Raw genomic sequence first — 62,592 nt, 5'->3', positions numbered from 1 at the left:
AATAGCTGGAAAAATATTTAGATGTATATATCATATATCATATATATATATGGATATTTAAAAAATATATATATATTTAAAAATTTGAAGATTCAAAAATTATAGTTGTATTGAGGTTTGTGTTTTGAAATTGTTAAAAATAAGTAGTGCATATTTGGATATTTGAATATCCACCAAAGGATAATTATTAATTACATAGAATTTGAAAGCTATCATAAATCTAGATATTATTAGTAACTTAAAAGGATTTTTGTGAAAGGATTTGTATGTTGTATGAATAAATAGAGAGTCCATAATGTTGAAAAAAATATACATTAATCCTTAAGTTGAATGAAAATGAAAATTTACATAAAAAATAATATTCAAATAATGCCAATAGTATATAAAAAGTAAAATATACTTTGTGCTAGTAAAAAACTATTAGACAAAATCAATATTAGTACAATTTTTTTATTTTTTATTTTTTTATTATATATATATATATATAAACTACTATTTTAAAAAATAATTATTTTAATTTTATATAAAATAATAAAAATTAATAAATACATAATTAATATTTTATAATATATATAAGAAAGATTCATTAATTATTTCTTTACTTTATATAAATCCTATATACATTAGATTAAGGAAGGTTAATATGTCTAATAAATACATATATTTACTAATATATTTATTTAGATAAGTAGAATTATATAGAAGTAAGTAGAACTAAGTTAAATTATTGATATCTTGTTAAGAAACTTCCTAAAAATTTGGTAGATTATATAATTGTTTATAAGTGATTTGCGGATTGACAACTTGGCCAACAAATTAGCTACATATTGCATGTTTAACCACTTATATTACAAATTGGGTATATTGTGTACATGTTAGAAACTTGTCTTATAAATTTAACATGTAAGTTTTAAGTTAGATATATGTGATATGGTATCAAGGACATGAACCTCAAAGAACTAAAATGTTAATATATTCTTGTGTCACTCGAAAAGACTAAAAATTATTCAAAGATGATATAGTATTAAACTAGAATGGCTATTGCCAAAGACAACAAGACTATAAAGTCTTGAAACAAGACTAAGGACTAAAAAGACTTTGACAAGAATGAAGAAGGCTTTATTCTTGCCTCAAAATATACTCTTAACTAAGAGCTATATGGCAATATCTTAAAGGACCTCCAAAACATATTAATTTTGCAAGACATGTATCTTAACTTGCAAAGAAAGTTTTTTATATGTATGCCACATAAATAGCTTGTTTTGCAAGCTATCAATATGTAATTAACTTCTTGACCAAGTTTCTAACCTACCAATCAACTACAAATACATATAAAATCAAAGCAACATGTATGAAGCTTTTAAGAAGCTTATTAAAAAAATTTATGAAATAAATCTACTTTTATTTACTTCTACTTAATCATATAGGAAAATATAGAATAAATATGTATGTCCGTGACATTATCCTTCTTTCTAAGGACAAGTTCCATGAGCAACGGTCAATATATGTTGAAGAAATCTAAGATTCAATGAATTGTATTTCTCACGTATTCTAATCTTTATTTTCTTCAAAGATGATTGATAGGTCTGCTCAACCATCGATAGTGTTCTATGTCAAGGCAAGATGACCACCCTGTTATTTGGTTGTTGTTGAAGCCTTTGTAATTTCCTTCAAATAAAATATTTCGAACATCCTCAAAACTTATTCTTGTCTCTAACAAAAATATCAAACATTGGGAGTCTCTTTCAAAGTTATGGTACCAAACACATTATATCTTGCCATTTATTTGATGAAGGATTTGTTGTTCTTGAGGATCTTCATCTTGATTACATTGACTTGAAAGTTATGACAATCATAATGTCTCATCCAATAAGTCAGTAAGTGATAGCTCTTAAGTTGAACCTACTAGTTGTTGATTCTCCATCTTCTTAGTGTCAAAAATACACAAAAGTCATAAATAAGAGTAGAAAGTAGAATAAATCTTCTGTACATCTTGTGTCTTTTATAGCAAAGATTTTTTATTCTTCATCTTGATTTTGATGGATGTTTTCAATGAAAAGCCTCAACCTTCTTTATTACATTTGGAAGATTCTTTGCTAATTTCCATGTGCATTCATTAATATCATATCTGCGCCAATGAACAAGCTATTCTAATCTATTTTAGCATTATTTTGAATCTAAAAATAATTTTATCTCATATTCTTGATTATTATGTATTTTTATAGGAAGAAGTGGCATTTGTCTTATTTTCTAGATATTTACTTTTTTATATGGTTTGAAAAGAGATACGTGGAATATAGGATGAATCTTCATAGACTTTGGTAGATGTAATCAATAAGCAATAAGATTGAATTGTTTACAAATAGGAAAAGATTTAAGCTTATGATAGTCTAATTTGTCAAAAAGATAAGTACTCTTGATATTGCAACAAAGTAGCTATACCTTGTCACCCACAATGAATTGTGATTGTTCCTTGTAATAAGCATCTGCATTAATCTTTTGTTGTTCTTGAGCTTCTTTTAACTACACCTTTATTGTTGCATGTAGCTCTGACAAATGATTCGCTAAATCTCTTGCTACAAGATTATCAATATTTGAAAAGTCAAAAATATAAAGTTATAGATGACAAGTATAATTGGCAAAAAAGGTGTTTATTGAATAGAAGAATGTACCAAACTATTGTATGCAAAATTTACAAATGACAAAAGAATTATCCAATCATCTTGATGATACTTGATGGTACACTTCAAATACTCTTTTAGAACTTTATTTACTTATTTTGTTTGTCCATCAGTTTAAAGATGAAAAGTTGAAAAAAGCTTTATGTCTATATTTAGAATCTTAAAAAGAATTTTCCAAAATCTTGATAAAAATTGAATCTTCCTATTTGATATAATATCTTTGAATAATCCATGATAGCGATAGATGTTGTCAAGAAAAAGCTTAATTATTTCTTTACTTGTGATACATTTTGTACATGCTATAAAATACGTCATTTTGATAAAATAATCTATTACTATAAATATAGAATCATGCAAATTTAAGAAAAGATGTCTTGATAATCTTAGTATTGCCTTGAAATGCCACTTGAAAATTTTTTTCTATTAATAATAGATGTGGCATATTTAATAAAAGTTGATCTTTTTTTTGTAGCATGCATGAAAGTTCTTGCACCTATCAATAATAGTTTGGATGTATCGATCTTATGGATTTTTACTTGCCTAGCAAAATCTTAGACTAAACTATGAAAAAATCAAGGTTGCAGGAAATCTAGTCTACCTAAGGATTATATCTTTTTAACCATGATAATCTTAAAATAATAGGATTAAAAAGAGATTTAATGACATTAAATATTATTAAACTATTATGACCACTAATTGCTACTTTTATAGGAATAGTTTCATATGTAACATCTTGAAAAGATAATAAATAATTATCTATTACTTCTACATGCATAGATTTGATTTTTTTAACTAAGCATATATCTTATTTTTTAACAAAGTTTTTGTTTATAAAACACATTGAGGCTTCTAAATCCAACAAGGATAAGACTTTGTGATTTTTTGATCCTAAACAAACTTATATTGTAAAACAAGATGAAAGATCCAATGAAATAATATGACCTTTACTAGGAATTGCGTAAGATTCTAGTTACATAGTCTATATTATAACTGGAGAGATTCATTTTTGGATACATTGTCCTCTTTGGCAACCATGCTCTTCATTTTGTGATTGTGTTATTACTTTGAAGAATATTGAGTAATATATTTGGATTCTCTATAATATAGGTACAAACCTTTTTGACAATGATAAGTCTTTTCTTTTCCAATATGAGGTTTAAGATATACCATATCAATTTATATTTGTTTTGGCCTTGATGAATAAGTTTTTGAAAACTTAAGAGTTGCCATCATTACTTGACTTGTTTTTTTTAAGTTAAAACTTTGTTCTTGATGTCTTTCAAATAATTGATTATTACATGTAATAGCTAAGCAATAAATTATTCTAAAGATTTTGCTTTTAATATTGTCAATAATAAATCTTTGACGTTGTCCTTCAATCAATATTAAAATTAATTAATAAGGGCTTTGTCATTCTAATCTATGTCACAAGTGAGGTTTTGAAATTCAACAATATATATGATAGCTAACTATGATCTTTATTGTAAAGATAAGAGCTTAGTTCCTACCACTGAAACATGATTAGACTAACTCAAAAATCCAAGATCCTTCCAATCCACAAAAATATAAGGCCTCCTCACAAAATAAGAAAAAATATACCAAAATAAAATTGAATGGAATTAAAGAGAATAAGACATGAAAGACAAAACTGAGCAAACACAAATAGAATAGAATAAATCTGAATAGAAAGATGCAAAATCAAACTTTATTAAGAAAAAGGATCCAAAGCCATATCTGATCAGATGTTCTAAAAGGCCCTGGCCAATCATATTTATACCTTATTCTACTATCCTAGACTTTCTAGAATATTTTTGGTGGTAGGTCCTATCTTAATAATCACCTTAAATTCTTTTTTTAAAAGATTTTATAGTGGACCTTACTTAGATAAGCACCCCATGCTTTCTTCTAAAAGATTCTATGGTAGATCCTACTTAAATAACCAACCTAAATCCTTTGTAGAATGTTCTACAATGGATCCTACTTAGTCTATTAACCTAACTCCAATTCTAAAAACTTCCATAGTTCTAATTATCTATATAATTATCTTATCTATACCCTAATACAATTGATCTCCCTCTACTAATATGAAACATCCTCGTTTTGCTCTAGTTGGTATCTCTATAATGTCTCTTGGCAATGGATGAGATTTTATACAGGTTCCCACATTGTATTGTAAATGGGATAATCTTTCTAAAGAACTTTATACTGAAGTTGCAGACATCTACTGCCACAACAAAGGAAGCGATGTTCCAAATCACTATCCATTTCATATGCTTGTTGGTCATCAACTACAATTGTTGGTGGTGGTGGTCGTTGGTGTGGATTTGGAAAGCGCTTTGGCTCGGTATGAAATTCCTTTAGTTGCAAAATATGGGAGACTAGATGGAGTTGAATATGTGAGGAAAGTTTAAGGCAATATGCAACATTAGATATCACTGCAGAAATACGGAAAGGTCCAAGCCATCGAGGTGTTAGTTTACAAATTTGGATTGATGTAGCTAGTGGTAAGTTGGCATTGGAGAGTTATACTTGATCACCTTCCCAAACGATCTTGTGTTGCCGATAGTTATCTGTATATTGCTTCTATTGATTCTATACAGTAAAGAAGCGATGTCGTGCGTCTTGTAAGGCCATTGTATAAAATCCTCTATTCTTGGATTCTTAGTATCATTAAGACAATGGAAAGTTGTCAACATAATCAAATGCTGACCAATATTAAGAAAAAATAGTAAATGACCAATACTTACTTGAATACTATCATTATAAGCAAACTCTAAAGATTTCAAGTATTCATTCTAATCATTATGATGAATGCCCACAAATGCCTACAACATATCCTCCAAGGTCTAATTTACACGCTCTGTTTGTTCATTTGTTTATAGATAGAAGGATGTAGGCAAGTTGTATGCCTAGTAGATTAAATAAGACTTGCCAAAAATTCCCTTGAAGTATGGATCTCGATCTAAAACAATGACACAAGGTAATCTATGGTGACAAAAGATGGTATCAAAGAAGACTTGTATAAGCATTCGGGATTCAATATCTAAGAACATCATGACCAAGTGAAGTTATTTCAAGAGTCTTTTCTCAAAGACAACAACTATGGTATGATTATGAGACATCTGTAGCAAATAAATAATGAGATCCATGGTCACCTATTTTCAACGTGTCATGAATAGGAGAATTAGTTGCAATAGTCTAGGAGACGCTCTGTTACATGCTTTGTTATGTTGATATGATTTGTAAGGACGTACAAAGGCTCAAATATCAGAATCCAAACCTACTCAAAACCATGTCCTTGAGATCCATTCTAGGATCTTCTCTCATCCCAGATGCCCAAATATTGGGATGTCATGTCTCTCTTGAAGTATGTGCATCTAGAGTTTAACATTGTCAAATACATAAATTTACTTCTTGAAATAGAGCAAGACCTTACTAAAAGTGTAATCTTGATAGTGTAGATCGCCTACCTTCAGCTAATTGCTAACTATCTTGAAATAAACATCCCATTGCATAGCTTCCTTCCATTTTGCATCTTTGGTTAGATCTCAAATGATGCTACTAATGGTAGCAACTTTTGCCTTATATTGCGATTTGTCCTTCAAGTCTGGTGTCCATGATAAACTATCTAGCACAATATATTGTTGCCCTTATTTATATTCAAGCTGGATATCAAAAAACTATAATTGTTCTTCCTAACAATGATGCCACAATTTCATATTTTTCAAATCCAAATCATGTAGCAAGGATTGATAGTCAGTCCAAACAACCACTAGCTTCTCTAATAAATAGTGTCACCACATCTTTCTGGCATGTATAATTGCTTATTGCTTCCAATTATGTACAAAGTGATTGCATTTTGCCCTTCTAAGCTTATGTGATTCATACGCCACAAGTTGAAGGCCCCTACCAAAGTCTTGTTGAAGGAGTGCTCTAATAGCAAATTTGAAAGCATTAATGTAAAGTGTACAAGGGAAATTAGGATCATACAGTTACAATATTAGAGTAGTAATGAGTGCCTCTTTTAACTTATCAAAGGCATTTTGCTGCTCCAATTTTCATTCAAATGCAGCACCTTTCTCCAATAAGTTTGTCAATGAGGCATCAACATGAAAAAATCACCAAACAAAATGGCAATAGTATCCAGCAAGGCCTAAAAATGAGCAAACTTCAGAAGCATCCTTTGAGATTGGTTAATCCTCTACTGTTTTTATCTTACCTTGTTCCATACACATGCCTTTGGAGGACATCACATGCTCCAAAAAGGTGACTTCAAACTTCCAAAGTGTACATTTTGATTGCTTGCAATAAAAGCAACTATCTTGCAATCAACATAGCATCTCTTGTAGGTGTTGCTCATGCTCTTCAGGGATTTTATTATATACAAGGATATCATCAATGAAGACAACTACATACTTATCCAAAAAGTCTTGATACAATATGTTTCTGTGACTAATGAAAGAAACTGGAGCATTGGTGAGGCCAAAAGATAAAACCAACCATTCAAAATATCCATAGTGTATACAAAATATTGTCTTTTCTATATCCTCTCTTACAATAGGTGTTTGCCAATATCCGCTCTAAAGATCCAATTTACCAAAGATGGTCGCACCTCAAAATTGATCAAGAAGATCATCCACGCATGAAAGTGGATATATATTTTTAATAGTTTGCTTATTGAGACCTTGATAGTCAATGTAAAGGCAAAGTCCACCATCTTTCTTAGGTGCAAAGAGTATAGGTGCTTCCCATAGTGATGTGCTTTCTCAAATGAAGCCTTTGTCTAAGAGTTCATTCAATGTCTTCCGCAATTCTTCAAGTTCTTTCGCTGCTAAGAGATAAATTGATTGACTTATTGATTTGGCTCCAAGTAATAGTTTAATTTGAAAGAGGGCACCTCGAACAAGATGTACGCCACTAGATAGGTTATTTAGAAAGACATATTGATATTCCCATATGAGTTGTCCTGCTTGTTCTATCCTTTTGGTTGTCTTTCCTACTAGTGACACAAGTTTTGAAACCACCATATATATTGTTTACTCATATTGTAGTTGTTTCTTTATAAAGGTCATTCTTACAAGTAAGTTTTTGATTGTAGATTTTCTTTCTTCTTCACTTGATGTGGAGGTGCAAAGAATCACCTTACATCTTCCATCTTTAAAAAAGATTTTCCTTGCTACCAAATCAACTTGCTTATTTTCAATCTCCAGCTATGGCATACCAAGGATAACATCATACCTTAGCTTTGTTACCTTGAATCTCTCTCTTAAAATGTAGGTATCTGTCAATCTCAAAGTTTCTTCTTCATACATTTCACTCAATACATTCTCTCGGTCATCTACAAAGTATATACTTCTTCCTTTGGTTTCCTTGGTTTTAATTCCAAGTCAGTCAATAATTTTAATTTAGATGTAATTATCTATAGAACTACAATCTATAAGCACTCGACATGGTTGTCCCTTTAGTAGTCTTATAAGAAGTATCAATCCACTCTTTTTATAATTGTCTAAGGCTATACTATTTGTTTTTGAGAGAGAATAGCTATCTATAGTACTGGACTCTGGTGTCTTTATTTGGGAGCCCCATTTTCTTATTCTGATTCATTGTTAGCTTGGTGAATTTTGAGATTGTGAATCCGCCTTGTCCTACTAGTACTTATATTTTGACATTTTGGAGAACCTCCAATCTCATGGCCTGACTCTTGATAATAGACACACAATCTTTTTTGTACCAATATTTTGTTGTCTTTGTGATGTCAATGATCTTTATAAGGCATCAATTTCTATTGGAGTTGGTTATTGTACCATAATATTAGATAGCAACATAGAACTTTGTGGTATAGGTTGTGCTCTACGATTTTTGTAATCTATAGTATAACTCTCTTTGCACTCCAAATCACCTTTTCAAATATTTGTGAATCCCTTAGCTCCACTTCTTACTGGACTCCAAGTTTCAAACCTTGTAGGAATCGATCCATCATTTCCACCTCTAAAACATTGTAAATTTGGAGACATAAGAACTTGATTTAGGAGACATAATTTTACATCAATCTAGCTTGTGTAAGATTTGCCAACTGATTGTGTGTTATCTTTTGTGAATTGATTTGCTGAAATTGATTCATAAACTTGGTCTCAAACTCCTCCTAGTCACAAAATCTACCTTGAGCACCATAGCTTTGAATTTGATGTCGCCACCAAATGGCTGCTGCATCCTTCAAATAGCTAGCTACATATATAATTCCTTCAATATTATTTGCTACAGATAGTTGGAGATATTGTTGCATATTGAAGAACCATTGACATACATCTTCTTTGTCTTGAAGTTCTAGAGTATGTCCTAGGCTTATTCAATTTCAACATATTAGATGTCAATTCTCTTATCCTCGAGGCTTCTATTTGCTCTTGTAAAGTAGCTATCTAGCCTAAGAGGTATTGTATTTGAGCATCTATCTTGGATTGCTCCCTCGTATCTCCCATACTATACTTTCACTCCTAAAATCCACTATTGTAATGCCTTTTCACCTCCCGATTGACTTTTCAAGAATAACTTGTGATAGCCTCAACATAATACCTAGTATAACTACAATAATTGATCTTGGACTAAATAATAACTATTAATATGCTACTAAAAGTAAACATTCTAATACTTGCTCTGATATCAATGAAATAAGACTAGATTAACTCAAAATTCCAAGATCTATCCAATCTACAACCTAATGCCTCATTACAAAATAGGACAAAACATACCAGAATAAAATTGAACAAAACTAAACAAAATAAGACATGAAAGACAAAACTTAGCAAACACAAATAGAGGAGAATAAATCTGAATAGAAAGATGTAGAATCAAATTTTATTAAGAGAAAGGGTTCGAAGCCATATCTTACATGATGCCCCAAAAAGCCTTGATCAATCATATTTATACCATGTTTTACTATCCTAAACTTTTTAAAAGGTTCTTGGTAGTGAATCCAACCTAAATAATTGCCATAAGCTTTCTTTTAGAAGATTCTATGGTAGATCCTATCTAAATAATCACCCTAAATCTTTTTTTAAAATGTTCTACAATGGATCTTATTTGCTCTACTAACTTAACCCCAATTCTAAAAACTTCTATGATTTTAATTATCTATATAATTATCTCATCTATACCCTGTTGCAACTACTCTATTACAATCACTTTTCTCTAAGTGTGGCCGTAAATACTCCTAAGAATAAATTCAAAATATAAAAGAGTTGTGAATCTTTTTCCATCAAAGGTACAAACCAAAAGAAAGCACTTCTCAATAGAAGTATGCCTATAAATCCAACTTGATCAAATCCATCATAGTATTGGAAGGAATGCAAGCTTAAGTAGAGCTTGACTTGTTGTAGAAATCTTTGAAATTTCAATCTTCTTCCATCAAACTTCTCGGACGTACTAATCTTTGTTTCTATTATACTTATAGAAGCAAAACTTCTTGGATTTGGTTGTGAGATTGATCTACCTACTTCCTTCAATTCTACAACTTCTTGACATAGATTCTAAACTTCTTCCATAGGCATAGGATTAGTATTTCATTGCTAGTATTAGTGATGTGTGAAATTTCCATCCTAAGAGTGTTGACAAGTTCGTAAATATTTAAAATAGTTACATATCTATTTTGACTTTTGCCAAGTATAACATTCAATTTTTTTTTTTTTTTTTTTTTTTTTTTTTCCATTTCAAACAACTTAACAAATCCACAAGTCAAATTAGAAGAAGGTAATCTGTAACTTTTATTGTTAAATAAAAATTTCTAAAAAAAGAGATAATTTAATTTTTTTTAAAAATATTTATATTAATAAACTAAATAAATTATTTTAAAGATGGATAATCCACAACCTTCAAAATCCAACAATAGAAATAGGATAATTTACTCACTTCAAAAAAAAAGATAATAATAATGAGTTGGAACTCTTATCAAACTATCAAAGATATGAACATCAAAGAATTAAAATATCAATACACTCTTATATCACTCAAAGATGATATAGTATTAAATTAGAATGATTTTTGCGAAAGACAAGACTAAAGACTAAAAAGGTATTGACAAGTGTGAAGAAGGCTTTATTCTTACTTTCATATATACACTTAATTAGGAGCTACGTGGCAATGCCCTATAGGATCTCCAAAACGTATTAACTTTGCAAGATACATATCTTAACTTGTAAGGCAAGTATTTTATATGTGTGCTACATAAATAGCTTGTTCTACAAGCTACCAATATGTGATTAACTTGTTGACAAAGTTTCTTATCTACCAATCAACTATAAATATATGTAAAATCAAAGCAACATGTATGAAGCTTCTAAAAAACTTATTAAAAAATATTATGAAATAAATTTACTTTTGTCTACTTCTACTTAATCATATAGGAAAATAATAGAGTAAATATGTACATCCGTATCATATGGCCAATAAGACATTATCACATAGTTCTTTAATAGATGGTATATCTTGAAGTAAGAGAGAAGCTTTCTTCATTCTTTCTTGTATCCTATCTTGGTTCAAAACTTCTTAGTTTTTTTTTTTTTTTTTTTTTTTTAAATTTGGCAATAGCTATTTTAGTTTCAATTATATATATATAAGTTTTTTACTTTTAGTCTTTTGATAATATAAGAGTATATTGTAATTTTTAAAATTTTATTGTGGTACATATTCTTGACAATATGAATAAATAATATCAATATATCAGTGATAATTAATGTTTTTTGATGCTTATAAAAAAATAAAAAAGTTGGTATTATTCTTATGTATAGTCATGTTAGACTATTATAGAAGCTCAAAAATAAAATAGAACTTATATTTATAAAAATTAAAGATTATCATAAAAAAACATTAGATAATGTAATAAATTATAATTTGTTTTATAAATTTACTATTGGTGATAGAAAAAAAGACTTAATCTAAATAGAACTATTTATAATTGATAGAAAATTAAAATATTATAGATTATAATTGTGTCAATATAATCACAAGTATCTATTTGGGCTTTTTGAAAAAAATTAGCTTAATTATTTTATACTAAAAATATAAAATCAATATATATATATATATATATATATATATATATTATCTCATTTTAAAAATTTATATCAAATATTTTGTTTTTGTTTTGTTTTTGTTTTTGTTTTTGTTTTGTTTTGTTTTGTTTTTTTTTTGCTACAAATTAACACTTAAACTGATTATACAAATCTAAGTAATCTCATTCTTCTTAAATAAGTCTTTGATAATAGAGTTATTATCCAAAAAAAATCTTATATATAATATTTTTAAATATATTTTGATTATTTTTGTATATTTATTATTTAATGTCTTAATTTTGATTGTTTTTGGCTTAATACTCATCATATTATAAATTTTTATTTTTATAATTATGACAATATCAATTACCTTTAATTTCTAAAGAGTGCTTATACTTTATATTGTATAAGATTTTTATTAAAGAAGTTTATAGATTTATTAATTTTATCTTAAAAGAAAAAGTTATAAATTATAAAATTCATTCTATAGAAGCTTTTAGCACTTTATTCAATTCACAACTCTTACACAATTATTGACACATTGTAAAATTTTATCAATTTTTTTATTAATACAACCATGGTTTTTAAACATGAAGAAGTTTATATTAATTATGGTTCTTATATCGTCAAGTAATTTGATAAAACTCTAGTCTAAATTTTATTTAGACCAAATTTATTAAGATTTTGTGCAATTGCCAATCCAAACCAAAGTAAGTTGATAAATATTTTTATAATAATAGTCTCAATTTTTTTTTATACTCTTTTTTTTGGCCATAAATTTAATTTTGTACAAATGATAATTTTTTTATAAGATTTATTATAAAAAAAAATATTTTTTTTGAGCCAAATTTATTTAGATATTTTAATAAAAGTATTAATTTTTATTTAAAATAATTTTATATTTTTTATATGTCTGTATATTTTTAGTTTTTTTAGTTTTTTTATTTAAGAGAATCTAATTTAATTTTTTCTAAAAGGTCAATATCTTTATAAAGATTAATTTATATAAATCAATAATTTATACTAAATATAGAATAATATAGATAATAATATTTTAAATTTTTTCTTAATATATTACTTATATTTTTTCTAAAAATTGGTATTGTTGCTATGTAAATAAAAAATAAAGAATGAAAAAAAATACAATTACAAGTTATCCTTATGAGCAACCATATGTTTTAACTATTGTTTTGTAATTTTTTGTGTAAGACCTAACTCCATGCAAAATCCCCTTTAAGAACAACTTAATTTCTTCAGACCATTTTTCATTACCATGCATTTCCTAGTAAATCCCTCTATGACAATCCAATTCTACAAAACTCCTCCTTAATTAGAAATTTGTTGATGAATTCTACCTATGGATTGTTATCCACAAGGTGCAATTTTTTTGCCCCCATACCTCTGTTGACTACATGCTTGTTACCTTAAAATAATGGACAAGAGCAAAGAGATTATTTGTTTTAGCAAATAAAATAAATAAATAAATAAATAAATAAATAATGTTGTTTGGCACTAGAGAGAGATTAGAGGCAATGGGTAAAATGCTAATCTTACAACCTCTTGCAAGGTTGTGAGAACAAATAACAATATATGTCCTTTTGAATTTGTAGATTAATCATGTTTGTTCCAATTCTTCTCTTTGCCCTTGGCTCTCTTCCATAGGCAACACATCTCTCATCGCCTTACTCCATGAGCCATTCTTAGCATTCATTCAATGCCAATGTGGGTTCACTAACATTTTCAATCTTTCTTAAATATATATTTTTCACTGTACTCTACCCCAAATAATAATAATAATAATAATTCTGGATTGACTTGGATGAATACCAGTTTCAGAAAAGTCGTCCTCCTCCTCTATTTCCCAATTGGGGGGAGTTCAACTGTAGCTTTGTGAAGCCAGCCCACTCCACAAGACTCGCAATTGTCGTGTAGGCAACTTTTGGCACCTCAAGCGATAACGCAACCTCTCACTTGGATAGAAGTGTAACATCATGAAAACTCTTTTTGATGATCAACAACAAAATTGGTCCTTCCTTGCAGGGACTCTCTCTCATCTTGGTGCTTAATCACTAAACCCAGCCTCCACTCAAAGATCTTTCCAGCTCCCAAGTGGGTAATTATCTTCACACACTAAGGCGGCATGTGCAGGCGTGGGACCCAACAAGCTACTCAGTGGACCCTCCTCACCAACAGTCGAGTAAGTCTTCTCTGTAAGTGTGAAGACCTAGTGTGCCACAACAGCGAAGTAAGTTGCCTCCCAATATTGTTTATTCTTCACAGCCCCCTTGGTATCCAGTTACATCTCTGCACACAGCACACCACAATAGCAGCTGTGCCGCGGGCATAGGTCCAAGGAGGATCCAGATCCCTGGCGCCGTACCGAGCCAAGACTGCGATGGAGTGGACACCCGTGTTGACAGGGTACCACAGTATATATCAGGGAGGCTGAAACTTTTGGTTCCCCTTGATAGCAAATAAGTGTATCCTACTCGGGTTCAAAAAATAAAGAAGACGGAAGAAGGAGAAGCGGAGGGAGCGAGGGATACAATACGCCGAGGATTTTGGGACCCAGAGAGGGGGAAGACCTAACGGGGATCACAAGAAGAACCAGGAGGGCAGAGGCAGAGAGTTGAGGCAGAGAGAGAGAGAGTGTGTGTGAGAGAGGCAGAGGAATGTGGGAGTGTGTGTGTGTCTGTGGCGGTGTCGTCGTTTGGTGGACTTTGGCAGCAGTGAGTGACAGACAGCGCCATATCTAAGTAAGAGCCCAGATGATGATGATGATGATGATGCCAGGAGGAGCTGCTCCCGCCTATGCACCACCCCAGCCCTCGTCTCGGAGGATGATGATCCCGCTTTAGAGCTATTGCAAGCTCGTTTTTCCTCCTCCTCCTCCTCTTCCCTTGCCCGCTCCCTCCCTTCCCCCTTTTCCCTTTTACCTATTGCTGTGCGGCCCAGGCTGACCAGGCTTCACTGTCCATACCTAGTTTCGCCGGGGAGCCTTGAGGGTGCGGGCAGGAGCGGCGGTCCCGAAGGGTAGTACGGTACGTGGTGCAAGCACTTCTGGCCACAGCTTTTTTGCGTCTGCCAATTTATGTGGGCGTGGGTGGGTCAATTTTTGGGGTGAGAACCTTCGTTTGTTTGTGCACGGCCAGTGCGTTAGTGGGACTGTGCAAGCGTAGTGGTGTCGATGGGGTCGGGGGTTGCTAAGCCACTTGCATTTGGGTCTGATTGCTGCTCCCGCGGTCTGCGGTGTGCCTGTAACGTGGTCGCGTCTCTGGATGCTGGCGTATTATGGAAGTGAATTTTATTGCGCGTTTGTTCTATTGAGTGCGTTTTTTTTTTTTTTTTTTTTTTTTTTTGCATATTTTACTTTCCCTTTCTCCTTTGTATTTGAAGAAATCGGTCTTCTTCGAAAGCCAGTCGTTGGGCTTTGGAAGCGTGAATCAGTGCATTTCCATGTCTTTTTTGAGCATCTTTGTTCTTTATCACTCTTTCCCAAATCCCGGAGGTTTAGCTTATGGGTTTTAAAAATCTTTGAGACTGGTTCGGAAGTTTTTAAAACACTGCAGAGTGCGTCTCTCCGTTTGCTCGCCTTCACGAGTCCTCTGGTATCTGCGCATCTCTTCTTTTCCGGGCGTATCTTCATCCACTTATACAGGCTGATTCTGTGGATGGCTGGTTTGTGGTGTAGGAAAGTGGATTGGATGCTCTCTATTTTTTCAACTTTGTACATATTCTGTAGATGTTGATGTCACCCTATATCAGCCAGTGAGAGTTTGACGTTGTTGCAATGGTGTGACTACCCTTCCCAGCGGTGTTCTTGTGTAGTTACTGTGCTCGTATGGTCAGTGCATTGGTTCTTGTTGTTCCTCAGATTAGTCCTCATAGCCTTCTTATTCCTGCCATGTTTATCCTTCAACAGATATCTGCGGACCAAATCTGTTTCATCTCTCTTCTCTGTGAAGCAGATACATTATGAGGCATCCTATCAGGCATTTGCAAGGTGGGACCGTGTGTGGTGTATGCGTGATTGGTTTGTGGTGAATTTGGGGTGACTTGTGCGAATGCAGAGAATGAGAGGGTTGTCCATTTTGGTGTCAATGTGGTACTTTATTGTGAGGAGTGGGCGTGGCTTACGAGAAGGAATCGTGCAGTGGTTTGATGGGTTGAGTGATGATTTTGCGTGTAGCAGTAATCGTGGAATCGGTGTTGGTCCCGTAATGATAAGCTGTGGATACATGTAGTCGTCATAAGCGGCACTTGGCAAGTACCATGCGAAGAGCATTATGTTACTCGTACGACAACTTATTTGGAGATAGGAATCTGACGTTGTCTACTTTTTTCCCGTGTGCAGCGCTTACTGCGAACGCCAAGATGACGGAACCTTCAAAAGTGCTTCATATACGAAATGTTGGACCTGAAATAGCAGAGGTATGATTTTTCCCTCCTGAATTTCCTTTCCTGATGATGTTGACTTGAGACACCTAAAAACTCATAAATAGCTTCTAGTCTTTAGACAAGCGCAGGTGTTTTTCCTGAGAGCATCGACATAATATGTCAAAATTATAAGACGTGGTGACTCCGTACGAGATTGCCAATGTGAAATTTCCATAAATTGGATAGTATCACGCTGTAGGTTGAAAGTGTTAAACGTATACTTGTCAGGAGATCTCTTTGATACACGGTTATGTCGCTAGTGAAATGCATAGAGTGAGGGTGTTGTTGAACTAGTTATAATTGGTTCCTCTGCCACGAGTCAGCGAAATGCAAAACTAGTGTTATCCAATCATGCTTTATTTTTAAATCTTAGGTGTCTACCATTTCATTTCTTTGTCTTGCCCAGCATGACCTCCTCCAGCTTGCCCAGTCGTTTGGAGTGGTGCAAAAAGTGGTGATGTTGCGTGCAAAGAATCAGGTACATTTTTTCACTTGGGGGTTTAATCTCGGCAGAACCTTAAGACATTCTTGTCTTCTCTTTCTAATTGAATACGTTCTATTCTACTTTTAATATATACTGCTCAGTGACAAGGATCCCAGGTTGTGTTGTGGTGTCAAGTATTGTTTGGCTCATTTTTCTCCCTTTATCTTTGAAATTGCAGGCTCTATTGCAGATGCAGGACATTCCATCTGCCATCAATTTGATGCAGTACTATACTACAGTGCAGCCAAGCGTGCGGTGAGTTGAGTAGTTCAACAGTATCTCGATCTTCTACGTCGACTATGCTTCACCATTTTAAATAAGTTTGCTGATTCTAATTCTTGGGTTATGCAGGGGAAGGAATGTGTACATGCAGTTCTCGTCTCATCCGGAATTAACCACACCTGATCAAAGCGGACAAACGAGGCGGTTACCTGCAGAGCAGGTCAGAATCGGATCTTGATCCCAGCTACAGTGTGTTCCTCCTGATACTTCTCTGTGGGTATGCGAGACTTCTTCCCAATAGGCAGGCCTTAGCCTCTCTTTTGCTTGTCTTTCTTCTCTGGCTACTCTCACTTCTTTTCCCCCTTCCTTCTTCCCATGCTGGGGAAACGTTGGACTTGTCTCTGCTTTGCTATTCTTCAGGAACTGCTGCCCAATCGAATTCTTTTAATTACCATACACAACCCGCTCTATCCTATCACCGTGGATGTGCTGCACCAAGTGTTTTCCCCCCATGGCTTTGTCGAGAAGATCGTCACCTTCACAAAGTCAGCTGGTCAGCTTCTCTTCTGTCTTGGCTATCTCTCTGCCTTCTGCCTTTTTCGGGCCCTTTTCTTTCACCATTTTTCTCTTTCTGGCGGGTAGTCAAAGGTGGGCGCGGGCTCATACCAGCCGTAGTAATTGGAAAATAATAGTACGTGGTAGAATGTGTTGTGGAGGCAGTGTGTTGAAGGAGCAGGGTTTGATTGTTGAGGGAAAGCGGTGGCTGTGGAAGTACAGCAGTAAGCTTGGCCAAGGTTAAAGACCTTTGGGATGTGAGTTGGAAGGCCGTGGGTGTTTGGGGAAACGGTCGGTTTGCGTATGAAAGGGTGGTTGTAATGGCATAGGTAGTATGAGATGTGATCGTGTATGTGGTGTGGATTGAATCACAGACATGTTAGCACGTGAAGGTTATATTGAGCGTGAAGTAGGAGTCTGATGTATTGGAGGTGAGGCTGTGGTGTGGAATGGTAATGATGTGTGCAGGCCTTCAAGCTTTGCTGCAATATGCTTCGCAGAGCAGTGCAGTCCAAGCCAGGTCGACTTTGCAAGTAGGTGGTGTTATTTGGACATGTGTTTGTTTTTGTAGTATTTTGGCATTTTGGTATTTTATGATAGAGATGGTGATGTGGTTGAAGGGAGGTGACAAGAGGAGTGGTTGCGTTTGCAGGGGCGCAATATCTACGATGGATGCTGTACGCTGGATATCCAATATTCTAAGTAAGTGCACCCAACGTTGAGCTTAGTTGGTATGTAGTGCGGGACATGAGCTTCTTCTTTGTTGTGCATTCTTTTTTGGGGAAGAGGAAGCTGAAGTGGGTAGCATTGTATTTGAGGACACGGAGCAAATATTTGGATATATTTGAGACAGGAGGAGTGTGCTGAAACAGTGATTTGATGGTGTGCAGTCTGCAGGAGCTGCAGGTGAACTATAACAATGAACGGACGAGGTATGTGCGGGGTTGGTGTTATGTCTAATGTGACGAAATTTGTGGTAGAGGGGCAGAGGAGCAGATAATTGGTGTCCAACTGTAGCATGTGGTGTCCTGAATTGTTTACATTCATTCCAAGACATTGGATTGTGCAGTACGGTGTGTTGTTCGTGGATGATTTTGTTGTTGGCGCGATGGTGTGGAGAACGGTGAGGTGGGCGTTGAATGCTTTTGATTGTTCCTCTTCAGGGATTTTACCAATGCAGCTTTGCCATCGGAGCAGTCTCGACCAGGGAATCCTGGGAATAATATCATGGTACTGTTGCATTGATTTTTCCTCATTTATCTGATTTCTTATCGGGTCTGTGCTTATGTATGCTGGTGGTGAGTAGATAGTAAAATCTTTGACTTTAAGTGAATTGCCAAGGGTGTGAGCATTGTACTGGTTGGGGTTGTTTGTTCAGCATTTTGCTGGCAGAGCATCCTGAAGAGCTGAATGTGCTTGTCTTTCTTGGATATAATAAATGTCTTATTTAAAGGAGGTTTTTGAGTTAGCGCGTATAACTTATGTTCGAAACTTGTGATATGTGTCACTTTTTCCAACGAGGGGTGTATTTGCTGCAGTCTTCACTCTTTGGAGAGGGCGGGCATGTGTACAGCATGGGGGCAGGAGGGCCAAGGCCTGGTATGCTCCGCATCTCTATCATGGTAACAGTTCATGTGTTTCTGTGTTGGGAAAGTTGTTTAAGATTAACGAAGCATGCCGAGGCTGACTTGGATTTTGGTGGAGCAGGAGGATTTCAGCAGTCAGGAGGTCATCCGGCACTAGGGATGAATTCATACGGCCAGGTAGAGGGTGACGAATGCTAAGAACCATGGGATAGAGTTGATCGTGAGTTGGTTGCAGCTGTTGTGGGAGATATCCGTCTTGGAGGATGAAATTGTTTGGAAGTATTTGACGGATGCATTATGATGGTGGTGGTGTGTAGGTTGCCATGGGAGGTGCATCTGCGGCTGCTGCAGCGTTCGGTGGTGTGCTTCCTCCGGGTATCACAGGCACGAACGATAGAAGCACCTTGCTCGTTTCGAACCTTGTGCCAGAGGTAAATCGTCGAGCATTTGTAGGAGTGGATGTTGTGGAGTGATGAGGTGTAGGTTTTGTTGAGGAGAACAGATGGGAAGGGAGGGCATGCGAGGGTGGGGACTCTTCGAAGGTGCAGGTTTTTGAGGGAATGGAAAGTGGGATGATTGTTGTGCAGAAAATTGATGCTGATAGACTCTTCAACCTGTTTTCGAACTACGGGAACATTGTGCGCATCAAGATTCTTCATAATAAGCCAGACCACGCTCTGATTCAGATGGGAGATGGATTTCAAGCAGAGCTGGCTTTCAACTATCTAAAGGTATGCTAGTATTTTCTGGAGTTGAATTACTTGTTTTGAAGTGTTGTTTAGTGAACAGAGGCTGAGTTGAGCACGGCGACGGAGATACCATGTGTGGGGTAGTTTCTTTTGTTGTGGACGATGTCGTGTGGAAGATGCGGTTGGTGAGTTGGAAAGGTGGAGAATTTGGGATGTGCAGGGCGTGACACTGTTCGGAAAGCGCATGGATGTCAACTTCTCGAAGCACGCGCAGATCAACCCGTCACCAGACACTAGCGATTTCTCATCGTCTCCTTTGAATCGGTTTAATCGGAATGCTGCGAAGAACTACCGGTACTGCTGTGCCCCAACGAAGATGATTCATGTGTCGAGCCTGCCAGCGGATATTGCTTTGGAAGACATCACGAGTCACCTGTCTGCGCACGGGACGGTCGCAAACGCGAAGGTATTTGAGTCGAATGGGAAGAAGCAGGCTTTAATGCTGTTTGAGAGTGAGGAACAGGCGACAGAGGCGCTTGTGTGCAAACATGCGAGCCAACTGCAGAGCAACACCATCCGGCTTGCATTTTCAAAGCTGGCCTCCGTGTAGTTGTAATTTAGCATAGCTGTTAGGTGGATAGGCATCGTAGAGCTTTGGGCACAATTTTGTAGTTTGGAAGAGTATCTGCGAAATCGGTTGCTTATCATTGTAATTGAATGGCATATACTGTAATGACCTATTGGATGCGAATAGGAATGAGCAACAGGAGATAGTTCTTCCGTCTTCCGTGCCGGCGGAGACAGTTGTGTCGATATATAATCATCCCACCTGCCTTCGCTGTTGTGGTTACTGTTTTCGAAACTTCTTCTTCTTTAGTTTTATGCAGTTTTTGTTTGCAATTTCATGGCGGTCTTATTTAAGTCGCACTGATTATTTGCATCATGATCTAATTTTGTTTGCTCTGTTAAAACTTTTAAGTGGTAATATTCTTGTTTCAGTATGTTTGCGCGGTTGGTTAATGGGTATCGCTCTCGATTAAGTTGGTTGATTCTTGATGCTATTGTCAAGTGTACCCCTGTTGCTGGTTAGTTTTCTTGGACTTTGTGCTTATCCATTTTAGTCTTGCAGACGCTCCCTTTTTACAAGTAATAGATCCAGTTGGTTGAGCTCTAATATTTTGATAAAGATGCATTTTTACGACGAATGTTTGCATGTGAAGTGATTTCATCAGATACGGCACTAATTGTGGGATCATAAAGAATTGATATCAGATATGTCATACCTTCTCCTTGAACTGCACGTGGGGCAACAATGATGACTTTTGGAAGGGTGACTTTGTTCCTAGTGATAGTAGATGGCGGAGTTGAGTTGGTCGGTGTGGTGCGGTTTGACTTTGCTGGCAAGTGACATTGCTGGCAGCCGCTTCATGCATGTAATAACCATTTTTTTTTCCTGCAACGCTCAGTTCTTGGCCCGATTCTGTGTAATTAGGCACTGGCAGCACAATGTTCCCGTTCATCCGTGTCGAGGATCTTCGGCTTCCCGTTTCTTATACCGTAACAAACTGTGTCTGCATTAAAGCTCGCTGTGAGTTTGTCATTCATTGCAGTCCTTTTTTGAATTCTACGTAAATTGGTTTTACGATGACATCTTTTGAATAGTGACTCTTGATTGAAAAGGGAGTTGGGAAACGGGTTAAAAGCACTTGAAACAATGAAATGTAGAACAATCACTTGTAAAATTTAACTCAATAAATTATTATACCAATTTAATCTTGAGATTCTTACATTTGCAGTAGGTGTACAATTTTGTCTCTTAGGATCTGGTTTCAACCTTGATTCACAATCATTTTTTTCTAGATATCAATCTAAGGTTCTTTTAGGTAAGTTTTGCTGAAAGCTACTCTTTATTTTTACCTTGTTTGTACCTTGAGATTATATTTTATGTTTATTTTTATTTTATTTTACCATAATACTCATTTAAACACACAAATGTTTTGAACTTATTATGCTTTTGTCAAGCTTCCGTGCACTTTTGTAATAATTGGTGCATTTGCCAAAGCATTTGTATTAGTGCAAAATATAACTAACAGGAAAGTTTTTTGGCAATTGACAATGTTGTACATATTCTTGGGCATATTATGCTTATTCCAAGCAATCATTCTTGCTGGTTTTTTCTCAATGGACTTTGGTCCCATTGGTTGTCTTGTCATATTTGATTTTTGTGTTTGATGATGATAGAATTTTAACATGCATTCCAATTAATAAATTTATAAAAGACAATCTTTATTACAAGCTCAATATGTTTGCATTCATAGATCTTCCGAGCATATTTAAGTTATTTTTATAGCAAGTCTTTTATTTCATGATTGTTTTGTTGATAAATTTTTATACTTATCAATTTAGATATTTATTCCTTGTAATTCTATACTAGCATCAATATATTGTTTTTAATATATAATTCTTATTTTATTCAAAGTGTTTGTTTAAATAATTTTTTTTTGTGATTGTTACTTCTTGATGAAGTTTTTTTTATCATTTCCTTTTATATAAAAAAAAAAATTAACTCTTAAAATATGTTTGTTGTTATTTTTGAGATATAATTTCTTTTTTTCTTGTGGTGAAATCTTTTGTTTTATAAAATTTTGGATATGTTTGTAGAGAAGTTAAAGATTGTGCCACAAATACCAAATATATATATATATATATATATATATATATATATTATTGTTATTGATTGGAATTAGTGTTATTATATATATATATATATATATATCTAAATATGTGTGTGTGTGTGTGTATGTGTGTGTGTGTGTGTATGTATGTGTGTGTATGTAATTTATTGCAAAAATATATGGCTAAGTAAGAAGATTTATTAAAAACTTGGATTAGTAAATCCAATGGCAAATAATAGTATTTTTGTGTATAAAAATTATAGCCTTTATGTTTATAAACTATTGTTGGTTTTGTAATCATCTATAAAAAAAAAGTTTTTACAAAATAATAAGTTTATAAACTTATTAAATATTCCACTAAGAAAGAATAAAAGACCAAATCACTGTGATCCAATTGGATGTATGAAGCCAAAATAGATAATAATGATTCTTAGATAATACTTTTAAAGCTACCTCTATAATAAAAAATCAAAAAATCAAAATAAAAATTAGAAGCTTCTAATGCTTACTTTAACTACCAACACTTGAGCCAACTGATGAAATGAAATATAGAATTCCATCTCTAGAGTGGCTCACATTAGGATTCAAGACAACGGAATGACAAAATCCCTTAAGCAGTTAAAAGCAAAAAAAAAACAAAACAAAACAAAACAAAGCAAACGGGTTCGATAAGTTCACATTCAGCAAGTGAGAGCGAATTTTGTGAAGAATCGACGAGGGATTTATGTGGCACCAACTGCCGAAGAGGCTTCCTTCGTCCAAAACAACACATGCTCAACATCTAAGCAGCAGAAGACTTAATCAAAGCAAAATGAACTGAATCACTAAGAAAAAAACCATTCGTGATAAACTTGACATAACGCAATCCCTACTGTTTCATTGAGCTAAAAGCTGCTGTTTGGCAATGCGGTGTGAGGCCTGGATGATCAATTGCAAAGTAGCACTGAAAATGGGCTTCAAGTTGAGAATTCCACTTCATTCTTAGAAAGACATAAGGGGCACATTGTCTAAAGTAGAAATAGCATTCTTGTCGATGAGATCATGGTTTATCAGAGATGGCAAGTCATTCGCCGCAGATCGCATTATGTGAAAAACCTCCTCTTATTATTCGAATGTTTAGTGTTTTCACACTTTTCACCAGCATGATGCTTACGTTGCAATAACTTGCCTACTTGTCTAGGAGAATTCTGTGGTACTAGCAGTGCTTTGTACAGAAACACTAACTCAATCCGTTGTGATAAGCGAAGGACTTGCTCTTTGCGGTACTATTCGGAAACCAGGATTCGCAGTTGTAGTATTAGTTGTAATGTGCACTGCTAACTATAATCCTACTAGTTGACTCCCCACGAAGTGCTCCTGGACCCTGAACGAAATTTTGCTATCTGGGTATGAGCAAAATCTCGTTTTGGCTTGTTGGTCAGGTGAGCATTTGATCAGAACGTTTTCTCTGCTCCTAGTTGTTACTCTTTCGTCTTAGGTTAAACGTGATGAAGCTCCATGGTCAGAACCTTGACTTACGACAGTCTTCCTTGTAAGTTATACCATTGACTGCATTAGAATTACAGGATCTACGCGTGATTTTAATTCGCTTCATGATGTCCATGCCAATGCCAGAGGATTCAACGTGGCACTGGATAGTCGTAACCTCATATTTTCCATTTGAAGGGCGGAGATGGTAATCACTTGGACACTATAAATCTTCCCCACAGCTTTCTTAGTGGTCAGCCAATGCGCGATCAAGTTCTAAACCTAAGGCAATTGCAGAAACACAGAAAATGATGGCTCTTGACGCTCCCACAAAGAAACGAATCAATCTCACACGTCCTGCGACCTGGGTGACATGAATTTTCGTAACCAACCTTGATTGTGTTGTTGTCTGGTTGTGCATTTCAAAGAGCTAGATTACACACTTTGAGTCGGTTTGGAAGGCACAGATGTCTGCTTTCTAGGTAAAACACAATCAACGACATGAACAATCCTCAGTATGGTCTCAACTGAAGTATTCCGTAGAAATTATCTTTACAGTCGATTGGCTAAGGTATATGATTTCTCACACTTGATTGGTCAGTTACCGAGATGCTGGGCATTTTAGTTGATGGGATACTCAGCTGCAGAATTCGCAGAATCGATGTCATACCGTAGGATTCCAGAGGATTCGTTCCATATTTGCAAACTAGGGGATAAACCTCAAGCTAACGTGTAGCCAAACATTTCAACTTTGTAACACGAAAACCGGTGTGCAGAACTCAGGCACACTCAAGCACTAGGGCTCAAGGACGACTCAAATACTCCAAGCAATCAGAAGCCTTCATCAAGGTAACGAGGAGAATAACTACAGTAGATATCACGACCTAATGTTACATTAATGTCTACGAAAATGTACCTTCGTTTATACATTGGATAAACGAAAATTATGATCAAATCTGCAAGTTCACTCCTCAGCCTACCTCATTCTTAGGGTTACACCTCAGTAGGGCAACCAATGCGAGGTTATCATTCCAACACAAAGACCAGTGGTAAGATCGCTTCGGAAACTAAGAAATCGGATCAGGAAATAGAGATGCCGCCTTCTATGTTCCCGTTTATACAATGAGATTCACTGCCACTGCCAAATCGGCAAAGTAGACGTGAAGTTCGTCAATCTACATCTTAAATGCTAGTGCACAAATTAACACAAATTCAGTCAGAGTACGGCTAGAGACATCGAATTTGAGCGCAACCATAAGCTTGTGTAGTAAGAGGTCTTAAACTCCACAAGCTGCACGTAACTTCACTACGATCCCTTGGGACCATTCAGAATCGGAATGTCAGAGAAGTCGGCGAAATTGTATATCAAATACACATAACCACCTCCAAAGACTGTCAAACACACCAGGAGGACGGCAAACCAAAGTGCACCGCCGAAGGACTGCCCTAAGGCTTTTTCTATTTCCTCCACTTTGCCATTGAATTCCGACTTGACACCGGGATCTGCATACACAACAAAGGAATTCTACCGTCAGCTCAAAACCGAAAAAACTCAAAATCGTTATACAAGAGACAGAGTCATAGGATACTCGTATTCACCTCTCTCAATCTCTTTATCATCGTCTCCTGGTGCTCCCGCTCTTCTGCAAATGCTCGGCAATCTTGCAGTCCGTCTGTTGAATGCCGGCGCAATCGTTAAAACGGAGCTCTGCTCTAATCCTACTAGGTGTCTTCTAACATTTGCCGAGAACACGTGCTCTGGTTTCGAGAAGCATACTAATGGCAAAAACCCGCTGCTGGCTCCAATTGCAACACACCTAGCTGCCATTGTTGTCGTCGTGACAAACTAGGATAGACCTATTGCACAAGTTGTGCTTCACTTGGCCGGCATCAAATTTGCTCCTAACACAGCCGCTGATGAATTTCCAAACGTACCTCAATTAAAGGGATTCAGTACAGTCTTAAGAACTTCACCAATTCAAGCTGGTCGAGAGTTAATGTAGCGATAGCTTCGCACAGTATCTCCACTTTGCCAGTTGTGAAGACACGGTAGGAGGGGAAAAGTTCGGGATGGAGGATAAGGTCCTTCAAACCTTCCAACAGAACAAGTGAACGTAAAACTTGTTTTCGTTCACGATTGTGATCGACGAAAGCTAACGGCGTTCTTGTCGGCGTAAACGTACGAACAAAGAATCATGCCTTCCTTCACAAGTGCGAAGCGTAATGTTTCTCTTCAGAACGATCTCTTGCAGCGGAAACATGGGCCTCGAAATTCGAACTCTGTTTCCATCTGAGCCAATGCCTTTGTCAGTGAGAGCAGAACAATGTTGGTCTAGGGAAAACAACCTGCTAGAATCACGCAGGTTGATGAAATTTAGGAGTCATGGTGTGCTCTGCGCGGCAAACACTTGGGGAAGTTCTGGGAATAGGATTTTGCGAAGGCTTTCGGATTTTTCAAGCGTGGTGGTTTCCTTGGGCAATTGTTCTTTAGATAAGCGACGGATTAGGTTGGACCGCAGGAATGCCCATCAGACTCGTAGGCATGATTTCACTGTTTTTGCGATGCCTTTCTCCGGTGACTCAGATGATGAACCACAAACGTCTCCCGAAATCACACCTATGTCATCAAAATACCCTTGTATGTATGTCAAGAGCGCGGTCTCTTCCGGCGAGACCATTGAGTATCCAGGAACCATCGTTGTAAGAGTTTTCTGCTAGATTCTTGAATTTAATTTACTTTGTTGGGTTACTGTTGTTACCAGTTAAACCTAGGTTTTCTGAGTTGCGTCACACTGATCAACTGCCAGAAAATTGCCAATATCTGTTTAGATTGTACACTTAGGGCATATTGTAATGGAGCTGAAATTGCCTTAGGTTCCTTCAGATTCTTGGCGATGTGCATGAAGGAGGAGCCATTGTGGCAGGTGGTGACATTGTGGTAGTAGGCCGGCTCCGCGGGTCTGTTCACGGCGGTCGGAACGGTGACAGGGGGGCTGTTGTCTACGCTACGCAGCTGGATGCTTGCCACATTCGTATTGCTGATGCAACCTTTGTTACCGAGTCGCATTTTTCTGACCGTCCTGCAATTGCCTCGATTCAAGAAGACGGCAAACTGGAGTGAGTTGTTCCTTGAACCCTAACTTCAGCATTCTTCAAATGGGATTTCTCTGGTCTATCCTTGACTTAGCAATTACGTCTCATCACCCACAAATAAGTTGCAATTTTTGCACACGTCGGGCTCTGAGTATACATGGAGCTGTTTTAACATCCTTAATGATCGCATTTTGCATGCTTGATGTCAGAATGATGTTTGTTGTCGTACTTAACTGGTGCTGCATCCAAGGGTTCTGACTGGTGCGTGACATAGTGTAGCATCCGTGCAGCAGTTCGAAAGTTCGAAGACAGCAAGTCCCCCAGTAATTCCTGCACATTAAATTCTGCAGTGGTGAAACAGTCACTGCAGACGTCCAAAGGCTCCGAAAGCAAGGATTTGAAGTTTTCAAGGCGACCAGCACAGCTCGCACTGTTCACCGGCGTATACATTAGTGTGGTTGGTATGGCATTGCTCGCATTTCCAACATTTCTCTTTGGTGAGACTCCTACCTCCTCGAAGAAACTGTGATGTTTCGTTTTGGCATATTAAGATGATCTTTTCCAGCAAGCAGTCACGATTCTTGCTGCGAGTACTGAGAATCATTCGACTAACATATTGTAGGTATATCCTGAATGATTTCGATGTAGGGGCTTTGTTTGACGTGCGCAGCGTTACTGTGGGGTGGATACGAGTTGGAGCGATCCTGGCAGTGGTAGTCACTTTGACGAGTTTACTTTGTTTGACTTAATAGCGTCCGTAGTTCTTTTAAATGCTGAGATTGATTGGCATTGAGAACTACAGTCCACAGACTACGGACTACAGTCATCACGCGTCCAATCTCCTGTTCAAAATGGGTTTGTTCATAATTGCACCTCAGAATACCTGCATTTTGTGCTCTGGCAAGAAGTTAGTAGACCTTGTGGGGCTAAGAACTAATTACATATCTGCAGGTCTTTGGAGTATACTACATCGGAACAGCTATTGGTGATCTGAGAGGAAGGTCAGGCGCTCGGGCATTCTACACGTCTACCGTCGTAGGCCGTGTGGTAAATAACCTGACATCCTTACAAACCGAGTCTTTGATGAGTCTGAATTCTTCACCTTTAGGAATCTGATCACTGTTTTATATTGTGACACAAGCATGGTAGCTTCAGGATGTTAATCTCTAACATGCTTCGTTGTGTGCAGTTCCTATTTTTTGGATTTTGTTGGCTTGTGGCTGTTGGTGCGGCTCAACCTGCTCTCGTCATGGTAAACTTTTCTCGCTTTTTAAGATTGATGAAAATCTTTTGACTCTCAATCCTGCTGACTAATGTCTCATTGTTGATATCAGAATAGGTGGGAGATCTAACGACTTGACATTTCCTTTGCAGGTGGGTACCGTTAATATGTTGGGGGCCATGTCCATGCTATTTGCCTTGCGGCAAGCTCCTGAAGCAAGCGTCCCCAACACTTGAATAATGAGTATTTAGCAGCAACGTGCCGCTTTTGCGTTACTGCATTGTCATTTAGTCCAATATATCTGGAATGGGTGGAATTGTATATAACATGGTCTGCAGAAAGCAAACAGGAAGACGTGCCAGCTAGACTCCCATGAATTTCGGCTATTTCCTGTTTCAAGCCCAACCAAGGTGCAAAAGCGTGTAGATACCTCATTTTATCATTTGAAGCTCGAGATACGTTCAACTTCACGTCGAATGCTCCACATGTCGTTTTCAATTTTCTTGACTCACAATTTTTTTGACTATGTAAAAGTTTGTTTGTAACTCATTTGATCTTTTTTTTTGAAACACCCCACCTCCTTTCACAAAGAAATGTAGGGATTCAGAGCACCAGTTGCATGATAAATCTGGTTGTTTTTACAAGTTAATGCAATGCCTGATTCTTTATACTAGCTCAGATTGAAGAAACGTGGAAAACATGAACGAGAATGGGCGAGTTCTGTAATGGCACAATTAAGCCCAGGCCACACCATTTGTAAGTAACAACAGTCACCACCTTTTTTTTGTATAATATCGCATCCCCTAAGAAGATTAGATAGTACGGAACTCTAAATTCACAAGTATTTTCTTTTGAGTTCTACTGTACGTAGAGTACTTGCTCTGGATTTCTTTGTAGCGAATGCAGTAATTCAAAACTTCATTTGACGTCCATGAGGAAACGGCTCCGTTTAGAGCACAATCTGCTCTAGGATTAGTAGGAAGGTATGAAAGTAAGCTGTCCACAATTAACTTTGCATTGTGTGCCAATTTTGGCAGATTCTTCGGCAACAAGGGATACCCTCTACTCGTACTTTAATCACTTCCAAGTTTTCGAGGACCCCACAGCAAAGTTAAACCAAGCATTTCTTGAACATCAAGCACTGACATCATGCCCTCCCCCTCAATCATATCACAACTCACTCTGTTCACCATTTTCACATTCCTGATTCAGTCCCAATCAAGAATCCGTGTCACTCGACGCGCATTCTTGAAGCTGATGTCAGATGTAGTGAAGTGACAAGAATTGCCGCATATGCAGGAGCAACCGCTAAAACAAGACCAGCATCGATACCCGCAGGACGAACAATTAAGGTGAAATAAGATAGAGCCCCGAGCATTTTCTTCAATGCATCAACTAACCATGTCAGACTATTTCCACTTGAAGACGTTTTAAAGCGGAGTTTGTTAATGCAAAAGAGCAAGAATAGACCAGCTATGCCAATCTCGTCTAAGACTGATCAAGGAGACACTTCGCATTGCAGTGTAGTTAACGCGACTCTAAAGATCAACCAGCAAATCAAAGTACCGTAGCCGACATAAGCGTCAATAAAGATCATTTTGAAGTTCAAACGCGCAACACAATTTTAAGGAAAAAAAAAAAAAAAAAAAAAAAAAAAAAGAAGAGGTGGACAGAAGTGGCCGTCCTCCCACAGCACACCCCAAACCCTTAAATCCCTCTAAACCCAGAGCATAACTGACTGAGGCCAGGATCACCACGCTGTGGATACACGAGCCCGGACTCTCACACTCCTTGCATTTGATACTGCCAAAGCTTCCCATCAACGTCCGTTCTCCCATAACTGAAATACCCCCTCAGCAGCAGATGTTTAAGTTTTAAGGTTTACAATGGAAAAGTCATCATCAGAGAGCCGCTAGCAGTATAAAATCCAGTCAACTGCGGAACACACACTGGTGCAAACTTAGGTTTCGGAGAGATTCAATTAATGCCCTTGTCTTATGCAGCCATGGGAGTTACAAACCCCAGATACAGGTCACATCTTAAAGAAAATCCTACATGTTGAACTGACGACAGCACCCTACAGAAACACAAAACAACTTCAATGCTTACACGATTGCGAGCGATACACAATCTCTGGTTGGGAAGGTGGGAATTAGACTTTGCCTCATATGGACTTAGGAACGAAATTCAGCACAGAAAATGAATACACTCTCACAAGTTGAAATATGTCCAAGTTGAGGTGTTTCACAATAGTGGTAAGCAATGCTTGCCAGAACTAACCCCTCGATAATCAAATCTGGAAAACACAACTCTGAACCCACATACAAGAGGTTCCACAACATAAAAGAGAGAGTAAAGCATTTACATGAAAAGAAGCTCAAACACAGGAAGAAAAAAAGACAAAACAACAACAGATGATCATGGAATTTCCGCACACAATGTGCTCCTCTCATTACTAAGTGCTAAAATGAAAAAAAAATAAAAAAAAATAAAAAAAAGAAAAATAAAAGAAAAAACAACAACAACAACAAACAATTGGTGGATTTAAGTTGCTATCTGCCAGGATTGTTGGTCCAATAGACATTACTATTTGGACCTGGACCAATCATGCCCGGACGAATAGCTCCAGGCTGAAGATAAACAGGTTGTGCAGGGTTACTGTAGCAAGGGATTCCAGTGACTATACTAGGACCATTCACGGGCCATTGGCCAACAGGTCCCCTACCGTCAATAACTGGATGCACGGGGCCTTGCACTTGCCCTTGTCCTTGGGGCTGTTGCATTTGTCGTTGTCCTTGTGTTTGCTGCATTTGGTTACCTTGAGAATTTCTAGCATACTGTGCTGGCGGGATGAACACTCCAGTCCCAACAGGCTGAGGTGGAGGAACATACATACCCATGTGTTGAGGAAGAGGATAAGAACCTATGGGTACCAAATTAACCCTCCCTTGATACATTACATCTGTATTTTGGAAATCACCTGCATCAATTTCGAACGACTGATAGTAAGAAATACAACGGCCCCACTCCATGTCACAAACGAAATTGCCGCATCAATAATGAGTTATGTGACGAAAATGATGGCAGTAGGTACACAAATCATGTGAAATCCAAACGAAGAAGCAAGGGCGACTCTCTACCGAACAGTAAATGCACACCAGAATACAGACCTGTTACTTGATGAGGCCATCGCACATTGGAGCCTAGAAATGGAGCAGACTGAACTTGGTGAACTTGGGGAACCTCCCCGTGAAGGACACCACTCGATGGTCCCCAGTGTGGAGGACCACCAGATCTTTGAGGGGAAAGATGTGGAGGCTGCTGCTGGATAGGTCTCACACCAGAAACAAATTCGTGATGTGGAGACTGATAGAGAAGAGACTGGCGTTCATTGTAGTTAACCATCGGAGACCTTGGGTCAGGAACCTGGGAGTAATTCATGTCAGAACGAGGAGATCTATTCCACGAGTTCTGCCTATCAGGAGAAGGATGAAACTGCCCTCTATGATGTTCACCACTAGGTCCTTTATCTCTCAAAAAGTCTCGAGAAAACACAGGAGACCCAAGAGAGTTGCTCCTCTGATGCCCCCTTCCAGCTGCACGTGCCTTGGTTGCGTCATCAACTTCAAGCTGACAGTTAAATCCATAAAACCAGTTCAGATTCATCTTGAAAATACGGACAGCGAATCTCGTATTCTTCCGAACTACCTTCTCAAAGACAAACTATTTCTGGGGCAACAGAAGATTAAAACTCTGTTGGACATTCAAGCTCTGTTGAGAAATACTATTGGCGAGACCAATATTACCACTTCGACAGTTTGATTCCAAAAATAATACTCTAATTTTTTTTGTTGCGGTGGTAGAAATGCATGCTTACCATATTAGCGGAGTCACTTCTTGAAAATCTACCTCTTCCTGATCCTCTACCCCCCCTGCCATTCCGTCCACCTCCACCTTTGTGCCGGCCACCCCCACCTCGGCCCCCACCCCTTCCAGCATCGCCACCTACCCCGACTTGATGCCCCTGCTTAGCAGCTTGTTTCCTCAACCTTTTCGCTTCCTCCTCTTTCTCATCATCAGAAAATTCCTCTTCGTCTGATATTTCCTCGTCATGCTGCCCGGAAGCGTCGTACCCTTTCTTCCTCAACTCTGCGTCATCCTTCAGAACAAAACTCGCAAACTCTTGTACAAATCCTACAGTGGCGCCTTTTGAAGCTTTGTCTGGCACATCAGCTGCCTTGTTGTATCGGATGACGTAGTAGGGTTTCTTAACGGGTCCAAATACCTCATCCACTATTCCTAAGGGTTTCCGGTGTTCAGTTAGCCACAATATTGAGCCTTCGTTCAATACCATTTCGTGTTCAACAGCTTCCACAATGACTTGCTTGTCCATGATCTGTAATTATAAATGCAAAGCGTAAGAGGGTTTTTTTTCCAAAAAAGAAACACATGCGGAATCTGGGAAGACTAAGCCAACATAATTGGTTTCCCTATTCTAAACTCGACCATTTTCAACATACATCGGCGGCCACCACTTTTTCTAACCCTAGACTACTAAAACAACTACTAAAACATGTTTTGAGAATATATATATATATATATATATATATATATATAGATAGGTGTGTGTGTGTGTGTGTGTGTTTGAACAGTACAACAATCGATCTCATTATATGCCCAAATATCAGCCATACAAGAAGCAGATTGCCATTTTCGATTGTTCGATCTTTAGTGCGAGTGTGAAACAAAAAAAAAGGGCTGATTAACTGAGGAGTTCAAGAATTAGAAGAAGTCGAAGGTCAATGCTTCTATCACGCTCGAGATCAAGCTCACAAACACACAGACGTTACTACCACCAGTTCTCTGATCTAGCCCTTACTCTCCTGCCCGGGGAACTTAACCTTACAACAACATCACGTTTCAACAGATGGGGCACACTGTTTCCGGGTGACTTACAGAGGAGATAACACCAACTTCACACGGAACTTGATTGGGCTCCAAGACAGCTTCAATTTCCGGCACAGGAGGCAAGTCCTGCATCTCAACCCCATTCATCACCAAGACCCTCGGTTCATGTCCCAGATCTCATGAATCCCGATCCAAAGCTTCTAAAAGACTAATGTAGATTACGCAAGAAAAGTCCGGGAACGGCGTATAAGCATTCCACAGAGCAGAAAACAGGTCAGGATCTCTTCAAGCCCAGACCATAAACAATAATTACTTAAGCTCAAAGTTACGAAGAACACCGTGACTTCATTCGCAGTGCGGGGAGGCTCAGTGGCAGCATCTTCCTCGTCGCTATCTACATCCTTTACTCGCTGAACCATCTTCTCCAACTCCTCAGCGCCCTCTATATGACTCTGCTGCAAATCGACGACATTTACGTCGTCGTCTTCGTCACTAGATGCGTCCGAAGACTCGTCACTCTCCACAAGCGGATCACTATCTTCTTCTACCATTCCCTCTGCATTCTCGTCGTCTTCCTCCTCGTCTTCACTCTCATTCTCATCTCCACCACATTCTTTCGCAACACCATTGCCATTTCCGTGAACGGGCAAGTTACTGAAGACCTCGGCAGCTTCAGCAGCAAGAAGCACATCCTGTGGTATACCACTCTCCCCAACCCTTGAAAGCCCGCCGTGCTGACTGATCTGCACATTGGGCCCTCCTCCCTCCCCTACCTTGCTGCACGCAGTGTCTTCCACCGCTTTCCTCCCATTGCTCCCCACATACCCTCCCGCCGATCCCGTCTCCGACATCCTTCCATCTCCGCTCAACCCCAGCATTTCCATATCACTCGTCTCCATTATTATCTCTCCTGCCTCCACCTCCATCTCCAATACCCCCGCCCCGTCCCTCGCCATATTTCCCGTCTCACCCCTGTTCTCTCACACCCCTTTCACACAATACCCCCTTTACCAACCTAAACGTCCACCACTCCCTCCGCACCTGCTCGTCCAAACCCGTCCATCTGCTCTCCCACCAACCTTCACAACCCTTGTCTTCCTACACTAACCCTGCTTGCTTCACCACCACCCTCTGGGGCACTTCCAACACCTCCCCTCCTCTCTTCAGGCGCTGATCATTCCCTTGCCGCGCTCTGCCAAACCACCTACACCTGCCCCCGCCCCCGCCACCCGAGCTGCGTGATGACTACTGCCCTGCACTTCCCCTCCTCCCCAACTCTTGTCACTTTCTCGTTACGGTCTTGTCTCTCCTGCTGTGGGTTTTCTTTCCTTTTTCGTTCCTGCGCAGTGACATCCGTCGCCCCTCCCAACTTTTCTTTAGCACACCCAGTTCCCCCTCTCAACCCTAACTTAATCATCCCCTCCCTTCGTCAACTCTGCCTTCGGTCTCCATTATCTAGGTCGCCTTCCCCTTCCGTGCGTGGGGCCACTCTTGCATGATCCCTCCATAATGAACCCAAACCCCCGTGATTGTTTTTTTTTCGCTCTGCTCCGATTGCCTCTCACGGCAAGTCCCCCATGTACCTAGGCTCAAATATCTATTCCCAGCATGTACAAAGTTTCCTCATTTTTCTTCACGGCCTTGGGACCAACTTGAATCGATGGGCTCCATATCCTGGAACCATCGTCGTGTTGTGGTTGTGGGCAAACACCACGAAAAGCATGCGCGTTGACTTTCATTGCGAGCGTTCTTTTCGGTCCATTTTCCGATCTTTCCGTTGTTATCCTTGATACCTCCATTTCGTTTCGGCGCCATTCACATATAAGCAGGCTCATGACATGTCATACACTCAATGCAGACAATCGCAAATTAGCTCTTGGGTTACTCGATGTTTCCAATCCGAAGTTGGAATCCCGCGCTTGAATGCATGATCGGCAGCTGGCCGAGGGATCTATGTCGTCCAGTCACGCCTCCATGTTGCATATTGTAAAGATTCGGGAGCTAGCATCTCCACATTGCGCTGCTGAGTTTGCAAATCGTAACTTCCAAGTCTGGGAGATAGCTTCCGCAACGAATCGGTTTATCCATAGATAAGCAATATCCAGTCACAATAATGAGAATGTTCTGGGATGAGTTTGCAATCAATTTTATGATTGACAGGTCAATAATAGAACCTCTCCACGATACCGATTTTGGGATGCTGTCGAACTAAATTTGCTCGCTAATTTCGAGTTTATTCCCCAACACATGAGGCACCGGAGCGGGCCCTTTTGCGTCTGAACAAGTTTAGGCATAAGTTGGCGATTGTTGTAGCCTAGTGCTTGTTCTCTGAAGGGCTGATTTGAAGCACCTCTACTGCCACATTTGTCAAACACTTGGGCGCTTCCACAGCCTGGTATACAAATTTTACCCGCATAGGATCATCAAGCTTACTTCTGAGCGCGGTCGTTTTGTCTTCACCATTGGACGATACACAGACTGTAGGAATTGAGAAGACTCGGTGAAGCAGAATTGTGAGGTGCCTTACAACGATCGATTAGTTCATAGAGACTTGCTAATCATGAGGCGGGAATTTAGGGTTTCCAACTGATTTTTTCTTTCGCGTACTGACAACGGTCCACATATCTCAGTACCCTTTATTCAGCACATCCCACCTTGTGTAGGAAATAGGCAGGCACTTGTCTATCAAATGGCGGAGGGTGTTGCCATACAGAAGCTGTCGACGTCGCTATGAGCTACGTGCGTCTGGCAGCTACTTCATGGAATTTGTTGCGTGGATGTGAGATTATCTGACATAGACCGGGTACAAAGTACTCGAATAGGGTTGTCATTGCTGAAGTCGTGAACTTGCTGATTGGTGGGTTTAGATACAACGCATCCCACATTGCATAGTCAGACATCTCTGAAGGTGGTACAAGTAACAGCTTTTGTTGGCTCTGTGTCTAAATACTTATCGTTTATTTCATTACTCAATTTCCAGCTGGATAACAGTGCCAACATGGCATCCCCTTTCGTGCACTAGTGAAGGACTGTGTAAACATGTACCGAGTTTGAAGTGCACCAAGCTGGACCCTGAGAGAGCCCAGATTCTACGAAACCATGTGATGAGCGGCTAAGACTGGTACAGTCTATACCAGCGTCCTTTGTAACATGAGATAGCACTCCAATCTCGGAAATTAGATAGGTTCACAGCACTGGCAACACTCAAGATACCACAGAATAACAACCACAGCACCAGTAGCTCGTATATAAGGACAAAAGCTTCTTCAGAAGAGGTTTTTATAAACAGGTTTAGCCCTCCCACTAGCCCTGCCCAGTCTACTGCAAGGGGTTGCAGGGTTGAAGCGGCCTAGCAAAAGTGGAACCCAAACGAAACCTAAGGTGTGTTCAAATAAACGCTGAGGACAACCAACTAACCACACAGAGTCCACCCAGACAATCGCTATCTTAAGCTACTCTTGGCTATGACCCTGAGGAATCACACACTCCGCAAACAAACGATGCTGCAAATCTTGCTTGAGGTGCACTACTCGCTCTCCAGATTCTCTACACTCATTTAGATTTTAAGATATACAGAATTGAACTAATGCCTCGACATCCTGACAGTTTTAACCTAAGATGACCCTGCAGGTTACCTACGGAAGTCCGTGAACTGTCAACCCTCATCGCTAAGCTTCAATTTATAAGCTTCAATTACAATTGCAAACTGCACGCGAAAGGTCTGTTGCTGCATTTAGCGTCCAATTTAAGAGGAATTTTTTTTAAAAAAAAATAAGGGAAGTTTACCGGCACTCTTTCAATAAATACATGGATGGACTGAATTGCTCACAGCCACCACCTCCTAACATGTGGGTATCCTCCCCTCCCGCATTTAAACCAAGTGTAGATGCGCCACGTACAGGGGTTCCAGTAATCCCATGTTCTGGTGAGGGCTGTACCACGCAGTAGTTGTCAGTCCAAACAAGCTCATCCCAGACATGGGTACTACCAGGAGAAATCACAATCTTTTAAGTGAGCTATCGAGGTGAAGATATACTTACCAAGAGCCAATTGACGAAGGTTGATCCATGTCCATCGTTCTCAACCAAGCCCCTCCTATTCTCTTTCATATCATGCACTTTGCGACTTGAACTGGTCCGCAAGCAATATCCAGAGAAGGGAGAAGGTACGTGTTGGACTGAAGGCTGTTTAGCCAGCACTTCTTCCGCTTCACTGTAGGCGGGGGTGTTGTGTTCATTATTTTGCCGCATTAAACCTAACGCATCATCCAACCCATCTTCCAGAGGAACTTCCAAGCCCTGCTCGAGAAAATTCGTCCAGCAATCAACATGCTGTGAAGTGTGGGTGAAAACCTCAAGAAATCTAAAAACCTTCAAATCTCAACAGGCACTTGAACTCAATGGGAAAAGATGCTAGCTCTGTTGAATGAACTCTCGACATAAAACAGAAAGTACTTATGGTAGCGAAAGAACACAGATTGTGGGATACGAGTGGCTTACATCCATGAAGGACAAGGCTCCCTCCTTCTGAGCGGAAGGAAACGGGTCTAATTTCCATGGCGACCTCCATATTGGAGATGCAAATCTAGGTGATGGAAACCTAGGAGAGGCAAATCTGGTATCACAGATAGTTACACTGACTGAGAATGGCAACATCATCACGGGCATGGCAACCTGCTAATATCATTCATGAAACCCTGCATTGAGTTCTACAAAGCACATCAAAAATCAAAATCACTTCATGAATACAACAATGTCAATTGCGCAACGTGTCCAAAGATGGTGAACCACTCCAAACAGGTGAGGGAAGCTCACATGTTCGCGGTATCTAAATCTTGCAGCCAATCTTTTCCGGGCGTGTGCTGGAAAATTGTGACACCCGGGCTGAAGCAGGCCGCCATTGCACAAGTCACAGATCCCCATGAGCTGAGAGTGGCTGCATTACCAGGAGACGAGAACTCTCTTTTTTCCGAAACTTTACCAGAAATGGAACCTCCGATAGTGTCTCCTGACCCGACAGCGGTGGTATCGCATGAAGGTCTTGGTTCCTCATGCCCATTTTGTCCGTTCTGTTGCTGCTCCGTCAGCACAGAACCTTCCTGCTAAATTCAAGACACTCTCAATAATGCTTTCACGACTTCACACAGCAAAGCAGTACTATGCTTCACACGGTGAGTAATCCAAACATCCCCTCTTCACCAAAATGTGGCTCACAATGGACAGCTGTTTAAGCTGAGTCATCGGTGATGCACAATTCCAAGACACAGACTGACAATAAGATTGAACCATCTTGACACATGGCATGGTTCCTTACCTTACAAACTTGTGTCCCATTCTGCCGTTCAGAACTTACACCACGGTAAAGATTTGAACCAAGAGACCTCCCTCTCTTATTGATTTTCACACCAATATTATCACGTGATACATTGCCACATGCAGATCCCTGCCTCCCATCTCGAATAGGGAGTGAAGCGCCACCGGCCCCACCTCCACCATTACTGTCCGTGGTGCACTCCTGAGACTGATTGTCGGTTTTCCTGGAAACTTCGTTATCAACCCTGTTTGAAGGTTTACTTGCTGGAGATACAAAGAGTGCAGTCCTCGCTAGACAAGCTTGTTGCGAACCAGCTGCTTTGGAAGGTTTGTTAGCCAAACTCGACTGAGAAGCTCCTGCAGGTGTTTTAAGGGAATTACCACCTGCAGTAGCACCGGAGGCATCCCCCTTACCTAAGCTGGTATGGGCTTCACTGAACTTAGTATCTAGCTTGTCCCCAGTAGTTCCTGTTCTTGAGGGTACTAAAATCTGGCGTGGCCTTTTCCGTAAGATGGAGGGTGACCCGCTGAAGCTCTTAGCAGCACTGCGAAGTTTGGACTGAGGACTCTTCCCTTGGAAAGGTGACTGGAGGTAGTTGGGAGGAGTTATACAGTTGCCAGCAGGCATTATCATCTGGCGAACACCCAGAGGGCTGTAAGCGTTGAGCGAACTCACCAAGTCGTAATTCATGAATGGAGGGTCGACGATTCGCGGAGGCTCATAGAACAAGCCATCACGATCCTGAACTCTGCTACTGTCGCCTTTATCTTCCAGATCTTCCTCCGTAAGCATCGGAGATTGTGACTGGTACTCATTGACTGCCTCACTAGAATCCCGGAGGAGATTATCGGATGGAAACTCGGACACATCCTGGTCCATGGCCTTGTCCATAGGTTCTGCCATCTGGGAGTCACACCGGACAGAAGCTCCGGAGTCTTCAAAGGCAGCATCACCCTCAGAGGGTTGACTAGGGGGAAGGTTGCATCTCCTCAAAGGCTCATAGTTCTGCTTTGACCCCATCATGGCCAAAGTCTCTTCACCAGGTGGTACCCCTGTGCCGTTAAAAGAAGACAATGGTTGAGTGTCATTGTGCGCCGCCATGGGCATGTGACTAGAAGCGAAGAGAGAACCCAAATCCGGTAGCGGGACGGACATTGACGAGCTTCGATAAGCTTGGGAGCTGGACTCTGGAGCAGGGATCCGAGGAAACGAATTCGAGAAAGAAGCAATCCGAGTGAGCTCAATGTTCGACATAGCTCGTTTATGTTGCACTGACGGTACTAACTGTTCGGTAACTGAATTAGATAGCGACGATGTACCTAAAGATACTCCCGAGAACCCACCAGAATACACTGGTAATTGGCCGGAAGACCAGCCAGAGAATCCTAGTGACTGCCCAATTAGGTCATGATCAGACTCTTCTTTCTTCGGTTGAAGGTGACTTGCATTCCTCTGCTGATCCTTCCCACGATTGGGATAAATATCTGGGTAAGGTGGAGGGGGTGCTGATCCAGTAGACTTCGTGTCCTGCTCTACATAATGGGATGTGCGGCCTAAACCACGAGTGTTCGAGTTGTGCCTGCTTGGATCGGAAGATGTGGTTGTCTCACTCATAGGTGGACCAGTTCTACCTCCGATGCTTCCAGAGTCAACTTGTCCAGCCCCAGAACCTGAATTCATCGACTGCTCCTGCTGGGCTTGATAAGCAGCGAGCGCCCTTGAGATTGGATCATTTGCGGTCAACGGATCCACTTTCTTCTTCATAGTGCTGTTCCAGTGATTTTTGATCGAGTTGTCCGTACTGCATAATTCCAGATGAACACACAGGGGTTTTAATAAAAATCATGATGAACCGTAGTCGCCAATGACTATGCATCAAAACAAGATAAATAGGATATTGGGACTGCTTCCGACGCTGGAAAAATTAATTTAGTTACCGCCCAGGCAAGAACTTGGCTATCTCGGCCCATTTGTTTCCATATAATTGATGGGCGCGGATCAGCGCTAAATCTTCTTGTTGAGTCCAAGCCTCACGCTTTATGCTGGGGTTAAGATGGTTATGCCACCTGATTCAAACAACAAAATGCGAGTGAGACAAACACTACAATGTCAGTCGTATTACAACACAGGGGAACCCTGAGAACCAGGTGGAGGCAAGTCTAAAACTTGGGTGCTCCCGTGCTCACCTTTCGCGACACTGCTTTCCAATTCGACCCGGTAAGTTTTGAGCTATAACAGACCATTTTTTGGCTCCATACTTGTTCACAAGTTCCATAATACGATCATCTTCCTCTTTGGTCCATGCACCCTTGACCAGATCTGGGTTGAGAACCTTTTGCCATCTGTGCAAGCATTGCACATCTGTTCGATCCGTGAAGAACTCCGCTGCAAAATTGTAAAAAATCCAGATATGTGATCTGTGACACGAGTAGAGAATTAACTTGGACTCGCAATTTCTCAAAAGAGTAGATTCAAAGTACTGGAATTTGCTTGAATTCACTCACCAATTTTCTTCCAGTTCTTTCCGTTGAAGCATTGCACAGCTCGTCTCAGAGTCTCATCCTGCAAAATCACACATTACAACTTCAGAGAAAGTCCATTGCAACAACTGATACAAAGTTCTCACTTTTGAAGGTCTACAAGTATGGTTACATCGCCACTATTCACACTGCACGAGCTCACAAGTTTGTGCGCATAGATCTGAGTTGCATCTGTATTCACATATTAAAAAAATGAAATAGTAGAGCAAGTGAAAAAGAGATGAAGACCATATCATAATTCTTGGATGAAGAGTTCACGATGTATTCTAAGAATTTTTTAGAGGAGGAATGGCTACGACCGGTCCCGACAGAAGCATACCTCTTCTGGTGTCCATCCTCCCTTTGAAGATCGTCGAGTTGGGCCTCCTGTTCGTCTGTCATGTAAAGAAACCACGTCCGAGTCAGAGGTTAAGGTCACGTCTAAATTCACCTGAACAATAGGTCACACGACACTCATGATGACCTCCGGAGCACAGCCCTTCTCTTACCTGAAATTTTTGACTTTAATAATGCTTCGAGTAATAAGATAAAACTCGACTGTGTCAGACATCAGTCCAGAAATTTTTAAAAATTAATAAAATAAAATAAAATAAAAAACGAAGCCGGGCGACGATAGATACGGAGATTTTCCGGATCATTGTGCGGAACTTCAAACACAGAACGTTGGGTCCCAGCCAATGAGGACATCTATGATGCTGCTCAGCTAATCTAGGCGCTAAAATCCGTTAACTCTTTGAATGTTGCACATATCTCGAACACCTCCCTGAACGCAAGGCGGGCAATACTGCTCCATCTGATTGGATTCCAGGGGAACCAGCAACCTTCCCAGTTTGACTCATCGAGCACTTTCAGTCGTGCTTTAGTCACTGTAATGGTGAAGATTCCTGCTCGAGAAGCAGGTATCGCAAGCGTCCCAAGAGCAGACCTGTGTATCAGTACAGGCCAGTAACTGGCACAAAGATACAGCCCTTAAGTGCGCCCCTCGTGATACCCGTCCTAAACTCTACAGATTTTCTCGCGAAATTTCTACAGAGACGAAAAAAATGCATCACAAATGAAAGAAATGAACAGGTAGAAGAGCGAAGGAAGAGGGCAAGTAGAGCAGAGTACAACTGAAGAAGAGTGCGCGTTAGTACCCGTGAACAGGAGGTAGATGGTGCGAGGTATCCTCGTCCGACTCCGGGGCGGATGAGCAGGCAGACGACCTCTGTTGCACATTGTCATTGCTATTACAGCTCTTTCCCTTCGCAATCAAGCTTGCCATCCTCCCAGCGCTACCCTAATCCTCCGCGTGCTCTGTCCTAAACTCCGTCTCCCTGTAGCGTCACTACAACGCAGTGCCTGTCTTCTCGCTCACGCCCCACGAACCTATCAACCCTCCCAATCTTTCTCTCCGCTCCTGTACTCCATTCTTCAGCAAATCCGTTCAAAAACACGCACCGAAAAAACGAGCACGAGCCCAAACACCTGCGCCTTCTTCACTTCATCAACCTCTCATCACAGACAACACTTCCGCTACGACCCTCCCCCCTCCCCAATGCTGAGCCATCCCATTATTGCAACTACATCAAAGCTCACGAGTTCGTCGCCCCGCAACAATCAAAAAACCAAAAACCCACAAATGAGCTCGGTAAGGCCACACCCCAGGGGCATTCGGAACCTGGCCCCCCCTTTCTACCACTCCACCTGCTTTTCGAAAAAGTTCAACCCCAGCGACCGGTCGCCCACCCCCTTCCAGACAGTCTACGCCACTGACCGCCGGATGCCCGACCCCGAACTGGTACAGCCAGTGCACTTTCCAAACGGTCGAATGGTGGAAATGACCTAACTGCGCGTGTAACCGCGATTGGACACCTAGTCACCGTGACTCCTCCTCCTCACCCCTTCACTCACGTTAACCTCCTGTTTTACCTCAATTCCAGCCCACCTTGTTTGGTTCCCATGAATCAATCCCCATTGGCTATGGAGGCCGGCCATCCACAAATCTGTTACAAACGAGGAGAAGAACCGTTTCAGAAACCCCCCCCCCCCAGTTTGAAATTTCACTGTGTCAGACCCGCCTCAACCGACTTCGTCAGCAGCTCCCGGGAGGGAAAAGGAGGCGGGCCCCAGCCTTGCCTGCTTTGCTCTGCCTTGCTTTGCAATGGCCTGTTTGCATGCGTCCCTGCTGCATGCTGAGCCAGCAGTCTTCTCTCTCGCTCTTCCTTCACTTTGTGCCGCCCGCTCTCCAACGAGAAAGACTCCATTTTGGATCCCTGCTCCTCTGCCGCAATCTTATTTTGTCGTATCTATGCCATGTTCCCCCCTTGCTTTCTGACTTGGTGGCCTGGCGTTTTTATTTTTGTGCTCTGAAACTTAGGTCATTGGCTGCAATTCAAAGGCCCCGATGACACACACCCGGCAGCACCCACAGCCTCGTCCTCCTCCGTCCAATGTTTTCGCCTCGAAAGTGAACGAAATCCTCACATTCGTCGCAAGGTGATTTTACAGTGATGTTCTCTGACCCCCCTGTTCGAGTTCAATTTTTGGTGGATTACAATTTCTGTGGGTTTTTTCTGTTGTTCCTTTGTGAAGTATTAGAATAGCCGTTTAAACAGAGTAAAATATAAGCGAGGAATTTGAAAGTTTCAAATAATACATTGTTTATTGTACCTCCAGGAAGTCACTGTCGTGTGAATTAAAGAGGCTTGGCCTAGAAAGTAATTTGCATGTTTCGGCCAGATACTCTGATGAAATGTTTGCATTGTTTGATTAGAACAAGTTCCAAAAAATCCCACTCGGCAAGTTTGAAAACTAAGAACATTCGTGGAGGATAAACACATATATTTTTCACAGTAGTGAAGGCATATCAAGTTGAGTGAAACTAATGCAATCCATGTCAACGTCAGTAAGGCTCTCCTCACACAACTATATTGTTACAAGGAACGTATTAGATACACTTATCACAAGTTGTTCATAGAAATGAAAAGTGCATAACCTGATATTTTATTCAACAAATGCGCTTGTTTTGAGACTTAACACTGCAATGCAATAATTTGAACAACAAGATAATAATAGTGATAAGAATAAAAAGGGAACTGTGAATCTATGAATCATTTACGTACTGTGGTACTCAGGTAAACGTAAGCTTATCGTTATCCCACTAATTGAGATCTTTTTTTTATGATAAAGAAGTAAAAAGCATAAGACTGTTTGTCAAGGAAGGCAGAGTTGAAATTTCCGTTCCTTTACTTAAATGCATGGATGTTTTTGAATACTTCTTTTGCCCTTTTCCCATGCCACGGCCCTTTTTACAAGGTGCCTATTTATGGTCTCAATTGGCCCAGGGTTCTTTTCAAATTGTGCGTAATTCAAAGTTTTTAAAAGTGATAACAGCAGGTAGAATCCATGAATTTGAACAGAGTTTGGAATGTGGAACAACTCACTAGACTTTCATGATTTAGATGAAGACTTCCTTCAAAGAGAATGCACTAAGAATGGAACGTGAAAATTACCCACGTGGTCAAACATGAAACAATTAATTTTAAATCATTGTCTAAGTATTAGACATGGTGATTCGTGTGAACGCCTTCCATTACATTTACAAACAACATGATTTTCTTTAAGATTGAGCTGTATTCTTCATTTTAATAAAATAATTGATATAATCGTAATAGGAATAACAACATAACCAATCAATAATTTGAACATAATTGCATCTCTGGCACGGTTTCGTATGCTTTTGCAAATGGTACAATTTTGCCCCAAAATGATACATCGAAAAAATTTGTTTCCTTACAACCCATCTATTCATTCAAAATCATGAAAAACAAATATGTATATATATATATATATATATATATATATACATATGTATATAACATTCACCCAAAATGGATTCGCTCAAATACACAAGTACATTACACAGTGGCAAAATAAATTTAAATTGCTTTTAAAACAGACGAAACAACACACGCACCTAAAAAGGGGGGGAAAATAGCATTTTGATTGATTTAGTTTTTCCAGCGCTTGGACCATTTGCCATATTTGCCGTTTAGTTTCCTTTTCCTTCCCAGTGCACAAATGAAGCCAATTTGCAGGGCTCATGTCAAAAGAATCTCCGCATATTTTGAAAGAATATGCTTATGTCCCCCCCCCCCAAGATTGGGCATTTTGGAATGAAAGCGATTAGTTCCGAACCCAGACCAATTTCTGGTATTACTATTTGTTATCCAATTCATGTGGATCTGGATTAAAGCTCATTAGTGTGATCTGGGCTGTGTAGCTGAGCTGGACATTGAAGCTTAGCAAGCTCCAAAAAAAAAAAAACAAAAAAGTGTTAAATCATTTGTTGATGAGAACAAATCATTTTTACTATCAGAATATTCATTGATACTGTAGCTTCTACCAACAACATGGCGAATTTAAACAAATGGAATGGGTATACTCTAATACATTGTAAAAAACGTATGATTAGTTTTATAGAAGCAGTACACATCTGTCAATCTTCACAACATGGTCACTTGAAAAGGGTCTCATACTCAGTGAATTATCAAACTATAGTTGGTGTGTGGTTTCCACATAAAAATCATCTTGTGCCAAAATCTTATTGTCATAATATCCTATTGGTTTTTAGTGGTATGGTAATGATATGCCAACAGATTGTTCTAAGAATTAATTGTATTTTATTTTAGATTTTTTTTCACATGTATAGTTAGTTTAACTGTAAATCATTATGTTGAGACATGGGCTTGAAAGACAATAATTGAACTTGAACTATCATAATTGGTACATGAATGCTCCATCAGTCTCTCTTTTCTCTTTTTTCTAGTTTATACTTAGATTTTTTTTTTTATTTTTAATTTTTTTAAATTTTTTCTTCCTGTAATCTTTATTTTACCAATATCTTTTAAAAATAATAACAAACTATCACATCTTAAATTGGTCTTATGAGAACCATGATAAGTGAATCACATGCTGAATGTAAAAACAGTGCAAATAAATTTAATAGAGTGATTCAAATCAAAGCTGTTTTTTTTTTTTTTTAATTATTCAAATGATGTACTCTTAATCTATCCTTTATTTCATCATTTAAAAATACTATTTAGCAGTGAATGGAAATCAATGCAATTGATTGTACGATTGCTTTCCATGGAAAAAGAAAATGATGTTTTCAAAGACAATTTGGACTAAAAAACAAACTGTGTAGTAATATCATGAACTACAATGAATTATGGTAAATTGGCTTGTGCAGTCATATTGAACAAACACATACACACATGCACTCAAGTATAGTATACATTTCAAAAATTCCATGCACAAAACAACATGTTCAGAAATTGGTGCAGCAATGTTGTATTTGCAAAAAAAATTAAATTTTTTCACCACAGCAGACAGAAAGGGACATTCAATTCTAGACATATGTGCAAACAGTACAGACATTACTTTCATGTTTGAGTTTTGTGTACATCACAACAGCACTCCTGGTTGGACTTGGCCCCTGACTCCATGGATTCCATTTTTACACCTCAAACCAAGTTCCAAGTATTTCTATATTCACACACATGCATTGTTCTGCCACCTCATGTGAAGTCTAAGGATTATTTTTTGACATACAAGAATGTAACATAAAGCATATTAAAAATACAACCTGTGCTATTTTCTGATAAGTTTGTGGATTCTAACTCTGTCATTGCTGTTGACTTTATTGATGAAATACTGCAAAATCAACTACACAATTAGAAAATGAAACACACCCAGTAAATGTTTGATTGTAAAGGAAGAAATGGGTTTATTCAATCTATGTGCTTCATTCCTTTTTTTACAGTTTTCTGAATCCAAGTGTGGGCCTTGCAGCATATTTGACTTTCACCTTCATTTGAATTTCTCCACCACAAGTGCAGCCTTGCTAGCTCAAGTCCATTTCTACCATTAACCTCAACTGAATTGAACAATAAACAAGTGACTTTATTTATTTATATTATAGTTATTACATACTGAAGTATCAAGTAGAGGTGGATTATATTGTAAAACATAAATTATACAGAAATTCAAGTTTCGAAATAATGTTACCCTTCCAACTATAAAGGATGCATATTCAATTCCAACATTTTGTGTCATTCGTATGAAATGAAAACTTAGACACAAAGGTCAAAGGAGAAACACAAGACGAAGGAAGATGAATGAAACAGTGAGGGAATATTGTCCACAGCATTCAAAAATAGAATGAGGGAGAAAAAGCAAAGGCAACCAGAGCAACAACAAAACCGACGACAAAAACAACAACGCTCAACAACAACAACATCAACAACATCAACAACAACAACAACGCTCAACAACGCTGCACTTGACAGTGGGACAAAAACACGATTGGGGCCCGTTAGAAACAGAAGGCAGGAGGGATATTGGGAATAAGCCCGATTAAGTCAATTAGGTCGTAATAGACGGAATAAAGTGTAAACTTCCAGCCAAAACTCTCCGCACGCAGCCAACGCGAGGCAGCATTCAGCATCGAGCCCCTTCCCATTACGACGCTTTGATTTTCCCACTTGTATTTATAATTCTGGTTTCGTATGACCGCGCGGTTGCGCACGCGGTTGAGATTGCCGGGGGGGGGGGTTGCATTGCATTCAAGTCCAGCCACTGTAGCACATACAGTGCAATAAAACGGTCATCTGAAGCGGCATGCCCGGTCGGATGCCCCACTCGGAGCTTTGAATCAGTTGACTGATTCTGCTGTCGTGAGCTGGCCCCTGGCATCGTTGGAACTATGACAAATAAAAAAAGTCCCTTCTTTGGAGGTGGGTGTCTTGTTTTGGGTCTCGTTCGTTGACACTTGTTTTCAAGCTATTGCGTTTGCTTTTTTTAACGGGTGGAAATCAGTGGTGTTTGTGGCTGGTGTGAGTGTTCGTTGTTTTGTGGTGAACTGGATCAGGTTCTCCACAAACTGGAGATCTCGGAATTGGAGGGTGGAGATGTGGAAACTGTTTGGATGGGGAACTGTGAGAGAGCAGGTCACGGTGCTGAGCGCTGGTTCAGTTGGTCACGTTCCATGTTGTGGGTGAAAAAGGGATTTTCTGCCACAGTTGGGGCGTCAGGACGTGGCTGGACAGAGAGTATGAATACCATCTGTCAGGTCGGTGGACTTAACAGAACTTTTGAGTGTGAGATGGGGAAAAAAAATAAAAAATAAAAATAAAAATAAATTATGAACTTTCAATCGTACTCATGTATTTGGTAGACACGTAGAATACATACACACACACACATATATATAAATATATATATATATATATATATATATATATTTGGATTTTTAAATAATTTTTATATCAATTTGGTTTATGGAATTTGCAGAGTGGTTAGAATCTGATTGTCGCATGAATGCTGGACATGGCATCGCCGCTGCGAGGCTTTGGAAGAAGCTCGCTGTGTGTATTCGGTCTATTGAAGAGGTCGTTATGTAACGAGGTGGTTTGACGTGTCGCATTGTGGGCTATGTTCTGCGGATTCGTTCACAGTTGATTTTTTGTAGTAGGTAATTGTAGTTGAGTAAAGCTCATGGAGCAGATCTGATTCAATTGTGTCTCAATGTTGTGAATGAATGCGCTGAACTGTCGTAGTAGATGGAGTGATGTCACGGTTTTCGGATTGGCCAGTTATGTTGCTATCGGTACACATCGCGTTAGTATGCGGCATCGAGAGATGTGTATGGAATGATAACATGCTTGAATCAGCCTTCCTTCCTCTGATTTGAGAGCTGGGTCGTGTTAATTGTATATCATGACGCTAGATGTGTTCGTCGCTCTCAATCCTTGGACACTGACGATCGTTATGCCTCCAGTCAAGGTTTTTCTTTATGTCGTACGTTGGCGGATATCGCTCAAGAGCGCTTGCGTGCTGTGGACATTGGGTACATTTCCATTCCACCTCCTAGTCATTTTCAATTCCAGTCGCTCAAGGCGAAGCTCATTGATTTTGGCTATGAAGTAGTGAAGTTTGAGTTCACTCGCTTTGCATTCAGGAATTGCCCAAGAATTATAACTGACCATGGAGTGGGGATAGTCTTCCCGGGTACATGCAACGGCATCTGCTGCAACCAAGAATTTGATGGTCACCTCAGTTATCGACGAGATTATTAAAGATGAATCATCTAGGTACATTTGTTTTGTATTGGAGATGTTTGATTTCTCAAACCAACCAAGGGCGCTAAGTAGCTCAGTATTCCGGATTACGTAAGGTGCGCGCATGAATAAGTTTCATGCATGCACTGCTGCTCATTTTAAGGATTACTTGTGGACCGAATCTTCTGAGCCGAAGAATCCAGATGCTTTTCAAAATGTATACCGACCACTTCCCTTGTTTTATTCCATGCGCACACTGAAAACCAATCAACCATCGCTCTTAGCCACCAACTCAACTCAGACCAGGGTAGCATTTAAACATCATTAGTTGTTCTGTTCGTCAACAAAAGAAGTGTCTCCTGGCAACTGAGGCAAACGAGCTTCCTCTCCATTCTATGATTACGAGCATCAAAGTTGAGAAAACAGGAAATTAGAATTCCAATTCACATGCTTATGAAAAGGTTCTAATCCAACTATCACCTAAACAAGAAATGAATATTGACATGTAGAAGTTATCTGAAAAGTTTTGAAATGACGAATTTGCTTCTACTGATGCTTTCAGAATATACGCTGAGGAGTGATTAGAAAGATGCTGACTTCCAATCTGCTAATGTTTTCAGAAGTGCTTAGATTTCGCCACTAGTTATGCCGAGTCTAAGGTCTCTGGTGGCTGCAACACAAGCTGCTCAGAGACTAAGCACATTTAGGGTTTGTTACGACCAATCGAAGTTCAAAAGAATGGTAAGATTTGCGGGCGAAGACAAGTTAATTCTTCTGTTGCAGGACGGAAGACTTCCAGAAGGCCAGATGGAAAGTTTGGAGGGTACCACGGACATTGAAATCCGACATCTCTACACTCTTTCAAAATTTTTCAGCCTTATGAAGAGGTGAGTTCAAATACAGTACCGGATGGTTCTTGTGGCGTTAACTCATGATTTGTTGAACTTCAATATCAAAGAGAGCTTTAAAGCAGTACTAAGATCTACGACTCATTAGGTTAACTGGATTGGATCTACCTTGTATTCTGTCGTCATCATGAGCATGGACTGGATGTTCCCTTTTATCTCATGCTGCTGTGGTGTTGTCTGCAATGTAGGTTATTGCGCATCTCAGTTCTTCAATGTGATATTTCACTCGTCAATGTCGCTGTACCGTAGTTGATAGCTGGAAATGGTTCTTCTTTACCGCCCCATTTTTGTCACACATGCTTCAGTGAGTTACTTCACTAATGAAAATTCTGTCACAATTTTTTTTGCCGAATTCGAACAGAGTAGTGATGTGCATGCACACCAATGTCCAATGCTGATCTAAGGGGAGCAATGATTGATCTTCGGTTCAGAGTGCAGAAGAGAAGAACATCAGCGAAGTTGTACCACCCATTTCCCGTTTCTGCAGCAGTAAGTTCTCATTCCAAAACTTGCTGGCAACCAGGAAGAGCATTCACACGCAAAACGTGAGACTTATTGCGAGATGTAACCACTCCGAAATAGCTGCATGCTTTTGTTTGGAATAACCACTAGTAGATACAATTGTTGTGCAGCAATTTGAGACCACGAGACAATCGAATCTGTAGGAATACCAGACAAGATCATGAGCACTCTTGGTTCATTCACAACTATGGACGCCAAGTTCTGTGATGACCCAATATGTTATCAATTAGAGCTAGAGTTTCACGAACCTTTTGTGCCGATCGATGCTACGGCTGAAGGAAACCGACTGTGCTAGACGAGCGTAACAGCTTAGGGTAAGCGTAGAAGGGAAGTCCTATTTCATGAAAAAGGTTACTCATCTTTCAGCTCAAATTGACGGTGTTTTAACCGACATCTTTCATGTACTTCAAAATTTAAGTTGTCGATTTCAGTCTCATGCAATTTCTGCCTCATTGATTGTTAGAGGACATATCTACTGGTGTCGCCTACGAGTTACTAGCACAAATCCGAAAGCTGGGTTGTGGAATCCCCAGAATAAAATGAAAGTCGGGTTTGATTGCAGGTGAAGACACACATACACCACTCTTGCATCAGATCGTGCAAATTTTGAAGACTTGCTTAAAAGTGAGGTGGGTCACTCATTTATTGGCATTTCTGTTTGCATGTTCCTGAAAGGCTAAATCAATAATCCCGTATGCTGTCTCTTGGATATGGTGCAGGTGAGATTATTGGAATTGTTTTCTTCTAATATGAAGGGAAACGTAACTGTGGTAAAATAACAGTGCAAAGCAATCCCACCAGAGGTATCTCTTTGGGATACAACAAATTCATTGTACTCAAAAAACAATCCGATCCTGACAACGTATGCCATCGGTAATAGACGCCCGTCTTAAATTTCTGTGTTGTGTGGCCAGTCATGAGGAAATAACATATTTTTTTTAAAAAACTGTGCCTATTTTTTAAGTACAACCCTAAATGTTGCAATCAACCTGAAAACTCCCAAATACTCTTTAACACGAGATTACGCCAAAAGAGTATAATCCATACAGTGAACTTCGCAAAAAAATAAGATTCCAATTTCATAAGAACAGGAAATGGGTCCACACTAAATTGTAAGCGAAGAAACCAAGCTGTAAAACAGCACACCCACCGGAGATACTTCGTTCATCTTGCAAAGGACAATGATCCGCGTGATAAGCTTCACAATTGAACAATTCTAGAAAGCTTCTTTAAAGAAAATACACTGGCATCTTCATACCTAGTTAATGATGTGAACCTCCCCAAAAGTCTCGGGCTAAATCGTTCCTAACGTCAGCATCCTTTCAGGAACCAAACACAAAATCTCAAAGAGAAATGCAAACTAATTGTACTAGTCGTACCTGGATTTAAAAAGCATAACAACCTGATTCATAAGATCCATGGCAACTGAACCACCAACTAAAAGCAGCAGATCAAAATTCGACAACTCGTCAAAGACCAAAGTTGTCAACTTCATCTTTTCGGAACAAACCAGGAAAGTTGCAAGGGCCGCTTAACTCAACGCACAGCGGAGTTGGTCTAGATTCGCACTCGCGCATTGACGCGAAATATACTGTACAAACCTAAAACTTAACAAATATGGCTTTGCCGACTGTTGTAGAACTTCTTCCGTTTGCGATGATCATGGTAGATACTTTCGTGCATTCAGAGTTCCCACAAGATCTACTCCAGTAAATTACTTTCGTCTTGAACGATCATCGTCACTGTCAGAAGAACGGCGCCTCTTTTTGTTCCTCGAACCACTCTTCCTCCGCCGATGATCATCACTACTTTCACTCTCCAAATCACTCTCCGACTCATTTGTTTTCCTTGATCGGCCGTTAGCCCTCGACTTCCGATCATCATGACTGTCGACATCGCTCTCCGCCACCTTAGATTTCCTAGAGCGACCATTCTTTGAACGATCATTTCTTTTCCTCTTCGGATCATCGTCACTGCTTTCACTGTCGATATCGCTCTCCGTCACCTTCGACTTCCTTCTGCGACCATTCTTTGAACGATAACTTCTTGTCCTCTTCCGATCATCGTCGCTGCTCTCGCTCTCACTTTCACTCTCGCTGTAAACTCTCTTCTTTTTCATCCCACGACTACTTCTCTTTCTCCGATCATCATCACTACTCTCACTATCAACATCACTCTCCTCGCTGCTGGTATCAGACGGAGAATCACTTTCGCTCTCGCTTTCACTCTCACTGCTGCTCTCCTTCGGCTTCGACTTTCGCTTCTTTCGCCCTTCCTCACCAGCTTTTCTAGACGCAGTTTCACGCAGTACATCCCGCTGCAACGCCCTTGGGTCTACCAAAACTTCCTCGGGCTCCATGAGCTTTGGCCGCAGCTTAGGGTTTGCGAGCTGCTGAGTCCGAGTCGGACGGGAAATATAAACCCTGTCGTTCTTGCACTCATATGTCCAATGCCCCATCTGAAAACACTTCTGACACTGCTGTGAACCCCCGAACACCCCAGCACCACCCGACTTTGCATCCTTCCTGACTCCTAATTTTACGGCCTTCTCTGTACTCATCAAATACATCTGCCGCTTGGCTTCCTTCCGCTCCTGCCATCGACTCGGCCCTTCCTCCTTCTGTCCATACGCGTTCACGTTCCGCGCCGCGGCAGCCGCTGCTCTCTCCGCCTGCGTCCTGCTCAACCCCTTCGCAGCACTCAACGCAGCTGCCTTAATCCTATCCGCCGCGGCTGCTGCGGCATCCGCCTTCTCTTTCTTGGACGAAGACATCTCTCTAAACGTTACACCTCCTCCTCCACTCAATCCTCAAACTACACCAAACAAATTTGCTCAAAACCCTAACCCTCAACCATCGTCAGGATCCTCTCCAAAACAATATCACTAGCACGCCTCGCGTGGATTCCAAGCGCACCGACGACCACAGACGCAAACCCCTATTATATGCGATTCCTGGAGCTGAGAGGGGACGTCGAAACACAAGTGAAAGAGCCACAATCTCGAACTCGGAAGCATCTACAACAATTAACAATCTAAGCCACCAGGCTCCCTAAAAAACTACGAAACCAAAACGGACAGCTCTCCATGCTTGCTTGCCCAGAAGAAGCTTTTGGGTTCTCGCCAGAGCTTCATTGTAACTTTCATGTCCATTGCTTGTGAAATAAATTTGTGCATTGTTCACATCATTCCTTTCTTTATGGATGCCTTTTCTCGTTTTCTTGAAAGTTTTTGTCACCAAAGGTTGTTATGATATTTTTTCATGTGATTAGGCTGTGATTGAGTTGTCTCTTTCACTTTAATTTTTTTAACTCTTAAAACAAAACTTAACGGTGTTTACATCGCTTGCATGTGTGTGAATTTTATAATGCTTGTTAAACCTTGAACAGATAAATCTTCAGTTGGAATATATATATTTATATTTATATACACATATATATGTGTAGAAAAGTAGTAAAAGAATTTGGTTTCATATGAGATCTAAGTTTAACAGAGTACCCCCATTTTCTAATGTGATAGTAAATGTTATATGGTTTTGATATTCTTATTCAAAAAAAAAAAAAAAAAAAACAAACAAACAAACAAACTCAGCTACAGTGACAAACAAAACCGAGTACAAAATCTGAAGTGCCAACTTTCAAGAGCAATTACAGAAATTTCAATGATTGCTTTATAAATCTGAAAGTTACATGGAATAATACACACATTGATTTTTCATCCATGTAGAGGACTGGATGAATACACACAATAAAAAAGTAATTCTATCAATTGACTTATGTGTCAGTTGGAAGGATCAATGAACTATGAGTGTTCAGATTTTGTACTCGATTTTGTTTGTCACTGTATATCATGCTTTAAAAATTACACATCTTGTTTGTTGTTATAGATTTAAAGAAGTGATGATAAATTATTGTCAATAACATTGTTATACAAAATTAATTTTATTTTTTTACATATGTATTAATTATGATCTCAATTTCACAAATTTGTTGTCATTTATAACATGATATATTCTTTGTGTTATATTTTGATTATGTTTTGATTACTTATTAGAATAAAAAATTCACATGTTATTCAAATAATATTTCTTGTAGTCTTTATGACAAATATTTTTCTTATTAGATGATCAAAATTATTGTATTCTTTTTACTTAGTTTGAAACCATTTACTCACTTAGATATAAAAAATTAAGCAATAATGAAATTAAAATTTTCTTTATTAAAAATAGAAATTAAAAAAGAATTAGATTATATATTTATATATATATATATATATATATATATATATTGAAAGAAGCATTATCTCACAGACATATATATTTACTCTAATATTTACTTATATAATTAATCAAAAGTAGATAAAAGCAGATTTATTTCTTAATATTTTCTAGAAAAGCTTCATGGATGCTACTTTGACTTTACATATGTTTGTAGTTGATTAGTAGGTTAAAAATTTGGTCAACAAGTTAACCACTTGTTGGTAGCTTATGTAACAAGGTAATTATGTGGTGCATATATAAGAAACTTATCTTGTAAGTTAAGATACATTGTTGTATTATGTGAAGTCTTGCTTGAGAATGCACTAGATACTTGGCTGTGAAAGGTAGAAGGGAAATTGCAACAACAAGATCCTAACAACTCTAATAGAATCCTAAATAAGCTCCAATTAAATCTTACTAATGCTAATCAAGCTTTAATCAAATCCAAAAAAAAAAATCTTAAAGAAATTACAAAAGAAACATGAAAGATTCCTAAAGAACTATTAGAGAAACCTTAAATAAATCTTAAATAAATCCTAACCAAATCCTATTTTAGTCCTAATTGAAATCCTAATGGATCTTAATTAAATCCTAAGTCAATTCTTAACTAAATCTTAAACCAAATCCTAAACAAATTCTAAATCCTAAACCAATTCTAAATCCTAAACCAAATGCTAGATAAATTAACCTAATTCTAAGGCAGTTTAGAACCTCAATAACTATTGATTATACAGTTGATCTTACTTAAGATTTTATACACCTCTCAACAACTAAGTTGGCAATAAGTACAGAAAATTTGAAGAAGTTCGAACTTACAAAATAGAAGATTAATCCTAAATTCTGCTCAGGTGTTGGCTAGCCTTCTACTCCATTCTAAATGTTGAACTTCTAGCATCAATATTTCCTTCTTAAATCGTTGAATTATTCCCAAAATTCAACTAAATTCCTAGAAATCAAATCTTGTTTCCACAAAAAAAATTCACTTTAATCCAATTGATGGATTGCTAATGATCTTAAAAATATTTGCTAATCCTCAAATTCTAATTTTTGAGACCTCAATCCACAAAAACCTTTAAACACTTCAATCTAACCATTCGATTGATGTCAAAATTTTCACACATTTACAACTAGCACACCAATATTCTACCCAAAATTTATCTATATATATACCAGAGAACTCAAGAGATCTTTAATTTTGTAAACATAGTTTTATTTTTCAAAATCTAATCCAACCAAGAACATTAATAACTTTAAAAATTTTCCAAAAACTGAATATTAACTCAACTGATATAAAACTAATGCACAAAAATCTCTTTACAAGTTTTTTGTCAAATCCCACTCTCTGATCTACCAAAGAACTCTGGAGTCACTGTAGTACATGGTTTTGTGCCTCAAGATCTGATTTCAACCTTGGTTGACAACTGATCTTCCTTGGATATCAATATTTGGTAATTTGAGGTAATTTTTGTTTGAACCTATTAGTAAATTTCTTCTAAATATGTCTATTCCAATTAATTATCTTATTTACTTTAATTTGAGGTATTTATGTCATTACAAAGCAAATAGAAGCATCTTTTTAAAAATGTAGCATTAAAACTAAACCTTTTATTACCTTCCTATTATTTATCATTATTTTTTTACTACATATTTCTACTAGGCTCTTTTATAATAACATCTATATTTTCATTTTTTATCATATATTTGTGTTACTACATGATAATGTGTCTTATAAAGTCAACACGTTTTGAAAGTCCTATGAGACATGGCCATATAGCTCCTAATTAAGAGTATATGTAGAGGCAAGAGTGAAGCTTTTTTTCACTCTTGTTGACATTGTTCTAGTCCTTAGTCTTGTTCCAAAACGTTCTTATCTTCTTGTCTTTCGTAGTAGCCATTCTAATTTAATAATGTATCATCTTTGAGTGATTTTTTAGTCTTTTTGAGTGATCCAAGAATATATTGATATTTTAGTTATTTGAGGTTCATGTCCTTGACACATTGTTGTATTTTGTAAAAACTAACTTGAAAATGCATTGGACTTCTAATTGTGGAAAGATTTGAACTTACCTTGAAGTTTGATTTATAATCCATAATAATAAATAAGGTGTTTAGAAACATCTTTTTGCATTCTCAAACAATCAAAGTAAGCTTATAATTAACTTCAGTATATTTTATAAAAATCAAAAGAATTTTAAATAAATATTATCACATTCTAATAAATTATAAAATGATTCTTAAATAATTTTAACATACTTTTATTGAACTCCAATCAAATTCTAATCCGATTCTAAACAAATCTTAACCAAATTTTAATCAAATCCTAATTCAATCTTAATCTAATCCTAAATTCTAAATCAAATCTTAATGAAATTTTATTCAAATTGAAATCCAATTTTAATCAAATAAAATATTAATCAAATCCTAAATCCTAAACTAAATTCTAATTAATTTTCAATCAAATTTAAATTATAAATAAATTTGAATCAAACCTTAATAAAATCTTAAATTCTAAAAAAAATCCAAATGAAATCTTAATCAAATTCTAAATCCTAAATAAATTCTATTTAAATCTTATTAAAATCCTAAATTCTAAATCAAATCTAATAAAATCCTAATAGTATTTTAAATCCTAATTAAATTCTAAATCCTAAATAAATTCCAATCAAATTCAAATTCTAAATTCTAGAACAAATCTAATGAAATTCTAATCAAATCTTAAATCCTAAATCAAATTCTAATGAAACTTTAATTAAATCTTAGATACTAAACAAACCTAAATTAAATCTTAATAAAATCCTAAATCCTAAATCAAATTATATAGAAGATTAAAAATTTAATAACTAATAATTTATCCATTGATTTCAATTCAATTCTTTTTTGCCTCTTAATTACTTAGTTGACAATAAGCACAAAAACTTTGAAAAATATCAAACTTATCAAATAGAATCGACTAGAATATTAGCTAGTCTTTTTGTCCAACTTTAATATCGATCTCTTGGTGCTAATATCACTTGATTTTATTGTCCAATTGCTCTCAAACTTTGAAAAATTCTTAAAAAACAAGTCTTTTAGTGAACAAAACTTTATTTTAATCCAACTAGTAGATTTCTCAAAATCTTAGGAATCTTTATAGATCTTCTAATTTCCAAGATTTTAATACACTTGAATTTTAATAATCTTTAAATAAACCATTTGATCAAGTTCAAACTTATAATAAAAATTTTATAAAACTATGATTAGATAACTATAAAATTTCATTGTCGATCAACTTTCAAAATAATATAATTTTCAAAAGTATAAATCTTTTACATTTTTTTAAAAAAAATAGTCATGCTAAACAATATTAACTTTACAAAGTATTGACAAAGTTGTTACAAATTCAAAAATAACTTTAAATCAATGTCTAAAATACATAATTTTAGTTTGCTCTTAGATTTGATTGCTTAGTTAAATAAAAAAAATCCCAAAATTCTTGTGGATGGATGGTTTTGTGCTTTGGAATCTCATAACAACCTTGATTTATAAGTAATTCCTTTTGGATATAAATTCTTAGTTTTTTAAGATAGTTTTTGCTACAAATTATTCTTAAATTCTTCCTAAAAATTCCAATATTAGTTTTTTTATTTACTTTATTTTATAATAAACTTCTATTTATTTTATGACTATATAAAGTAAATAAAAGCTTATTTTTTAAAGTTTCAATATTAACACTTATTAATTTTTTTACTTCCTTGAATATTACCTATATTTTAAGATAATTTTTCATACTAATTTTAATTAAATTCTTGTATATTATAATTTTTTTTTTATTTTTTATCTAATAATTGTATTATAACATAAGAATATTAAAGAAGTTAGAAAATGAAAACAAACTAAATCGAAGATAGAAAAGAAATTGAAGAATGAACAAAGAATTAGTTAAAGAATGGAAGAAAATATAAGTTCAAAAATGAAAGAAAGATTAAGATAAAGAATAATAAAGAATATGAACAGAGAGAAATAAAAAGATAGAACAAGCAAGAGAGACAAAAAGAGAATAATTGAGAGAGACCAAGAAATAACCTAGTAATAAGTAATAACCTATAATGATTAATATACAAGACCAATAGATTTTCTATGTCTTTGGTGTATGTTGTGAGTAAGAGATTACTAAATTTTATGTTTTTATGTTTTTATGTTTTATGTTTTATTTTATTTATTTTATTTTTATTTTTTTTTATGGAAGGAAGAAAAATAAATTACATTAGAAATCTTGAAAGAATAAAATTTGTTTTGCTAATAGAAACATGCCAAAGATCTTTATGGTTTACTGCAAACTTGCATTCATATTTATATTATATACCATGCTTTTTCTCATCTAAAAACCTACTTTATGTATAATACATTAATAAGAATATTTTGAAGCATTGTAAATAAATCTTCTAATATAACTAAGAGATTATTTTTGTAAAAATAGAATCATGTCATAACTAGTTTTATGATAGAAGCCTTTGATAATAGCTAGAAATAACTCATAACAAAGTATGAAGTTGGTCACTTAAGTATTGTTACTTACATTTTTGCAACTTGGATATCTTTTAGATGTACTTTGTTGCATCTTAGTCGTCTCAACATCTCTACTTTAGTAACATCAACACATCTCTCTTTATCTACTTTATATTTAAACAATGGCTTTAAGTATAAACACATGATTTTTATGACATTCATCATTGGATCACTATGTATCTTGATCACAAAGAGAAGAAATTGAGGTCAAAGATTGGGAATGAAAAGATGAAACTTTGATTTGATATTAGTATGTAATTTTATAATCTAATAGTAAAGAAAGTATTATTTTTTTATTTTTTTATTTTTTTTATTGTTGAAGATCTATCTTTTGTGATGCAAGATACTTAATAAAGAAGATATGTATTTTGTACATTTTTCTACCTTATTTGGCACATCTTACAAGTATATAATTCAAATCCATCTTGCAAAGATGGTATATTATATATTAGTAAGTTCCATCCTTAATGACATCTTAATCTTCTACCTTCTATTTTAATTGCTCTTTATTCTTTCACATATTGAGTTCCTATAATTACTTTAATTTTCACATCACTTGTTGACATTTATTCTAGTTTGAATCTAAATAAATAAAATTCCAATATAAAAAAATAGATCTAATTGGCATCTCAATACTTTTGTACTTCAAATTGTTTGATCTCATAGTAGTAAAGATGACGTCTTTTTAGACCAATGAACCATATACCAATATCATCTATACAGTGACATCCTTTATTATTTGATGTTATTGTATTACATGTATTCTTATTTAAAAATGCACCAGGCACCTAGGTGTGGAAAGTAAGTAAATATATATATATATATATATATATATATATATATTAAATCTAATATAGTCTTAAATAACCTTTAAATAATCCATGACAACTCTAATAACATTTTAACCAATTGAAAAGAAATTTTAAAAAAATTATAGTAAAAATACAAAGAAGTCGTATATTAATTTAAATAATAATAATAATAAATCTTAAAAAATATAAAAAATAAAACCTTTAAGAAATAATAATTTTTTTTTAAAAAATTAAAAATATAAAATTTAAAAAAACAACAAAAATAATTTTAAAATACTAAAAATAAAATTTTAAAATAAATTTTAAGTAAATCCTAATCAAATCTTAATTAAAAATCTAATAAAATTTAATCAAATTCTAGATCAAATCCTATTTAAATCCTAATTAAAAATCTAATGAACCTTAATCAAATTTTAAATCAAATTTTAATAAAATCCTAACCAAATTCTAACCAAATCCTAGACCAACTATAATAAAATCCTAAATAATTCCAAGAAAATCTCAAATAAATCTTAATCAATTACTAAAGTTTTTTGAAACTTCAATAAATATTTATTAAACTATTGATTTTGACTAAAATTTCATGTAGACTTCAACCAATAAGCAATTAACAAGCACACAAATTTTGAGAAGAATTAGACTTAGTAATTGCAAGAATAGCTCTCAAAACTTCAAATGTTGGCTATATTTCTTTTCTAATTTGAATGTTGATCTTTTAAAAAAGATTTCTCCTTGCTGAACCATTCAATTGCTCTAAAAAATGGATTATGTGTAGATATTCAAGTTATTTTTTTTTTCACCTAATTTTGGTTCAATCAAACTAAAAAGTTTTTCAAATCATGAAAATCCTTATTGATCTTAAATTTCAATTATCTAAGATTATAATCCACAAAAACTTTAATAATCTTTAATATAACTGCTTCATTGACATAAAAAAATATAAAGATATTTGAACTAAGTACAAAAAATTAAGAAATTTTTACCTATAAATAAACTATGAAAGTCATAAAATCTTCAAAATATATATATATATATATATATATATATATATATTTGAAAATCTAAACTTATTGAGTACATCTCTACTTTGAAAAGTACTCAAAACGTCAATACCTATCCAAATGACATGAAATAAGCTCTCAAAAATCTCTTCTTAATTTTGTTGTCCAATCCTACTCTCTAATTGACAAAAAATATCCTAGATTTACTATAGATGTATAGTTTTATGCCTCAAGATCTAATTTTGAGCCAAGTTCATATTTGTTCAGCTTCAGATATTAATTTTTAGTAATTTGAGGTAATTTTTGCTCAAATATATTATTGATTTTTTTAAAAAATATAACTATATTATTTATTTATCTTATTTACTTTGATTTGAGGCACTTATATCTCTACAACATAAATAAAAATCCTTCTATAAAAATAATATTAAAACTAAATTTTTAACTTCCTTCATGTTATTTATCATTATTTTTTGTTACATCTTTCTATTAGGCTCTTCCATAATAATACCTATATTTTTATTTTTTACCATGTAATCATGTTAATATACAACAACATTGTCAAGGATTGTAAGGTTAGACAAAAAAATATAAGGAATGTGGTGAAATTGGATATAATATTTATACTTGTTTTTGTAGTTTGAAAATAGATTGCTTACAAATAGGTCTTAGAAATTGCAAGAGCTATATCCTTTGATCCAATTTTTGATTGGCAAATGGAGTTGCCAAATGAAGGGCTATTTTTTTTTTTGACTCCTTTACAATTGTTACAAGTATCAATTATATTGTAGTAATATCAATTAAAAATATAGTATTAATAAGTTCTTATTCTTAATATTCTATTTGAATTAATATTTTTTCTTTAAGTGTGATAATAAAAAAATATTATCAAACATAAAACTTCAGTATCATATTTAAACAAATAAAATATTTTATAATTATTTTAATTATAAATATTAATATTTTATGCTTAATTATTAATATTATATGGTTAATTATTAAAATTATATAATATAATAGAAAAATATTATAATATTATATATTATATATTATATGTATGAATATATATATATATATATATATATATATATTACATGTATAATATTTTTTACATTTTAAAAAAAATATTATAAGTTTGTATTTTTGTTTTTAAAAACTATTCTTTATACAATTCTTAAACTTTTGATTATTTATAAAATATTGAGAATTCATTCATTTTATGACTATACACATCAATCCAGTTTGATTCACAACCTTCATACATCTCATATATATATGTATACCTAGTGTCATCTATAAAAGCCAATATAAGATCAAGGCTTATAAATATGTCATCCAAAAATGCTAATATCATATTCTTAGTTTAAAATATCCTTCTAAATATTTGTTGACTAGTAGTAGTAGTAAGTACTAGGTTTCTAAATGGAGTTTCTCTTATATTAAAGATATAGAATAAGAAATCTTTGAAAGTATTTCACTCTATCTGGCTATTTAGATTTTGATGAAAGAATCTATCATATGCATGAATTG

At 37.2% G+C, this 62,592-nt stretch overlaps 7 protein-coding genes and 1 long non-coding RNA gene across 23 annotated transcripts; 4 read left to right on the top strand and 4 right to left on the bottom strand.

Annotated features, from left to right (window-relative positions):
- Positions 1–14,183: 14,183 nt before the first annotated feature.
- LOC112291831 (polypyrimidine tract-binding protein homolog 3) lies at positions 14,184–20,560 on the top strand. Of its 4 annotated transcripts, none has more exons than XM_090255824.1 (16): positions 14,184–14,766; positions 15,648–15,728; positions 16,080–16,156; positions 16,569–16,640; positions 16,825–16,901; positions 16,998–17,088; positions 17,289–17,421; positions 17,892–17,956; positions 18,076–18,125; positions 18,314–18,355; positions 18,587–18,653; positions 18,962–19,022; positions 19,131–19,186; positions 19,327–19,440; positions 19,597–19,740; positions 19,919–20,560. In XM_090255824.1, the coding sequence occupies exons 2-16, from the start codon at positions 15,701–15,703 to the stop codon at positions 20,306–20,308; spliced, it is 1,467 nt and encodes a 488-aa protein (XP_090111950.1). In that variant the 5' UTR covers positions 14,184–14,766; positions 15,648–15,700; the 3' UTR covers positions 20,309–20,560. The 4 variants fall into 4 exon arrangements, with proteins under 4 accessions (XP_090111950.1, XP_090111953.1, XP_090111952.1 ...); XM_090255826.1 differs by lacking the exon at positions 14,184–14,766 and adding an exon at positions 14,912–15,052; XM_090255825.1 differs by lacking the exon at positions 14,184–14,766 and adding an exon at positions 15,106–15,333.
- A 4,330-nt stretch (positions 20,561–24,890) lies between these two features.
- Positions 24,891–25,799, bottom strand: LOC112291940 (uncharacterized). The gene is made up of 2 exons (XM_024539969.3): positions 25,440–25,799; positions 24,891–25,343 (listed from the first exon to the last, which is right to left on the bottom strand). The coding sequence occupies exons 1-2, from the start codon at positions 25,666–25,668 to the stop codon at positions 25,147–25,149; spliced, it is 426 nt and encodes a 141-aa protein (XP_024395737.1). The 5' UTR covers positions 25,669–25,799; the 3' UTR covers positions 24,891–25,146.
- Positions 25,800–26,029: 230 nt separating this feature from the next.
- LOC112291939 (uncharacterized) lies at positions 26,030–28,625 on the top strand. 2 transcript variants are annotated; one of them, XM_024539968.3, is made up of 7 exons: positions 26,030–26,540; positions 26,715–26,957; positions 27,213–27,430; positions 27,582–27,646; positions 27,885–27,980; positions 28,123–28,185; positions 28,308–28,625. In XM_024539968.3, the coding sequence occupies exons 1-7, from the start codon at positions 26,362–26,364 to the stop codon at positions 28,389–28,391; spliced, it is 948 nt and encodes a 315-aa protein (XP_024395736.1). In that variant the 5' UTR covers positions 26,030–26,361; the 3' UTR covers positions 28,392–28,625. The 2 variants fall into 2 exon arrangements, with proteins under 2 accessions (XP_024395736.1, XP_024395735.1); XM_024539967.3 differs by having other exon boundaries at positions 26,032–26,540; positions 26,725–26,957.
- On the top strand, positions 28,427–29,637 carry LOC149987842 (uncharacterized). The gene is made up of 3 exons (XR_016506337.1): positions 28,427–28,565; positions 28,835–28,911; positions 29,193–29,637. It is a non-coding gene; the product is annotated as an uncharacterized LOC149987842 (long non-coding RNA).
- A 704-nt stretch (positions 29,638–30,341) lies between these two features.
- On the bottom strand, positions 30,342–34,129 carry LOC112291938 (uncharacterized). The gene is made up of 5 exons (XM_024539966.3): positions 33,402–34,129; positions 33,112–33,189; positions 32,033–32,551; positions 31,326–31,785; positions 30,342–31,135 (listed from the first exon to the last, which is right to left on the bottom strand). The coding sequence occupies exons 1-5, from the start codon at positions 34,017–34,019 to the stop codon at positions 30,708–30,710; spliced, it is 2,103 nt and encodes a 700-aa protein (XP_024395734.1). The 5' UTR covers positions 34,020–34,129; the 3' UTR covers positions 30,342–30,707.
- A 2,183-nt stretch (positions 34,130–36,312) lies between these two features.
- LOC112291937 (transcription factor MYB3R-1) lies at positions 36,313–42,520 on the bottom strand. Of its 2 annotated transcripts, none has more exons than XM_024539965.3 (10): positions 42,053–42,520; positions 41,236–41,290; positions 40,881–40,938; positions 40,563–40,761; positions 40,314–40,442; positions 38,377–40,177; positions 37,878–38,161; positions 37,563–37,677; positions 37,104–37,361; positions 36,313–36,995 (listed from the first exon to the last, which is right to left on the bottom strand). In XM_024539965.3, exons 1-10 carry the CDS (start codon positions 42,178–42,180, stop codon positions 36,846–36,848), a joined length of 3,177 nt encoding a protein of 1,058 aa, XP_024395733.1. In that variant the 5' UTR covers positions 42,181–42,520; the 3' UTR covers positions 36,313–36,845. The 2 variants fall into 2 exon arrangements, with proteins under 2 accessions (XP_024395733.1, XP_024395732.1); XM_024539964.3 differs by having other exon boundaries at positions 37,878–38,164; positions 42,053–42,444.
- A 4,782-nt stretch (positions 42,521–47,302) lies between these two features.
- LOC112291866 (uncharacterized) lies at positions 47,303–51,517 on the top strand. Of its 11 annotated transcripts, none has more exons than XM_090255816.1 (6): positions 47,303–48,030; positions 48,739–48,807; positions 48,919–49,905; positions 50,115–50,762; positions 51,011–51,077; positions 51,168–51,517. In XM_090255816.1, exons 3-4 carry the CDS (start codon positions 49,664–49,666, stop codon positions 50,173–50,175), a joined length of 303 nt encoding a protein of 100 aa, XP_090111942.1. In that variant the 5' UTR covers positions 47,303–48,030; positions 48,739–48,807; positions 48,919–49,663; the 3' UTR covers positions 50,176–50,762; positions 51,011–51,077; positions 51,168–51,517. The 11 variants fall into 11 exon arrangements, 10 of the variants coding, with proteins under 10 accessions (XP_090111942.1, XP_090111945.1, XP_090111947.1 ...); XM_090255819.1 differs by lacking the exons at positions 51,011–51,077; positions 51,168–51,517 and having other exon boundaries at positions 50,115–50,230; positions 50,358–50,415; positions 50,559–50,882; XM_090255821.1 differs by lacking the exons at positions 51,011–51,077; positions 51,168–51,517 and having other exon boundaries at positions 47,303–47,695; positions 47,830–48,030; positions 50,288–50,882.
- A 94-nt stretch (positions 51,518–51,611) lies between these two features.
- Positions 51,612–53,590, bottom strand: LOC112291865 (uncharacterized). The gene has a single exon (XM_024539793.3). It carries the CDS (start codon positions 53,219–53,221, stop codon positions 52,163–52,165), a length of 1,059 nt encoding a protein of 352 aa, XP_024395561.1. The 5' UTR covers positions 53,222–53,590; the 3' UTR covers positions 51,612–52,162.
- Between the last annotated feature and the right edge of the window lie 9,002 nt (positions 53,591–62,592).

This window comes from Physcomitrium patens, chromosome 14 (assembly GCF_059467195.1).
Source record: "Physcomitrium patens ecotype Gransden chromosome 14, ASM5946719v1, whole genome shotgun sequence".
Lineage (NCBI taxonomy): Eukaryota > Viridiplantae > Streptophyta > Bryopsida > Funariales > Funariaceae > Physcomitrium > Physcomitrium patens.
Note: the sequence above shows the minus strand (reverse complement) of the source record. Positions and strands in the feature narration are given on the sequence as shown.

Bases quoted from the DNA above. Each gene is read 5' to 3' on its own strand.
- LOC112291831 (XM_090255824.1), top strand. From the start codon at position 15,701: ATGAGGCATCCTATCAGGCATTTGCAAG. The intron at 18,126-18,313 runs GTAAGTGCACCC...GATGGTGTGCAG, and splicing joins CTGGATATCCAATATTCTAA to TCTGCAGGAGCTGCAGGTGA. The intron at 19,441-19,596 runs GTAAATCGTCGA...ATTGTTGTGCAG, and splicing joins TTTCGAACCTTGTGCCAGAG to AAAATTGATGCTGATAGACT.
- LOC112291940 (XM_024539969.3), bottom strand. From the start codon at position 25,668: ATGGCAGCTAGGTGTGTTGCAATTGGAGCCAGCAGCGGGTTTTTGCCA. The intron at 25,344-25,439 runs GTGAATACGAGT...TTGTGTATGCAG, and splicing joins TGATAAAGAGATTGAGAGAG to ATCCCGGTGTCAAGTCGGAA.
- LOC112291939 (XM_024539967.3), top strand. From the start codon at position 26,064: ATGTTTCTCTTCAGAACGATCTCTTGCAGCGGAAACATGGGCCTCGAA. The intron at 27,647-27,884 runs GTAGTCACTTTG...ACATATCTGCAG, and splicing joins TTGGAGCGATCCTGGCAGTG to GTCTTTGGAGTATACTACAT. The intron at 27,981-28,122 runs GTAAATAACCTG...CGTTGTGTGCAG, and splicing joins CTACCGTCGTAGGCCGTGTG to TTCCTATTTTTTGGATTTTG.
- LOC112291938 (XM_024539966.3), bottom strand. From the start codon at position 34,019: ATGGCGAGGGACGGGGCGGGGGTATTGGAGATGGAGGTGGAGGCAGGA. The intron at 32,552-33,111 runs GTAAGTCACCCG...TTATAATTACAG, and splicing joins AAGTTGGTGTTATCTCCTCT to ATCATGGACAAGCAAGTCAT. The intron at 31,786-32,032 runs GTAAGCATGCAT...TTTAACTGTCAG, and splicing joins GAAGTGACTCCGCTAATATG to CTTGAAGTTGATGACGCAAC.
- LOC112291937 (XM_024539964.3), bottom strand. From the start codon at position 42,180: ATGGCAAGCTTGATTGCGAAGGGAAAGAGCTGTAATAGCAATGACAAT. The intron at 40,762-40,880 runs GTGAGTGAATTC...ACAATTTTGCAG, and splicing joins AAAGAACTGGAAGAAAATTG to CGGAGTTCTTCACGGATCGA. The intron at 37,362-37,562 runs GTAAGCCACTCG...TTTCTCGAGCAG, and splicing joins GAGCCTTGTCCTTCATGGAT to GGCTTGGAAGTTCCTCTGGA.
- LOC112291866 (XM_090255816.1), top strand. From the start codon at position 49,664: ATGCCGAGTCTAAGGTCTCTGGTGGCTGCAACACAAGCTGCTCAGAGA. The intron at 49,906-50,114 runs GTGAGTTCAAAT...TCTGCAATGTAG, and splicing joins TTTTTCAGCCTTATGAAGAG to GTTATTGCGCATCTCAGTTC.
- LOC112291865 (XM_024539793.3), bottom strand. From the start codon at position 53,221: ATGTCTTCGTCCAAGAAAGAGAAGGCGGATGCCGCAGCAGCCGCGGCG.